At 39.2% G+C, this 72089-nt stretch overlaps 1 protein-coding gene across 2 annotated transcripts; it reads left to right on the top strand.

Annotated features, from left to right (window-relative positions):
• Positions 1-31540: 31540 nt before the first annotated feature.
• ACTR2 (actin related protein 2) lies at positions 31541-70494 on the top strand. Of its 2 annotated transcripts, XM_068971893.1 has the most exons (10): positions 31541-31667; positions 38395-38505; positions 40579-40593; positions 43991-44206; positions 47610-47682; positions 51191-51327; positions 52611-52760; positions 55711-55856; positions 65049-65181; positions 68489-70494. In XM_068971893.1, exons 1-10 carry the CDS (start codon positions 31620-31622, stop codon positions 68657-68659), a joined length of 1200 nt encoding a protein of 399 aa, XP_068827994.1. In that variant the 5' UTR covers positions 31541-31619; the 3' UTR covers positions 68660-70494. The 2 variants fall into 2 exon arrangements, with proteins under 2 accessions (XP_068827994.1, XP_068827925.1); XM_068971824.1 differs by lacking the exon at positions 40579-40593.
• The last annotated feature ends 1595 nt before the right edge of the window (positions 70495-72089 follow it).

Below are 72089 nucleotides of genomic sequence, written 5' to 3'. Positions count from 1 at the left end.
CCCCATTTGCTCAGTGCATTGTTAGGTCAGTTCACAGTAACGGCCATGGCTGTGGTATATAACCCATTCCAAGATAAAGGGGGTTTGAAGATGCAAGTTGTATCAGATAAACTCTTTCAAAGAAAGACAAGAAAATGGACTTTAAAATAACTGAACTAAGAGAAAACAGGCATCTAGAAGTCTGCTCCTAATTATCAGGTCTTTTTAAAGGGTATGCACTTGGATGTGGCCAAACCATGAGTTTGGTTACACATACAACACTTTTTTTTTATTCCTCAAAGGCAACAGTATTCAGAGATAGGGGTAAATTCAAGAAAACAAATCCCAATGTTGTCAGAATTTCATGTCAAACATTTGAATTAAATATCACTTTAAAAGGCTTTGTACTCCATGTTAGTTACCAAGAAGTATGAAACATAATTATTATTCTCAAAAGACTTTCACAAATAATGACTTTGCTTGAATGCTTCCCACATTCCATGTTCAGCACTACGTGTGTATGTATGTCTTATACATATATATGAAAACCTCATCATAACTTCCTCAGATAGATATTGCTGTTTCTAGTTTAGAAATGGAGAAATTGAAGCTCAGGGAAGTTAAGTACCTTGCCCACAGTCACACAGCAGGTTCAGTACTGGATATTGGTTTGGAACCTTAACAACCTATTCTTAGAGCCTGAGAATTTAACTGTTAAGGCTACCTCTCCACTGCAAGTTTGGCTGAGAATCAAAACATTTATGTACAAAGTTGAGATGTACAGATGGGTAAGTTAGAGATTTTGGTTTTGGTACTTACTCTGATATTTTAGTCGCTTCCTTTGCAACTCATTTTCTTCATCTATAAAATGAGAATTATAACACATCTAACTTGTATAACCTATCTTATGCAGTTGTTACAATGATTAATGTGAGTGCTTTAAAGGACAAAGTATTATATAAATAATAAAGTGCTATTTTTTTTCCTAAAGCAACAGAGGACCTCCATGTGTCCCTGTCTTTGTGGGGTCAAGGTCTGGATTGATATTCTAATTCAACAAATTGAGCATCTTCTGTGGACCCATCAAAAGCTTGGCACTACTTCTATAAAAGATGTAAACCAGATATGGTCACTACCTTTGATGGGTGAACAGTCTCAAGTCAAAGACAAACGTCAAATAAGTACACAAATATGGGTATAATTTTTAAATTATGTTTTAAAGGAAATAAATACCTTGTCAGGGAATGGATTTGAAGAAAATGACTTTCAAACTGTTTGAGGGAGGAAATGAAAGTATGGTTGACTAAATGGAAGAAGAATTTGAAAAAGAATAGTTGCATGTACATGTATAACTGAATCACTTTGCTGTATACCTGAAACTAACACAACATTGTTAACAGTTATGCTCCAGGATAAAATTTTTTGTTTTAATCTGGAGATAGTATGGTTGATGGTTGATGGCTGAGGGGGTGTGGTGAGTGATTCAGGTAGAGGAGGTACCAGCCCAGGGCTGGAGCATTAGAGCTCTGTAGTGGGTTTTGTGTTTTATTTCAAGTGCAATGGGAAATCATTATTGGGTTAAAAGCAGGGGTCTGGCATCATGAAAGAGTTGAAGGTGTTTGCAAAAGTGATTACAATGATGACACATGGTTTCAGAGCTGGATGAGGTGTCAAAGAGAGGATGGGACAGCAGGTTGGAGAGAAGATGGCTGGTCACTGATGTACAGGACTTAATAAGGTGAAAGGAGTGTTCCTGGAGTTAGTTGAGAAAGAGGAAGGACAGGATAGCGTGTTTGAATGAGTGAGGAAGCAGTGAAGCTTCTAGTCCATGTTATATTCATGGGAACGGGTAGAGATGACAGAGTAAAGTTTGGCTGAAGAGTGAAGCGAGAGAACTAAAGGCCAGGACAACTTGACTGACCTGGGAAGAAAGTTTCAACTCAAGAGGTCTCAAGCTCCAGGCTTTTGTATAGTGCTGACCCCTGCTGGTCGATTCTTGCAGAAGCCCTGAAGCCCAGCTGTTGGCTGAGCTGAACCAGCTCAGTCAGTAGAAACTGTAGCTGCAGGACCACTGACCTTACAGAAATAAAAAAAAATTTCACACGAATACTATGAACTGTTATGCGAGTAAATTAGATAATAACTGAAACAAACTCCCAGAAACACACAAATGACTGAAATCGATTCAAGAAGAAATAGAAAATGGGAATAGACATAAAGAGATTAAATTAGTAGCCAAACCCTATCCACAAAAAATCCTGGGCCCAGCTGGCTTCACTGGTGAATTCTACCAAACATTTAAAGAAGAATTAATAAAAATTCTTAAAAATTCTTCAAGAACATAGAAAAGGAGGGAACATTTCCCAATTCATTCTGTGAGGTGAACATTACCTTAATAATGAAAACCAAAGATATCACAAGAAAGAAAACTACAGACCAGTATCTCGTATTAATATATGTGCTAAAAATTCTTCACAAAATATTAGCAAATTAAATTCAGCAATTTGTAGGAAGAATTAATTATACACCAGGACCAAAGGGTCTTAGCCCAGGAATACAAGATTGATTTATCATCCAAAAATCAATTAATATAATATACTGTATCAGTAGAACAGAGAACAAAAACCACGTGAACATCTCAACAGATGCAGAAAAGCATGTCATAAAATTGAACACATTCATTATAAAAAATTATAAAAAATTCGACAAACTAGGAATAGAATGGAACTTCCTTGACTTGATGAAAGACATCTATAAAAAATCTTCTACTAGCATCAAACTTAATGGTGAAATCATGGACTCAATGGATATGAGTTTGAAAAAACTCCAGGACATAGTGAAGGACAGGAAAGCCTGGCATGCTGCAGTCCCATGCAGTCGCAGAGTCAGACATGACTTAAATTGACTGAACAACAGCAACAGTGAAAGACTGAATGTTTTTCCCTAATATCAGGAAAAAGACAAAATGATGTCACCACTTTTATTCAACATTGTACTGGAAGTTGTAGTCAGGGCAATTAGACAAGAAAATAAAATATAAAGTACATCTAAATTGGAACAGGAGAAGAAAAACTATATCTGTTTCTAGATAATGTACTCTTGTATGCAGAAAATGCTAAGGAATCCACTAAAAGTTATTAGAAGCAGTAAATAAGTTGGAAAAGATTGTATAATATGAGATCAACATATGGAAATCAATTCTATTTCTATACTTTAACAATGAGTAAACCAAAAATGAAATTAAAATCATTCCATCTACAGTAGCATCAAAAAATAAAATATAATTCTTGCTAATCACAGTAGTTATGTTCTGTAAAGTCACAATGAACACAGAATTAGCATACTGAACCATTGCTCCTGGGGAAACACACAGTAAGACTCCCATGAGTCTCTTGTCACAATATTTTCATCAATTTCTCAATGCATAATCTTACTTATTTGAGTTTCTGTTTAAAGACACCTGATTTAGTGTATATTGTTGATTCCTTAACATTGAACTCATAGCCAACAGCACTATAACTCATGCTTGAATGAAGCTTATCTAACATATCTTTTTCCCATTAGGCACATAAACAGCTTTCTGTGCTCAGAAGCACTAGACAGCACTTCTGCACTATAGCTGGAAACAATTTAACAATGTGAAATCAAGAACAAAAAGAACAAAAAATGTGGGAAATGTGGCACTGAGGAGACCATGAAAAAGACACTTGTTTATAGCAGGAGAGCTGCAAAGAAGGCAGGATGCTGCCTTATTTGACTTCAGCTGGGCTGTTCATATCAGGCAATTCAAATATGTTGCTGCTATATGCATGTCTACAAATGACTGCTGAAGTGCTATGAGTATTGAATTAGGGATTATAAATAAATTTTAGTGAAGAGAAAAATTAACAGATATAGAAGCCATGATTAATGAGAATAAACTTACCTAAGAATAAATTTAACAACAGAACAACAAAACCATACTCTGAAAACTACAAAACATTGTTGAAAGAACATTTAATAAATGAAAAAACACTTCATAGCCATGGATCAGGAGACTTAATGTTGATAACAAATCAATTCTTCTCAAAATGATCTACAGGTTTAACATAATTCATTTCAAAATCTCAGCTTCAGTTCAGTTCAGTTCAGTCGCTCAGTTGTGTCCGACTCTCTGCGACCCCATGAATCGCAGCATGCCAGGCCTCCCTGTCCATCACCAACTGCCGGAGTCTACCCAAACCCATGTGCGTTGAGTCAGTGATGCCATCCAGCCATCTCATCCTCTGTCGTCCCTTTCTCCTCCTGCCCCCAATCCCTCCCAGCATCAGCGTCTTTTCCAAAGAAGTCAACTCTTCGCAAAAACTGACAAACTGATCCTAAAATTCATATGGAAATTCAGAGGACCCAGAATAGTCAAAACAACCTTGAAAAAGAATAATAAATTTGGAGGACTCATGTTTTCAAATTTCAAAATTTACTGCAAAGCTACAATCATCAAGACAGTGTGGTCCTGGCATAAAGATAGATATGTCAATCAATGGAATTTAATTGAGAATCCAGAAAGAAACGCTTACATTAATGATCAGTTGATTTTCAACATGAATGGTAAGACGATTCAGTGGGGAAGGAACAGTTTTTTGGCAAATGGTGCTAGGACAACTGGATGTCCACACAGAAAAGAATGAAGTTCATTCTCTACCACAAATCACATGCAGAAATCAACTCAAACTCAGACTATAAAACTCTAAGAAGAAAACACAGGCCTAACTCCTTTTGAGCTTATATTAGGCAATAGTTTCTTAGATATGACATTTAACACACAAACAAGCAAAGATAAAAGAGAGGCTTGTATCTAGAATATATTAGAAGCTATTACAACTTAATAATTAAAGATAAGTAGCCCAATTAAAGGACTTCCCAGGTGGCGCTAGTGGTAAAGAACCTGCCTGCCAACGCAGGGTAGACATAAGAGACACGGGTTCGATCCCTGGGTTGGGAAGATTCCCTGGAGGAGGGCGTAGCAACCGACTCCAGTATTCTTGCCTGGAGAATCCCTTGGACAGAGGAGCCTGGTGGGCTGTAATCCATGGGATTACGGAGTCAACACAACTGAAGCAATTTAGCATGCAGGCAGCCCAATTAAAGGGCTTCCCAGATAGTGCTAGTGGTAAAGAATCTGCCTGCCAAGCAGGAGATTGGGGTTCAGTTCCTAGGTTGGAAAAATCCCGTGGAAGGAGGCATGGCAACCTACTCCAGTATTCTTGCCTGGAGAATCCCATGGACAGAGGAGCCTGGTGGGCTACAGTCCATGGGGCCACAAAGAGTTGGACATGGTTGAAGCATCTGGACACAGGACAGCACAGACCAATTAGAATGAGCAAAATATCTAAAAGGACAGCTCTCCAAAGAAAACGCACGAATGGCCGATAAACACATGAAAAGATACTCAACATCGTTAGCTATCAGATAAATGTAAATAAAAATCATAATGAGATATGCTGTGATAAAAAAGACAAATAATAAAAAACATTGGCAAGAATGTGGAGAAATGGGAGCCCTCATATATTCCTGCTGCTGCTGCTGCTAAGTCACTTCAGTCATGTCCGACTCTGTGTGACCCTATAGACGGCAGCCCACCAGGCTCCCCCGTCCCTGGGATTCTCCAGGCAAGAACACTGGAGTGGGTTGCCATTTCCTTCTCCAATGCGTGAAAGTGAAAAGTGAAAGTGAAGTCGCTCAGTCATGTCTGACCCTCAGCGACCCCATGGACTGCAGCCTACCAGGCTCCTCCGTCCATGGGATTTTCCAGGCAAGAGTACTGGAGTGGGGTGCCATTGCCCTCTCCGCATATGTTGCTGGTGGGAGTGTAAAATGGCATCTTACTTTAAAAAAGTCTTGTAATTCCTTAAAGCTTATACATAAAGTTGCTATGTGATCCAGCAATTCCACTCCTAAGTATTTATTAATATATAAAAGAAATGAGAAATAAAAATACATGTTTACCAAACTTGTGCTTATATACAAAAACTTATAGATATATGTTTATAATAATGTTATTCATAGTAGTAAAAAAGCTGAAATGACTCAAATCTCCAGCAAGTGATGAACGGATAAGCAAAATGTGGTATACCCATACAGTAGATTTATTCAACAATAAAAAGAAATGAAGCCTTGGTGTGTACTACAACATGGATGAAATTTGAAAACATGCAAAATAAAGAAACTTAGTCACAAAGTGCCATATAACATATGATTCTGTTTATATGAGATGTCCAGAAGAGGTAAAAACTGTAGAGATAGGAAGTATATTAATAGTTGCCTAGTTCTGGGGGGGAATGGTGGAATTGGGGGTTACACATAAGGGGTATAGGGTTTCTTTTGGAGATAATAAAATATTCTAAAATTAATTGTGATCGTGGTTGCACAACTTGCTGAAATACTAAAAGCCATAGAATCATACATTTTATTTTATTTTTTTGAACTGTACATTTTAAAGAGGTAGATTGCATAGTATGCAAATTATCTCAACAAAGCTGTTTAAAGAAAAAGCAAGTGAGTTACAATTTTCTAAAAGGATATTGATTAAAGGATAATTTAAAATAACAAAAGTAATTTTACCTAAAAGATTTAAATTATTATTTAATCCTGTAAGATGTTTGAACAATGAGGATATTAAAAATATTGATAATAATATTTTCTGCTTAATTATTATTTTCTCCTCTCACTTTTTCCTTCTCTCAACAAATCATGTTTTTATGTCTTTGAAGGTCTCATACTACATTGATTTCAAAGCTCTTTTTACTTCAACTAAAACTCTATGAAAAACGGACATAGAGGCAAATGAAAACAAATTATTTCATTATATACACATTATAATTTTAAATTGTTATACTAGGTCTTCATCATTTAAATCTACAACCTATGATGTATACAAAAGTCTGCTTTATCAGTTGTTTTGTTTCTAAATTGGTTTCTTAAGGGGAATGAGAACCCTACATAGTCTACTGAAGTAGAGGAAATTATTTTTTAAAACCTGTTGTACCATCTGAGAATTAAGTATTTGTCAGCTTTGGTCACTAGGAGTCAAACACGACTGAAGCGACTTAGCAGCAGCAGCAGCTGCTCTGTTAGTTCTAAATTCTCTAGCTAAATTATGTCTTTTTTTGTTTCTAAACTGTCAGTAGTAATTGTCACAATTCCGGAGTTGTTAACAATTTGGCTGTGCTTTAAGTAAGCCTTTTTATTTTAAGTTTATTTATATCTCTTCCTCTGGGTCTAATAACACTTGAGAATTTATGTATACTTTCTTTTATAATGTGCTCTAGAAACAAAAACTGAGACTAGGAAAAACTTATAAAGCAAATAATGTTTTTTTCTGTGTTTAAACTTTCTGTAGCTATTACATGTCATATTCTCAATTCACCCCACCACTGAGGTTTCGGTCTCTGTGATTTTGGCCAGGACCTTCAGGCATCAGGAACAGTTGCAGCATCTATTAATAAAAGGAAGGAATGGAAAGGAAGGAAGGCAGTGATGAAAAGCACCTTCATCACTTGGAGGTTGGAAAGCATGTTCTGCTTGATGGACTCTGAAAAGACAATTATTGAAAATGACAGAAAGACATGCTCTCAGCAATGTGAAGTCCTATCTCTTCACACAGGAACTAAAAGCATCAACCTGAGCGACAGGAAACACAATAAAAGGAGAAAAGCAGACCAAGGTAAGAGAGAGTGTGCTAGGCAGTAGAAACACAGAAGATTAGAAATGGCCAGACAAAAATGCAGAACCCGGAGGGCTACTGATGGAGAACAGAGGCACGTAGAATCAGGTAGAGATGGACGTGAACAAGTGAGAGGGCAGCTTGGATGAGGTGAGTGACCCCAGACTGATGGTGGAGAGGAAAGGGGGCAGGGATCCCTAGACAGCAGGTGGACAAGCCCATGGCTCTGGGGAGGATGCGGAGATGAATGGGGTGGGGAGGATTATTGCATATCCTCCTATGCTTTCAGCTCCAAAAAGAGGTAACTCCACAGTTTGGGTCCTGTGGGGAAAAGCAGGTGAGGGAAAGGTTTATAGAGAGCTGTGATGGACTGAATTGCTCATTCCTAATGCTAACATTTCCTTTGTCATACAGTTCCCACTTCCTATCCTGTAGGGGATGGGAACAGCATAAACAGATGTGCAAAGACAGGAAACTGCAAGGTGCACTGGGGGAGAGGGAGTAGACGACTTTAGTTATAATGGGTGATTCATAGAGGGGAGCTGTGGCAGAAAAGTCCAGAAATCGGGGCGGAGTCAGATTGTGAAAGTCCTCAGACATCGGGATAAGGAACTGGGCCCCAGCAAGGGGAAAGCATGGGTTTTCTGGAAGGATCTAAAATAATAAACATAATATTTTAGAAAGATACTTTTCTCAGTGAAAGGCAGAAAGGAGGGAGAGATCAGAGGTAAGAACATGAGTTAGAAAACTAAGGTGCTTGTAGTTCAGAACCAAGGTCTCAGAGATGTGTGTATAAAGCAATTCTGCTTCTGGGCATTTACATTCTAAGGAGATAATTATGTGTATAAAGAGTTAACTACTAAAGATGCTTATTACAATGTTCTTATACAAGTTGTATGAAAAAAGTGAAAGTGAAAGTCGCTCAGGCGTGTCCGACTCTTTTCGACCCCACGGACTCTACAGTCCATGAAATTCTCCACACCAGAATACTGGAGTGGGTAGCCATTCCTTCTCCAGGGGATCTTCCCAACCCAGGTATTGAACCCAGGTCTCCCACATTGCAGGCGGTTTCTTTACCAACTTAGCCACCAGGGAAGCCACAAGATGTTTCAAAAACTTTTTTTTTTAAGGCTGTACCATGCAGGGTGTGGAATCCTAGTTCTGGGACCAGGGATCAAACCTGTGCCCTCTGTGTTGGGCATGCAGCATCTTAAGCACTGGATGGCCAGGGAAGTCCTTCTAAAAGTACTTCGTTGTTGCTGTTTAGTCACTCAGTCGTGTCTGACTCTTTTGCGACCCCGTGAACAGTAGCCTGCCAGGCTCCCCTGTCCATGGGATTTCCCAGGCAAGAACACTGGAGTGGGTTGCCATTTCCTTCTACATAAGTACTTTAAAGAGAGTCTTTTTGCAGCTAAATTTGTGCCTACATTCTTCATTATTTAATAAAATTCTATCTATAGATTACAAGGGGCTTCCCTCATAGCTCAGTTAGTAAAAAATCTGCCTGCAATGCAGGAGATCCAGGTTCGATCCCTGGGTCGGGAAGATCCCCTGGAGAAGGAAATGGCAACCCACTCCAGTATTCTTGCCCAGAGAATCCCATGGTCAGAGGAGCCTGGCAGGTTGCAGTCCATGGGATAGCAAGAGTCGGACATGACTTAGCAAATAAACCACACCACATAGATTAAAAACCTCCAACTTTGCTAATGAAAATGAATTGTTATGGTTTTTATTAGCTCCACAATCCTAAAATGACTTACAAAGATATAGCTATATAGACACACACATATACATACACAATCAGAGGAGGGTGAGAATTTGCCAGAGGGGATGTAAGGGACAGTTACCTAACTATTCATGTCTATATCTCATCTCTACACTGCACTATAACTTCAGTGAAAGTAGAGACACAATACTATCCAAATGAGAAATGTTTAAAGTCTTCAAAATTTTTTTTTTCTCTCATTAGACCAATTCTGACCCAATTCCAGTGATCATCCAGTCCCATGCAACTGGCTTCTAGTTGGGCTACCTAAACCAATGATGATGCAAATGAAAGAGAATTACACTAATTGAATTAAACCCATCTGAGTGCTCCCTTGGTGACAGAGCATGAGATGGTTGGATGGCATCACTGACTCAGTGGACTGGAGTTTGAGCAAAGTCCAGGAGTTAGTGAAGGACAGGGAAGCCTGGCGTGCTGCAGTCCATGGGGTTACAAAGAGTCACACGTGACTGAGAGAATGAACAATGAGTGCTCCCTAAAAACTGGGGATGGGGATCCACCCATACACCCTCTCAGGTCTTGTAGCTGCTATATTATTTATAAGGAGTGGATGGATGTTGGTAGAATGAATATCCTAAAGATGAAATTGAAGCCTATGACAGCAGAATTCAAATGTCAAGAGAAATTGCATCCTGTTGCAATGAAAGACTTTGCAGACATGATCACAGAACTGCTAACAGTCATCTGAAAAATCTTAAAGAAAAGATGAAATACCCGAAGACTAGACATATGCACCCTTGCCTGGAAAATCCCATGGATGGAGGAGCCTGGTAGGCTGCAGTCCATGGGGTCGCTAAGAGTCAGACACGACTGAGCGACTTCACTTTCACTTTTCACTTTCATGCATTGGAGAAGGAAATGGCAACCCACTCCAGTGTTCTTGCGTGGAGAATCCCAGGGACGGGGGAGCATGGTGGGCTGCTGTCTATGGGGTTGCACAGAGTTGGACACGACTGAAGCGACTTAGCAGCAGCAGCAGACATATGTAGGCAGATGGTGGGGGATGGTGAGGGGTAGGTGGAGGATCAATTCTTGTCAACTAATACCGCAACTTTAAGACAGAGTCCTGAGTGTCAGTGAGACATTTTTAAATACTACAAGGCTTCCCTGGTGGCTCAGAGGGTAAAGTGCCTGCCCGCAATGTGGGAGACCCGGGTTCGATCCCTGGGTCGGGAAGTTCCCCTGGAGAAGGAAATGGCAACCCACTCCAGTATTCTTGCCTGGAGAATCCCACGGATGGAAGAGCCTGGTGGGCTACTGTCCATGGGGTCGCAAAGAGTCGGACATGGCTGAGCTAGCTCACTTAACACTTAAGCTTACAGTTCTTGATGACACATGTGACTGGATTGAAAGACTCCAAGTTACACTAAACAAGTCATCAGTAATTACAAGGTAATTGTGTAATGAACAGCTGTTGCTTTGGTTTCCCCAGCATCCATTCCTCATTCTTCTGGGGAAACATCATGCCAGAACATCCCTGAAGTGCCGCCTCTTGGTTCTCAATCGTGTAGTTGGAGCTGGGCATGCTCCTTAAGTCAACAAGCAATTCCCACCTCTCTGGACCAGCAACTGGTGCGAATCTGGCCAATCAGAATGTGGATCAAGATTTTTTTTCTTTGACTCTTGTAGTAAAGAAGCTCTTTCTTTCCTTCAGGATTTGAAGCAGAAAAGATGTTGGAAAGAGATGCAGCCCTCTTTTGGCATCACCGATCTGGGGGTAGAGAAGGCAGCAGGGGAGTCTGAAACTGCCTGGAGACTCTAGTTGGAGCCTGAGCATGATGCAGAGATAATGTTGTATGTATCATATCTAGCTATGTTGGGAAATTTATTTCTTTGAACTTTGCAGTTATAGGAGCTATGTTGACTATACTTTCTTATTTTTTGTATTCCTGATGCTCTGGCATTTGGGGCCTTGATCCTGGAGAGACTTACCTTCCCAGGGCTAGCTAATTCTTACAGATAGCAAATGATCCCCTCCCCTCTCCCATACCCAGAGTATGGCTTTGACATGCAAACCAAAGAAGCCAGAACCAACCTCTCCAATTATTTTCTTTATCAAACTCTCATGTGTGAAACCAGTATTCCCCCTGCCCTAAATCAATCCAGGGCCAGGACCAGCTAGAGACCATCCCAGAGCCCAGAACCTACTTCAATGAATCAAGCTCTATAATTCTAAACTGACTTAGGTACCTACCCTATTTCACCCATTCTTTCCTATCAAAACCCTTTTAAAGGCTCTGGGCCACATTCACCTGCCTTGATCCTCTCTGCCCCCCGACCAGCCCTGGTCCTTCCCCAAACGGCCCTGTGTGATAGGCTGGCCCTCCTGTTTCTAAGGAACTATGAGTATAAACTTCTTTTATGACAATCATTTCCATGTGGGTATGTCTTAGCATACCTGATTAAAACAAGTCCAGGGTACATTTTTAAACAGAAGCCAATAAATTCCTTTATTTTTAAAAAGACAATTTAAGTTAGATTGCTTTTGTTACCAGTGTTCATGGAAAATCGAATAACAATCAAGCTAAGAAGAAAAAAAGAGACAGAATTTTATTCGTGCTAAAATGAGACTTCTAACTCGAAACAGGTTCTCGGGAGCTCTGAGAACTGGCCACTGGTCAGCAATTAAATACGCAGTTTTATACATTTTTGAGACAAAGAATTTATGCAACATATTGACATTGTACATAAAGTTCATTAAAAAATGTTTTGGTTGGTTGTACAGGTACAGGCGGTCGCGACTGGCACCTGGAGCGCGGCCGAGAGGAGCTACCCCACGTCCGAGGTCAGGGGCAGCAGCCGAGAATGCCAGGCTGCGACAGCGCAGGAACCGCCGAGAGGAGCCAACCTGCGCCTGAGGCCAGGGGCAGCGGCCCAGAGGAGCAACCTCACGTCCAAGGAGTGGTGCCTGTGGGGGCGCAGGAGGGCTTAGAGGAGCCATCCCACGTTGAAGTTCAGGAAGGGCAGCGGTGAGGAGATACCCCTCATCCAAGGTAAGGAGCAGCAGGCTGTGCTTTGCTGGAGCAGCTGTGAAGAGATACCCCACATCCAACGTAAGAGAAACCCAAGTAAGATGGTAGGTGTTGCAAGAGGGCGTCAGAGGGCAGACACAGTGAAACCATACTCACAGAAAACTAGTCAATCTAATCACACTAGGACCACAGCCTTGTCTAACTCAATGAAACTAAGCTATGCCTGCGGGGCAACCCAAGATGGGCAGGTCATGGTGGAGAGGTCTGACAGAATGTGGTCCACTGGAGAAGGGAATGGCAAACCACTTCAGTATTCTTGCCTTGAGAACCCCATGAACAGTATGAAAAGGCAAAAAGATAGGATACTGAAAGAGGAACTCCCCAGGTCAGTAGGTGCCCAATATGCTACTGCAGATCGGTGGAGAAGTAACTCCAGAAAAACTGAAGGGATGGAGCCAAAGCAAAAACAATACCCAGCTGTGGATGTGAATGGTGATAGAAGCAAGGTCTGACGCTGTAAAGAGCAATATTGCATAGGAACCTGGAATGTCAGGTCCATGAATCAAGGCAAATTAGAAGTGGTCAAACAAGAGATGGCAAGGGTGAACGTCAACATTCTAGGAATTAGCGAACTAAAATGGACTGGAATGGGTGAATTTAACTCAGATGACCATTATGTCTATTACTGCGGGCAGGAATCCCTCAGAAGAAATGGAGTAGCCATCATGGTCAACAAAAGAGTCCAAAATGCAGTACTTGGATGCAATCTCAAAAACGACAGAATGATCTCTGTTCATCTCCAAGGCAAATCATTCAACATCACAGTTATCCAAGTCTATGCCCCAACCAGTAATGCTGAAGAAGCTGAAGTTGAAGGATTCTATGAAGACCTACAAGACCTTTTATAACTAACACCCCAAAAAAGATGTCTTTTTCATTATAGGGGACTGGAATGCAAAAGTAGGAAGTCAAGAAACACCTGGAGTAACAGGCAAATTTGGCCTTGGAATGAGGAATGGAGCAGGGCAAAGACTAATAGAGTTTTGCCAAGAAAATGCATTGGTCATAGCAAACATTCTCTTCCAACAACACAAGAGAAGACTCTACACATGGACATCATCAGATGGTCGACACTGAAATCAGATTGATTATATTCTTTGCAGCCAAAGATGGAGAAGCTCTATACAGTCAACAAAAACAAGACCAGGAGCTGACTGTGGCTCAGATCATGAACTCCTTATTGCCAAATTCAGACTTAAATTGAAGAAAGTAGGGGAAACCGCTAGGCCATTCAGGTATGACCTAAATCAAATCCCTTATGATTATACAGTGGAAGTGAGAAATAGATTCAAGGGACTAGATCTTATAGATAGAGTGCCTGATGAACTATGGACTGAGGTTCGTGACATTGTACAGGAGACAGGGATCAAGACCATCCCCATGGAAAAGAAATGCAAAAAAGCAAAATGGCTGTCTGGGGAGGACTTACAAATAGCTATGAAAAGAAGAGAAGCGAAAAGCAAAGGAGAAAAGGAAAGATATAATCATCTGAATGCAGAGTTCCAAAGAACAGCAAGAAGAGATAAGAAAGCCTTCTTCAGCGATCAATGCAAAGAAATAGAGGAAAACAACAGAATGGGAAAGACTAGAGATCTCTTCAAGAGAATCAGAGATATCAAGGGAACATTTCATACAAAGATGGGCTCGATAAAGGACAGAAATGGTATGGACCTAACAGAAGCAGAAGATATTAAGAAGAGGTGGCAAGAATACACAGAAGAACTGTACAAAAAAGATCTTCACAACCCAGATAATCACGATGGTGTGATCACTCATCTAGAGCCAGACATTCTGGAATGTGAAGTCAAGTGGGCCTTAGAAAGCATCACTACGAACAAAGCTAGTGGAGGTGATGGGATTCCAGTTGAGCTATTTCAAATCCTGAAAGATGATGCTGTGAAAGTGCTGCACTCAATATGCCAGCAAATTTGGAAAACTCAGCCGTGGCCACAGGACTGGAAAAGGTCAGTTTTCATTCCAAACCTAAGAAAGGCAATGCCAAAGAATGCTCAAACTACCACACAATTGCACTCATTTCACATGCTAGCAAAGTAATGCTCAAAATTCTCCAAGCCAAGCTTCAGCAATACGTGAACCATGAACTTCCTGATGTTCAAGTTGGTTTTAGAAAGGGCAGAGGAACCAGAGATCAAATTGCCAACATCCGCTGGATCATGGAAAAAGCAAGAGAGTTCCAGAAAAACATCTATTTCTGCTTTATTGACTATGCCAAAGACTTTGACTGTGTGGATCACAATAAACTGTGGAAAATTCTGAAAGAGATGGGAATACCAGACCACCTGACCTGCCTCTTGAGAAATCTGTATGCAGGTCAGGAAGCAACAGTTAGAACTGGACATGGAACAACAGACTGGTTCCAAATAGGAAAAGGAGTACATGAAGGCTGTATATTGTCACTCTGCTTATTTAACTTATATGCAGAGTACATCATGAGGAACGCTGGGCTGGAAGAAGCACAAGCGGGTATCAAGATTGCCGGAAGAAATATCAATAACCTCAGATATGCAGATGACACCACCCTTATGGCAGAAAGTGAAGAGGAACTAAAAAGCTTCTTGATGAAAGTGAAAGAGGAGAGTGAAAAAGTTGGCCTAAAGCTCAAAATTTAGAAAACAAAGATCATGGCATCTGGTCCCATCACTTCATGGCAGATAGATGGGGAAACAGTGGAAACAGTGTCAGACTTTATTTTTTTGGGCTCCAAAATCACTTCAGATGGTGACTGCAGCCATGAAATTAAAAGACGCTTACTTCTTGGAAGAAAAGGTGTGACCAACCTAGATAGCATATTGAAAAGCAGAGACATTACTTTGCCAACAAAGGTCCGTCTAGTCAAGGCTATGGTTTTTCCAGTAATCATGTATGGATGTGAGAGTTGGGCTGTGAAGAAGGCTGAGCGACGAAGAATTGATGCTTTTGGACTGTGGTGTTGGAGAAGACTCTTGAGAGTCCCTTGGACTGCAAGGAGATCCAACCAGTCCATTCTGATGGAGGTAAGCCCTGGGATTTTTTTGGAAGCAATGATGGTAAAGCTGAAACTCCAGTACTTTGGCCACCTCATGCGCAGAGTTGACTCATTGGAAAAGACTCTGATGCTGGGAGGGATTGAGGGCAGGAGGAGAAGGGGACGACAGAGGATGAGACGGCTGGATGGCATCACTGACTCGATGGACGTGAGTCTGAGTAAACTCCGGGAGTTGGTGATGGACAGGGAGGCCTGGCGTGCTGCGATTCATGGGGTCACAGTAAATCGGATACTACTGAGTGACTGAACTGAACTAAAGAGGTACAGAGCAAGCCTTTGGTCAATGTGACCCCTGTATGGGATAAAAAAGAAATCTTAACCTTAAAATTATAATGCTTGTGTCAGAGGAAAGAGACCATTTTTCTTAAAGGTTGATTACATCCTTCCCTTTTGAGGTGGTCTGGTTAATGTAAAATGCAGATTCATACTATATGTTGGGAAAGGCCGACCACAAAGGGGACATGTTATTTATTTTTTTCTTTCTGTCTTAGTTTGATTGCCCTACCACAGACAAATCTGTGATTTTACTTCAGCACTGTGTCAGCAAAAGTCCTAACTGATACAAATAATTTTATTATACAGCGGAGGCCTCCTGTGACTTTTTGGTTGTCCAACATACACCTATTTCCCCTTCTTTTGGTAACCTCATTCTGGTATCCTGTTAGAAATTCTTCCTGTTTTAAGTCCATGTGCAGCAAATGGGTACCTTCCCTCCATCAAGAGTTTAGCATGTGATCAGGACCAGCCAAGTGTTGGAATTCCATTCCCTGGTCACAGTGATTGATTCAGAGGAGGTGATTTGGCCAAATTTGCCTTCACAATGAGTCATGGGAAAGGACTTCTTTTCAACTGACTCTGAACCCAGAATAATATAGGATGGAGATCTGTTGACACTGTCTTATCACCTCAAGGTAAAGGCTTGCCTGATATAAAGCCAGCACAATAGAAACATAACCAAAAGATGGGAAAAGAGAAGCTGAGTCCCAATGTCATTATTTGAGTTCCTGTCACATGCTTGAAGTTCACCCCTACACTTTCAGTTACATGAGTCAACTAATTCCAGATTCTTTAGTGACACCTTTGTCACTCTCAGCACAGGAAATTCCAAAGGCTTTAGGAGTTTCAAATATATGTTTTTACAAATCACAATTGCTGTTCTTCATTGTTCAGTCACTCAGTCGTGTCCGACTCTGTGACCCCATTTACTGCAGCACGCCAAGCTTCCCTGTCCTTCACTATCTCCTGGAGTTTGCTCAAATTCATGTCCATTGAGTCGCTGGTGCCATCCAGCTATCTTATCCTCTGTTTTCCTCTTCTCCTCCTGCCCCCAGTCTTTCCCAGCATCAGGGTCTTTTCCAATGAGTCAGCTCTTCGCATCAAGTAGCCAAAGTACTGGAGCTTCAGCTTTAGCATCAGTCCTTCCAATGAATATTCAGGGTTGTTTTCTTTCAGGACTGACTAGTTTGATCTCCTTGTTGTCCTAGGGACTCTCTAGAGTCTTCACCAGCAGCACAGTTCAAAAGAATCGATTCTCCTGTGCTCAGCATTCTTTATGGTCCAACACTCACATCCATACATGACTACTAGAAAAAACACAGCTTTGACTATCCAAACCTTTGTCTTAAGTGGGACTTAAAGTGTATCTGTAATGCCTTATGTTTTAAAAGAAAGAATGAATTCATATATTGTTTGTGTAGTTAATTATTAACTAAAACCATAAAATAAAAAGCGTCAGCAGTATTTTATCATGGAAACAACTCAGACTTCAAATCAGACTTGGGTTTGAATCGTGATGTTCCTATCAAGTATGGAACTTTAGATAGTTGATTTTAACCCCCTTTAATCTCACTCCTCTCTCTTTTTAACTCTAAAGTAAGCATTTTATTTTTATTAATTTTTAGTGGAGTGTAGTTGATTTACAGTGTTGTGTTAGTCTCTGTTATCAGTTATAACAGTGAATCAGTTATACATTCACATATAATCACTCTTTTTCATTTTTATTTCTAATTAGTTAATTTTTTTTTAGCCTCACTAGGCAGCATGGGGAATCTTAGTCCCCCAGCCAGGGAACTGAAACCATACCTCCTGGAGTGGAAGTGTGGAGTCTTAACACTGGACAGCCAGGGAAGTCCCATCTATGCTTTCTTAGAATTTAATCCCGTAAAGATAGGCTCACTTCTCCTGACTGTAAAATAGGTGATTATAATACCTATCTCATAAGACTGTTATGAAGATTTAGTTAAATTAGATAATGTATTAAAAGGGCTAAGTATAGTGTATGGTAGAAAAGAGCTGCTCAATAAGTAGTAGTAAGCTACTGTTCTTACAAAGAATGACATTTTTAGTGTTTAATGTATTTAGACCTTCGATTCCTCTCAACTTCCAATAAATGGACTAGTGTTCATTTTCAGAAAAAGTATCATGTTGTAACATGCTTAGTGATCTTATTCAATGCTTCCTAACTAAGTAATAGGTTATGCTTTGGGGTTGTACAAAGTTGACACTCACAAATCCCTAGTAAACTCTTTTCCTTGATGTCCTCGAAATTTACGAAAATGTCTATAATGCTTAACAAAGCCTTTTCTACATTAGTGTCATTGTTAGACCAAATCTACACAGGAAAGCCTCCTTGTACCACAGTCTTAACCACAGAGCAATGATCAAGTCTTAAGAACGCTGAAACAGGTTTGAACAGGTCTGTTTCTCTGTGGCAACTTTATGTTCCAAGATGAAATCTCACACAGATCTTCAAAAGAAACTCAAGCTCTCTGTACTGTGTGATAAATGAAGGTGCCATATCATGAAAATTAAGTCAGAGGTCTCCAAGACAAGTTAGTCCACTTTAGCACACTTGGTTTCTCTGCCATTTTTGATGTCTGATCTATCATCAATGCCAACATTCTTCCAGGTGCCAACATGCTGAATTTCTCGTTACAGTGCAAATTCGATTCAAGCATAATTTACACTTATCTCTGTGCCAATTACCTATGTTTACCTGAACACACATAGAGTGATCACACTTCTAGAAATGTTAATAAAGGTTGTGGGGTGAAAGTGATGAATCTTATTCTGATACTAAAGGACAGAAAAGAAACATGGGAAGGAGAATAAGGAACAAGTATATGACATGAGCTTATCTGATCATCTTAATGCTCACTCAGTGAAAAAACAAAAGGGAAGATGAATTTCACTATTATAACTGTGATTGTAAAAGCTACTACTAATAATGCCTTCTATAAATTAACAGAGTAGTACATTTATTGGGGGCAAAAAAAACAAATTGAACTCTATAAAATGAGAAAATTTTGAAAAGTCTGATCAGGATCACAAAATTAAACCTTCTAAGTGAAGACAAGAGCCCAGATATTCTCATTCATGGTTCAGGATGCTTTCCATTAGATTCATTATTCCATGATATAATATCCATTTAACTTCTCTGCACCTCTATCCATTCATCTTTAAAAGAAGAGGGTGGGACTTCCCTGCTGGTCTAGTAGTTAAGAATCCACCTGCCAATGCAGAGGACACAGGTTGGATCCCTGGTTGGGGAAGAGTCCACATACCTCAGAGCAGCTAGGCCTGTGCACACTACTACTGAGGCAGCACTCGACTATTGAAGCCCCAGAGCTGTAAAGCCTTGCTCCGCAGCAAGAGAGGCCAGCACGATGAGAAGCCTGCAAACCGCAACTAGAGAGTAATCCCCACTCGCTGCAACTAGAGAAAGCCAGCAAGCAGCAAAAGAAGGGTGTGGTAACAAGTTTGAAGGTAATCATGGGCATCTGAAGGGTGTTTCCAATGTTCTTCCAAAAACCAGCAATATTGTTAGTTTGTATAATAGTTACACTGATTATTTCAGGGTGTGCCACAACAGTTATTGGAATATGTGTCAGACAGTCACTGAACTTCAGAACACATAGAGGATGTGCTTTGTCTGGCAACAGCTCAGAGGAGTAGCCAAAATTTAAGCAACAAAGTGTATTCCATGGGCTCCATGTGCTGGGAAGGTTGGGAACCACTGGGCTAGACCACGATGTTGCTTTAGCAGTGGCAGAGAGAGAGTTACCTCCCTGCTCTTTCCCCTCTAAAAGCCAGGACTAACACATGAGTCAGGGGATGAGCCCGGATGAGTCAGGGCTCATGGCTTCTTCTGAAGGTTGTAGGTAAAGACCTCAGCTGGACTCATAAAGACCAGAATTCAGATAAGATGAGATCCCAGGAGGGTAGAAGCAACAGCCCTTAGGCCTCCAGGTCAACAGAAGAGGCAGAACTCGAGCTTTGTCTTAGTAAGTCCTATTTTTATTTCCATAAAGTCACTTATTTTTTATTTCAGACTTGTTTGTTAAGCTTCAAGGCCCGAGCAGCTTGTGACTAAAGCTCATGCTGTTCTACAGGCTGCTCTTAGGGGATTTGGCCACGGAACCTATTCCTTTTTCATCCTTCATTAGAAATTTAAATCTATCACTGCCTCCACAAGCTTTGTGTTTCTTCTCTTTTCACTAGCAAATTATTAACATAAGATTTTAATCACAGTATGGAGGTAACAAAATATATATTAAAATATTTAGGTTCAAGATACGTAAAATTTGAATTTAGTCAGATTTAATACATTTTATGCAGATAATTCAAATGATTCTGGAATTGAAACTGTTGCCATTCTGAGAGTTTTCTGTCAGTCTGTAATGATGGATCATTTGGAGTTTGGGAGCTTACATTTTGATGTTGGATACTAATGTCAGGCACTCTTTTCCCCGTAAATCATATGAACAGAGAAATTCAATCCTACTTGGTTATTTAAAAAACTTTTTAGTGGTATTGGAAGCTTTTTAAAAAGTCATCTATCAATAGTTTAATTCTGAGAGCAATGACAACCTCAAGCAACTACGTGAATGAATGACCCTCACAAACATAATGCTGAGCAAAAGAAACAAGGCAAAAGAATATACAGTGTCATGACTCCATTTACACAAAGTCAAAAATAGGTGTGTGCTGTGTGCTCAGTCGTGGCCGACTCTTTTGCGACCCTACGGACTCTAGTCTGTCAGGCTCCTCTGTGGAATTTTCCAGGCAAGAATATGGAGCGGGTGGTCATTTCCTACTCCAGGGGATTTTCCCAACTCAAGCATCAAAATTGGGTCTCTTGTGTTTCCTGCATAGGCAGGCAGATTCTTTACCACTGAGCCACCAGAAGAATACCCCCCACCCACCCCAGCAAACAGGCAAAATTAATCTATCAAAGCTTAGTAATGTTTTCCTTTGGAGTGGAAAAGTGGGGCAGAGGAAGTGTAGGGGCATTTTCCGGGGTTCCTGAGATAGTGTAATTCCTGACCTTGATGTGGTTATGTAGCTGTGTTTACTTAGTAATAGTCTTGAGCCAGAAAAGCACCATTTGTTAACTTTTCCTTTGTTTTTTGGCTGAACCAGAGATGGAACTTGAGCCCACTGGAGTGGAAGCACTAAGTCCTAACCATTGGACCACCAGGGAAGTCCTGTGTCCTTTTCTAACTGTGTATTATAGCTCAGTAGAATTTAGAATTTATTTTAAAGTCTACACATTTATTTAAACATTAATTTTTAATTTCATGGGGAATACATGAAAACATCCTCTGTAAAAAAAGGAAAAACAAAAACTAGAATATTTTACTTGGAGTAAGTCCTTTTTGGTCCCTTTCAGATCTTATATTCTCCCAAGAGGATATTGGTTTATCCTTTTTACATACATTATCCAAGTAAGGACATATAGAAAATATATAGTATCATCGTATGTGTCTTTAAGTTCTGTGCTCTTCTAAAACTATCTGGATTAATAGACTTCATATTGCCTCTTTCAGTGGTAGAGTATCAACAATATCTCTAAGAAACTTCTAATAATTGTCATTAAAATTATATATCATTTTGTACTACACTGTATAAACAGAAGTTTTTATCATATATGTATGCTTACTTTTATATGTGTTCTATATGTGATATGTATTTTATTATAGTATAGATCTATTATACAACTTGTAATAAAACTTATACAACAAAAGAGTCATTGTGTACCTGTCATTTAGCAAGCCTCATTGACAGAATTAAACCTGGAGATAGAAGCATATAAGAATCTACAGTAAGTGGCTGGCATAACTTTCAATGTAAGCAGAAAGAAGTTTGAACAGCAGTTTTACCATTTAAAGAGAAGTGAACTCGACTAGTTAATTTACTGAACTTTAGTTTTCTCATTTGTAAAAATGGGACTAACAATACCTATATATCAAGAGCGATGTGAGGACCAGGAGAGAAATTGCATTCAAGAGACTGAGCGGTTTGCTCAAGGAGAGAGCCTGGAAGCAGGGGGACCAGGTTTTAAATCCAAGTCTCTATGATGCTGGATCTTTAGACCTTAACTTCTATACAATCCTGCCACAAAAATGGCCCCCACGGCTAACTTCCTCAGTCTTAATATGTTAAAATATCCTCTCCCTAACTTAGGCTATGGTTTTTCCAGTGGTCATGTATGGATATGAGAGTTGGACTGTGAAGAAAGCTGAGCACCAAAGAATTGATGCTTTTGAACTGTGGTGTTGGAGAAGACTCTTGAGAGTCCCTTGGACTGCAAGGAGATCCAACCAGTCCATTCTGAAGATCAGCCCTGGGATTTCTTTGGAAGGAACGATGCTAAAGCTGAAACTCCAGTACTTTGGCCACCTCATGTGAAGAGTTGACTCATTGGAAAAGACTTTGATGCTGGGAGGGATTAGGGGCAGGAGGAGAAGGGGACGACATAGGATGAGATGGCTGGATGGCATCACGGACTCGATGGACGTGAGTCTGAGTGAACTCCAGGAGTTGGTGATGGACAGGGAGGCCTGGTGTGCTGCGATTCATGGGGTCGTAAAGAGTCGGACAGGACTGAGCGACTAAACTGAACTGAACTGAACTGAATTTAGGAAGAATACGAACATTTATTCATCCATCCATCCATTCATTCATTATTTTATTTATGCCAGAAATCTCAGCTTTAATTGGTGACGCAAGACTCACCATTTAGGGCCTGGAGTTTGCTCAATGACAGAATTAGAATATTTGATAGAAAGTATAGCCTTTGGATTGGAAGGAAGACTGACAGAATGGATGAGTTCAAGTTTTAGTCCACCATGAATAACAGTAGGACAGTTTGCCCCTCAGTGAACTGCTTTAATTTTCATCCTGAAAGTTAAAAAAACCCTCACAAACATTTATTGAGATACACACGTACCATACAATTCACTTATTTAAAGTATATAATACTATATTATAGTTAATTATACCTCAATGAGGGCTTCCCTGGTAGCTCAGCTGGTAAAGAATTTGCCTGCAATGTAGGAAACGCTGGTTTGATTTCTAAGTCAGGAAGATCACCTGGAGAAGGGTTAGGCTACCCACTTCAGTGTTCTTGGGCTTCCCTGGTGGCTCAGATGGTAAAGAACCCACCTGCAATGCAGGAGACACAGGTTCAATCTCTGGATTGGGAAGATCCCCTGCAGGAGGGCGTGGTAACCTACTCCAGTATTCTTGCCTGGACAATCCCCATGAACAGAGGAGCCTGAGGGGCTACAGTCCATGGGGGTCACAAAGAGTCAGACAAGACTGAGCGGCTAAGCAGCACAGCATATCTCAATGAAATTAGAAAAAAACACTGTAAGAGTCAAGTTGTGTAACCATCACCACAAGCAGTATTAGAACATTTCATTATCTCAGAAAGAAACCCCATACCCATTAGCACTCACTCCCCATTTCTCTACTTCTCCCCCACAAGCCACTAAGCTTTGACAATCCATCTTCTGTGTCTAAAGATGTGCCTATTTTGGATTATTTTGTATCAGTGGAATCACACAATATGTGACTTTTTGTCTCTGGTTGCTTTTTTTTAGCGTAATGTTTTCAAAGTTCACCCATGTTGTAGCATGTAGCAGTACTACCCTGCTTTTTTGGCTGAATAATAATCTATTAAATGGACTTCCACTGCAGGGGCCACGGGTTTGATCCCTGGTGGGAGATTTAGGATCCCATATCACACGGGGCTTGGCCAAAAGAAAGAAAGAATGCTAAAAAATTAAAAAATAAATAAAACGTCAAGTAAAACTGTAAGTCATATACACATAATGCCTATGAGAAGCTTCCCTGATGGCTCAGTTGGTAAACAGTCCGCCTGCAATGTGGGAGACCCAGGATTGATCCCTGGGTGGGGAAGATCCCCTGGAAAAGGAACTGGCAACCCACTCCAGAATTCTTGCCTGGAGAATTCCATGGACAGAGGAGCCTGGTAGGCTGCAGCCTATGGGGTCACAAAGAGTCGGGCACAACTGAGTGACTAACACTTTCACTTTCAGAATGCCTATGAGATTTGCTGTTTTTTTTTTTAATTTAAAGAAACACTTAAGTAGTCTAGTTTCAAAACTATAGCCATTTAACTTTAAAGCAAACGCAGTGGCTAATTAGGTAAAAACCTCTTAGCTTAGAAAATGAGAAATTGTGGGTCAGGCAAACTGTACTTCATTGTTTTTGGTCCATTCTGGCAACAATAACTGATGGCTGCTTAAACTCCCATCTGCTTAAGTGACAAGTTCCTGGGGAAATTCTGTAATAGGTCATTTGGGACCCCCAAAATCCAGTCAATATTCTTAACATCACTAAATATGGGACACCCAGACATATTTCTTCAAATGCGACACAAGAGGAAGTACATACTACTGCCTATGCAATACTTTTGCCAAAATAACTGAATCTTAATCTAATCATGCTTCTAGATCTAACTACCAGTTTACAAAAGATATGGAGGCTAAGAGAACAAGAAAAACGATACTACATGCCAGCCAAATATAGAATGTTGGAAAATCTAGAAGACAAAATGGTCCAGTTTATTTAGAAAGGAGATGGGGAAGTAGTATAGAGCAAAATAATCTTAAGAGACATATAAACCAAATAAATAATATGGGTGTTCTCTTCCTGAGTTCTCAGATACAGAATAAGATATAATAGACGTGGTAACACTATCAGTTTCCTAAATGCGAGGACACCTTTGGAATGAATTAAAGTGTTACTCAAAACATTCCCAAGGTGACTTTGTGCTTATTAAATTAGAAACTGCAGATATAAATCACTGCATTTTTAAGGGAATCCAAGGAAATTATTCTTATCCATAAATTCTGGAGAGAAAATAATCAGTTTTATTATTTTACTTTAATTACTAGGAGACAGTATTTTCCTTCTCAACTCAAGTAGGATACACATCAATGAGTAGGAGTGTATTTTAACAGTTATTGTATTACTCTATAACCACAAAAACATACTGACGCACTTCCATTTAAGCATAGAAGCTAAATAAGATCCAAGTGAAATGCTAGGAAAGTCATCTCCAACTGAGATGCCAACTAGACGTTCAGGTTTTCATGGCAATTCCAAAGTTCTCCTAAATCCTGAATGAATGAAACTTTGGAGTCAGTCACACCTGTAACTATTCCTGGTTCTAATACAGTTTGGTGAATTTGGTAAGGTAACAATTATTAAAAACAACTCTGTGGAATTTACAAGGTATAATTTACAACTCTCAAATGTACAGTTTCATGATTTTCGTGAATTATACCATTGACTGACTATCACCAATTTCCATCACCCCATAAAGTTCTCTCCTGCCTGTATTCAGCCAAACCTGCTCCCAGCCTGAGCGAACACTGATATGCTTCCTATATCTACACATCTGCTTTTTCTAGACATTCTATATAAACAGAATCATACAACACAGAGTCTTTTGCAGCTGGTATATTTTTAAGTTTCATCCATGTTGTAGCATGTAGTTTCCTTTTAACTGCCAAACACTATTCCATTGTATGGATATACCAGTTTACTCATGCACAGATTCAAGAACATTTGAATTGTTTCTACTGTTCACCTATTATGAGTAATGCCATTGGTGTACAAGTCTGCGAATGTAATTTTTCATTTCTCTTGGGTATAGTATCTAGGAGTGGAATTGCTAGGTATAGTGACTTTATGTCTAACTTTTTGAAAAACTGCCAACTGCTTTCCAAAGTTGCTGCACCATTGTACATTCCTACCAGTGATGTTTGAGGGTTCCAGTTTCTCCAAATCTTTGCCAATAGGTGTTCTTTTCTCCTTTTGAGTATAGACATTCTAGTGAGTATAAAGTGGTATCTCATAATCATTTCCCTAATGACTAATGACATTGAACATCTTTTCACATGTATATCTCCATTAGTGAAATGTCTACTCAAATCTTTTGTCCACTTTTTGATTAGATAATGTATCTTCTTATTGTTATAAGTATTTAAAAATTTTTTTTTAATTTATTTTTGGCTGTGCTGAATCTTCATTGCTGCATGGATCTTTCTCTTTTCTCTGCATGGGTTTTTCTGTGGAGAGTGGGGGCTACTCTCTAGTTGGGTTGCGGTGCATGGGCTTCTCATTGAGGTGGCTTCTCTTGTGGAGCACGAGCTCTAGGCACTCAGGCTTCCATAGTTGCAGCATGTGGGCTTAGCAGTTGCATCTCCTGGGCTCTAGAGCACAGGCCCAATAGTTGTGGCACATGGGTTTAGTTGGTCCTCAGCATGTGGGATCATCTCTGATCGGGGATCAAACACATGTCTGCTGCATTGGCAGGCAGATTCTTTATTATTGAGCCACCAGGGAAGTCCCTACGTGTTCTTAATTTATTCTGGATACAAGTACTTTGTTGGCTATGTGATTTGCATATATTTTCTTCTAGTCTGTGGCTAGTCTTTTTCTTTTCTTAATACATGACTTAAGTGTTACATTTCTACTAAGTAGATTACTTTTTTCTTTTATAGATCATGATTTTGGTGTCATATCTAGGTCATATTTTACTCAACATCAAAAGATTTTTCCCCTTGGACTTCCCTGGGGAAGTCCTCCCAATGTAGCGGGCCTGCATTTGATCCCTGGTTAGGGAACTAGATAGCACATGCATGTTGTAACAAAGATCCCAAGAGCCACAACTAACACCCAGCACAGCCAAAATAAATAATTTCTTTTTCTCCTGTTTTCTTCCAGAAATTATGTAGTTTTAGCTCTTTTACATTTTGGCGTAAGATTCGTTTGAATTAATTTTTTATGTATTATGTGAGGTAAGGATCAAAGTTCTTTTCCCACTACACACGGAAATTTGGGGCTTCCAGGTGTAAAGAATGCACCTGCCAGTTCAGGAGATGCAAGAAATGTCGGTTTGAGCCCTGGGTCTGGAGGATCCCCTGGAGTCGGAAATGCAGCGCACTCTGGTATTCTTCCCTGGAAATCCCATGGACAGAGGAGCCTGGTGGGTTACAGTCCACGGGGTGCAAAGAGCTGGACACTACTGAGTGACTGAGTAGCAGCAGCATACCTGCATATTCAGCTATCTCAGTGCTACTGGTGTAAAAAAAAATTAGTTCCCCCATTGAATTGTTTTAGCACATTTGTTGAAAATCAAATGACCATAAATGTTAGAGTTTATTTCTGGGCTGTCTTTTGTGTTCCATTGATCTATACATTTATCCTTGTGCCAATGCTACACTATATTCATTACTGCAGCTTCAGAGTAAGTTTTGAAATCAGATAGTGGAAGTCTAGGAGAAGGAAATGGCAACCCATTCTGGTATTCTTGCCTGGAGAATCCCAGGGACAGAGGAGCCTGGTGGGCTGTTGTCTACGGGGTTGCACAGAGTTGGACATGACTGAAGTGACTTAGCAGCAGCAGCAGCAGTGCAAGTCTGCCTCTTTCACTTTTTTCAAAACGGCTTTGGGTATTCTGGTTTCCTTGCATTTCCGCATAAAGTTTAGAATCAAACTTGTCAATTCTAAAAAGAGAAAGGACTGCTGGGGTTTTGATAGAGATTATATTGAATCTGTAGATCAATTTGAAGAGAACTGTCATCTTAACAAGTGTTCAATTTATGACAATGGTATATTTATTTACCTGGATCTTTGACTTCTCTCAGCAATGTTGTGTAGTTTTCAGTGTATAGGTCTTGAATTATTTTTATTATATTCGGATTTTTCTTATACTCTTGTAAATAAAATTGTTCTCTTTAATTTCCAGATTGTTCGCTGATGGCATATATAAATATACTTATTTCTGTATGTAGATCTTGGGAGACTTTATTTTTTTTAACACTTCCATTTTGTCATATGTAAAAAGGAAATACCTGCCTATCAAGATTCTGTGCAGAGTAATATACATAAAATTTCAGCAGAAGTCTAGAAATGATACCTTCTTTCACACACACACACTGCTGCTGCTAAGTCACTTCAGTCGTGTCCGACTCTGTGCAACCCAATGGACTGCAGCCACCCAGGTTCCTCCATCCTTGGGATTTTTCAGGCAAGAGTACTGGAGTGGGTTGCCATTGCCTTCTCCTGTAACTGCATAGTGATACACCAGCTCAACTTACTGCTATGGGGGAAAAACACCATTTAATGAGACATGAAGACAAAGCACAAACCCGACTAATGGCACACACGCTGTGGACCACAGCACAACCACGACCCGACACATACACATACACACAATTCAATCACCTAAAATGTGAGGTCACATTATTTTGAGGAAAGTGAAATGATCAGGATGAGGCTGTTACAGAACAGGAGCATCACCAAGAGTGTTATACCTGAATTTGCATAATCAAGGGGTTTTACTGCATTTTCATTAGTGTAGCATAGATGTTTGTTATTTTCTAACATCTGCATGGACTGATTTTATAATCAGAACAACAAATGCTACTTCTTAAAAAGTAAAAATTAGTAATCCATTAAATTTCATAAAGAGGAAAAGTAAAAGGACACAGAAATGCTTGAATTCAATTTGCTGACAACAATTAAATAAACTTCCAGAAAAACTGCACAGTACTAGCACTCAGGCCACAAAAGTTGTTGGTTTTCTGTCGCTTAGTCATATCTGACCCCTTGGACTGCAACACACGTGGCCACGAAAGTAAGATGTGTAATTTATGAACTACTGCAAAGTTCAGCAGGCTGAGGTACCTCAGTGACTACAGAAGCAGATGCAGGGAAGACAGATTTCCCTGTAGCCTTCAGTTCAGTTCAGTTAAGTCGCTCAGTCGTGTCCGACTCTTTGTGACCCCATGAATCGCAGCACGCCAGGCCTCCCGGTCCATCACCAATTCCCAGAGTTCACTCAGACTCATGTCCATCGAGTCAGTGATGCCATCCAGCCATCTCATCCTATGTCGTCCCCTTCTCCTCCTGCCCCTAATCTCTCCCAGCATCAGAGTCTTTTCCAATGAGTCAACTCTTCACATGAGGTGGCCAAAGTACTGGAGTTTCAGCTTTACCATCATTCCTTCCAAAGAAATCCCAGGGCTGATCTCCTTCAGAATGGACTGGTTGGATCTCCTTGCAGTCCAAGGGACTCTCAAGAGTCTTCTCCAACACCACAGTTCAAAAGCATCGATTCTTTGGCACTCAGCCTTCTTCACAGTCCAACTCTCACATCCATACACGACTACTGGAAAAACCATAGCCTTGACTAGACGGACCTTAGTCGGCAAAGTAATGTCTCTGCTTTTGAATATACTATCTAGGTTGGTCATAACTTTTCTTCCAAGGAGTAAGTGTCTTTTAATTTCATGGCTGCACTCACCATCTGCAGTGATTTTGGAGCCCCCAAAAATAAAGTTTTCCACTGTTTCCCCATTTATTTCCCATGAAGTGATGGGACCAGGTGCCATGATCTTTGTTTTCTGAATGTTGAGCTTTAGGCCAACTTTTTCACTCTCCACTTTCACTTTCATCAAGAGGCTTTTTAGTTCCTCTTCACTTTCTGCCGTGAGGGTAGTGTCATCTGCATATCTGAGGTTATTGATATTTCTCCCGGCAATCTTGATTCCAGCTTGTGCTTCTTCCAGCCCAGCGTTCCTCATGATGTACTCTGCATATAAGTTAAATAAGCAGGGTGACAATATACAGCCTTCACGTACTTCTTTTCCTATTTGGAACCAGTCTGTTCCATGTCCAGTTCTAACTGTTGCTTCCTGACCTGCATACAGATTTCTCAAGAGGCAGGTCAGGTGGTCTGGTATTCCCATCTCTTTCAGAATTTTCCACAGTTTATTGTGATCCACACAGTCAAAGGCTTTGGCATAGTCAATAAAGCAGAAATAGATGTTTTTCTGGAACTTTTGCTTTTTCCATGATCCAGCCATCCTAAATTCTCAAACTTCCAACAACGATGGCAGTTTTATTTTGATTATTTTCCCCCCTCAAATTTTGGCTGTTCGGCTTGTGGCATCTCAGTTCCCTGACGAGGGACTGACCCCCAAGCCACCACAGTGAAAGCACAGAATCCTAGCCACCAGACCACCACGGAACTCCCATATTTTGATCTATTTTAATATACTTGGTTTCCATTTAAGATTAAATTTAAATAAAGCATTCTTCGTCTTTATAAAGTTTGAAAACTATTGATAAAAGGACAGAGTGAAACTGAGAAGCAGTCTAGTATTATAATACTGAACTGGGGGTTCATCATCCAAGTTTTATTCTTGTCAATACACATGTACAGCAAGTGAAAGGCACAGTTCTAGTTTTCACCTCTCAAATATGATGGCATTTTTAAATAGATTAATGTCATTCATACAATAAATACTTGTTGAGTGTAACAAGCACAATATTCAAACACCCATGGTAAAATAATAGCAAGAAAAGAAAATAAAGAGCATCTTGGAGATTATCGGCAAAGTCTTCAAAGATGTGACAACCGGCTCTGAGAGCATAAGAGTCTCCTGATTGATTAGAAAGAAAAAAGGCAGGATCACTATAGAGAGAACCAGAAGTTTAACAGGGCTTCCCAAGAGGCTCAGCGGTAGAGACTCCACCTGCTAATGAACGCGAGTGGGGTTCCACCCCCGGGTTGGGAAGATCCCCACTTCAGTATTCTTGCCTGAAAAAGCCCAAGGAACAGAGAGGCCTGGCCCGCCACAGTCCATGCGATCACAGTCAGACACGACTGAGCACGCACGTTCGAGTTTAAGAATATGGAATTAATAGTAAATAGCGTCCACTGAATGGATTGCTTACTTTGCTGTGTAGTTTCTAAGTCCAGTCCCACCCTTTGCGACCCCATGGACTATAGCCTGCCAAGCTCCTCTGTCCATAGGATTTTCCAGGCAAGAATACTGGAGCGGGCTGCCATTTCCTTTAAGCATACAACCACCCAGGGAAGAGCGACTGCTATCCCCGTAAATAGACGGGGGTAGGCCCAGACCACATTAGTCTTCGTTGGCAGGGCCGTATTTGAAAGTAGGGTTGCCCCATTTCAAAGTCGAGAGCCTGGGTTGAAACAGGTACAATAGAGGTGTGAAGCAATATGGTGCTGCTAGAAGGGAGGTGGTGAGCCGTGAGGCTCACCTAACTAACGGCAAACCCGGACGAGATGGGTTAGACTGGAATCAGGGGGATCTGTATAAATGCACGATTTCATGTGTCTATACCCATCCCAGCTCTGCCCGCTGAAAAGGCCTAGAAGCAATGACACACCAAGTTTCATTCAATGGTCGGGATAGTAAGGGTGTCTTCCGTTTCGGCCCTGCCGGCAGGCTTCTCTTGTCACATTCCAATGCCCTTTCGCCACAGACCGTTGTCCTTCATCTGCCTGCTGCTGGAAAACCCCGAACTCCTGCAAAGCCTTAGAAAGCAGGGGAAACCGCCTGCCAACTCGACTACTACTACTGCCCACCAAAGGGTCGGGAACAAGACGCCCACAGGAAGAACCCGGAAGGGCGGCGACCCTAAAGGCGGAGCAGGCGCGGAAGCCGGGCTGGCGCCGTAGGCGGGGCCTCGGGCTCCTTTTTTTCTTATTGGAGTGCACCACTGCCAGTCTCGGCCTCTTTCCTCCCGTCCCCGCCTCTTCCGCGCAGGCAGTTTGTTAGGTGGCGGGTGAGACCCGGCGGTCACTTCCGGTTGGGGGAGAAACGTTAGATCGAAGGCGGGGCCGGGAAGAGGGAGGAGGAGGAAGAGGAACGAGACGGGCGGTGGGTGCTCTAGGTTGTTCGGCAGCGGCTGCGGCTCCGGCTCTCTTCCGGGAGGACGATGGACAGCCAGGGCAGGAAGGTGGTGGTGTGCGACAACGGCACCGGGGTAAGCGCTCGGCGGGGAGGGTGCAGCGGCCACAGGCCGGGGCCCGGATGTGCGGGGGGCGCGCAGGCCTAAAGCGCCCGGAGCTGCACCCCTGGGACCTCTGCCGCCCGGGCCGAGGGCCGCTGGCCAGCGCTTTCCACCCGCGTGGGTGTGGGGCTCGAGCGGACTGGACCCCTTAGTAGCCCCGAGCTGGGCACTCCCGCAGCTCGGGGTCAGGACGGCGGGCGAGGCCGGCGATGGTTGCGGTTCCCACCTGCTACCGGTCCGGGGCCGGCCCAGCGCTCTAGCCGCAGGAATTTGGCTCGAGGGCTGGAGGGGTAAAAGGCTGGGCTTGTGCGTTGCGAAAGGGCTTCACTCACCAGGGTCGCCGATGTGTTAAAAGGAGAAAGACCAAGAGGCCTTGCTCTTCCTGTAGAGTCGAAGATACGGAACAGGAGGCAGGAAACGGGTTTAAAGAAAAAAGGGAACTGCTGTCATGCAATGAACCTCAGTCCTTTTGCAGTGTCTGAGGCTTTTGTTGTTTTGTTTTCTTGTTTTCTGAGAGAATGGAAGGCCAGATCGGCTGTGGATCATTTACGTTTTGTTCTCCATGCTGGAAATTTGGCCCAGGTGCAGCCCCCCAGAGACCAGTATGTTTCCGTGGTTGATCTTGATCCTTTAAGGCCCAAGTAGTAATTCCACTAACCTTAGGGAAGTTAACCTTAGGAAGTTTGGGTACCCCTCCTCCTTTTTTCCCTTATTGGCAGACTACAGTTAATGTTAGTATTTAAGATCCTAAAATGCAAATAATTGTAAAAATCAGAGTAAAACACTGATTTAGACATTATTTGAAAGTTATTTCTCTCAGTCGCCCCTCCCCCCAATTAAAAAAAATTTTAGGCAGCAAAGTCAGCAAATTAGAATACAGAACTGTTACTTATTTTGGATGAGTTCTGTAGTGATCACTTCCCCCTGCATTAAAGCAATTTCTAACCATTTTGAAGCTGCAGTATTTTGTCAGTTATCCCCTTCCTTCCATAAATGTAATATATGAATTAAAATAGATTTTGTATGAACTTCAAGTCACTTTGGAAACTGGATCGTTGAGGGGAAAAAAGAGCTGATATTCACCGCCATAATACTGCCTTTGATTGAATTTTTACAAGCAGTGATTATACTAGCTTTATCTGAACTAAGTTGAAAATGGATGAGAGTAAGAAGAGTGTTATCATTTAATGCAACGTTCATACAAAATAGCATAGTACTTAAAAAGAGGCAGCTTCCATTTATGTGCGTGTTCTTTATTAAAGTTGTTTATGTGTCCACAAATGTATATGTGTATGTGAAAGTTTTGAAGGGATTTGTGAGAAATTTATGTTCGTCGTGGTTATCCGTGAGACTAGGGATAAGAGTGAGGTCAGGTGGGAAGGACTTCATGACTCAGTTATTGGGAAAATGTTCTTTATTTTTTAACAAACCATGCAATGTTAAACTGTCTTTAAATGAAATTATAAATGTGTTCCTTTTACAGTTAAAACTCAGTTTAAAGGTGCTTTTTTTAAAAAAAAACTGGCCTAATTCCCCCCTGTAGTCTCAAATTGACATCTAAATAAATGTAAATCTTAAAAAAAATTGATACTAATGTATTTTTTTTGTGACTATGTCAGTTTTGGGCTTTTTTTAGAAATTGAAGTCAGTTATATTTTAATGGATTCCTCCTCTTTGAAGGACAGAGAAACCAGTTTTTGTAGTATATGTTTTTTCATAATATGCAATTAAAAATCTTTTTTTTCTTGTTCTTAAGCTTTTTTTTTTTCTTGGCTCTGTAGCATGTGGGGATCTTAGTTCCCTGGCCAGGGATGGAACCCACGTCCCCTGTAGTGGAAGCACTGGACTGGCAGGGAAGTCCCATAATTAGTTTTATGTTACTGTTTCATTAGCTTGTTACAAAACTCATTGTATATTTGATTAGCCTTATGTCTAATCTATAATTTAAGAATCTTGTTCCTTAAGACAAAAGATAAGTTATTGTGACATAAGTAGAAAAGTGTAGTTAATTCAAACAAAACCTTGTGTAATATTTGGCATTGTATTTCTAATTACTTTAAATATCCAGATTTTCTATAGGACATGATTGACTTAATGAAGAAACTCCATGAAGAAAGCTCTGATGTAGTACGTAGTCAGGAATGCTGTGATATTTCTGAAAATTTAGAGAATTAGGAGCCACTTAGAGTCTGTATTTCTTATACTTCATAGTCCTGTTGATTTTATTTAGGTACCTGAAGGTCTAATGATTCCTCTGTGATTAAGAAGATACTAAAATTTAGTTTCTAAAAATTTATGAGAATAGTTGTTATTCTGAAGCAACTTGCCTCTTAACACATTTTAGGTTTTAAAATTATAGGCCATTTGAGAAGTTGATTTTTTTTTATTTAAGCCTCTCTGGCAGGCCCTAAATGGAAAGCCCTCAGGGTAGATGAGTTCTTATGATCACATGCCAGGTTATGGTCCTGCTCCTCAACCTCTCCAGCTCCCAAGCTGACCAGTGCCTCTGTAGGGCCTCCTAGAGGAGGAAAGCGCATCCGATTCCAATACCTTATGCACTTCATCCTCATAACCATCCAAACCTAAAATGGAGCCTGTGTAAACCGCCACCTAACATAAAGCTGCGGAAAGTGGCCAGATAGGTGAAGATGTGGAGATCTGCTTCAGCTTAGGTGCCTTTCAAGGATTGGGCCCAGGCCCCTGACGTTGTGTATTCTTTTGCCAGACTTGGGTGATTTCATCAACATTGAGTTAGTTTACCAACAGTGAATACTTTTGGAGTGCTTGCTGCTTGACTGGTATAATTTTTAGGGTCCAGTGACACAGAGTAGCTTGTAGTGTTAAGATAGTTACACTTTTTTTTTTTTAATTGTACTTTTACAATTCACGTTTGTAGTTGATTACAGCTTGCTTTATCAGGCTTAAGCAAATTTGTATGTTGGATTTAGGAGTGTTTGAAGTAGAACCAAATCAAAAGTAGATTTGGTTTAGCCCTTGAAAATGCTTTGGAATAAACAGAATAAATATTGGTGATCTAAGATCAGAGTAATCACTATGCAATTAAATTATTATATCTGCCATTTATTTAAAGCAATAAAGGAAAAATACAAATTAAATAAGCCCAAATGAAGCTTTATAAATCCCAGTTTGTTTTTTGAGGGGAGAAAGATACCTTTACAGCAAATGTACATGGGCTTTTTTTTTTTTGAAAGAAAATTATATTGTTCATGTTCTTACCATTTGATGACTCAGTGGGAAGTAAGGGAGCCTGTTTAAACCACAGTGCTATGAAGAGGAAACTATATATGGTAAAGTCTATTTCTTAAACATAGCCCTATTGCACACAGTGAGAGAACTAAGTCATGAGGTCTTAAAATGATTGAAGTGGGGGGAGGTATTTCAAGAATTAAAGTTATGCCAAACAAGTAGTTTAGAAAAGAATATTTTATTTGCATATTATTACCTTATGGTTTAGATTTTTTTAAAAATACTGGCTTTTTTGCAAGAAAGGAAATGCCAGGTTGTCTGTTGGTTATATTACTGAGAAATAGATCATTGTAATTATATTCTTGTTATTTTAACTGGTATTTCGTTGACATCTGAAATAATGTGATGTAGTGCAGCTATTGCCATTTTGACCAAACACTAGTTCCCTGTAGGAATGCTAGCACTGGATTACTGTGGCAGCATCTACTTCCAGTAAGCTACTGCTTAATCAGAATAAATAATTTCATTAATTAGTGATTGCTATCTTTAATTTGAACTAAAAGCCAACTTTCTATTCTTTAAATAATTTTAAAAAATATTTATTTTAGTTAATATATTTATTTGGTGGCACTAGGTTAGTTATGGCACATGGGATCTTTAGTTGTGGCATGTGGAATCTAGTTCCCTGATCCCTGGTCTCCCTGCATCGGGAATACAGAGTCTTAGCCACTGGACCTCCAGAGAAGTTCCTTCATCTTTTAATGAAGCACAGGAATAGTAGTTCAGAGTTATTTTTATAGTTTTAGGAATTCTTAATTTTTGTCTTCTTACTTTAGGCACTTGGCAAATATGTTGTCCTGTGAAATATGCTCGAACAAGCATTTTACCTCCTCAGCCTCCTGACTGCCTGGTCGGGTGGGGAGATGGGGGGGATGGGACAGACACGACTTGACTTAGGCTCCATCCCAAGCTCCTCCTCCCACCTTCACCTAGTGTTAAGATTTCTCAGTTAAATCATTGGTTTACATTTAATATGCTGAAAATTGCCTTTACAAATGTGTAGATTCTTTTTTTCATTCGTTTTACAATGTGTTTATCGGAGAAGGCAATGGCACCCCACTCCAGTACTCTTGCCTGGAAAATCCCATGGACGGAGGAGCCTGGTAGGCTGCAGTCTATGCGGTCGCTGAGAGTTGGACACGACTCAGTGACTTCACTTTTCACTTTCATGCATTGGAGAAGAAAATGGCAACCCACTCCAGTGTTCTTGCCTGGAGAATCCCAGGGATGGCAGAGCCTGGTGGGCTGCCATCTATGGGGTCGCACAGAGTCGGACACGACTGAAGCGACTTAGCAGCAGCAGCAGTGTGTTTATCTGCTCGTTATGTCACTACATAAAAGTTTAATTTGTACATTGTTTTTGCTGTTTATATTTGGAATATATGTATAAATTATGACTAAAGCTGATACTTGTCTGGTGGTCATGACAGATTTTACTTATGTAGAAATTTGAATGTAGTGGCATAATGAGAAGTGATTCTCTGGTCTAACATCTGATCTCAGTTCACAATAAGTGAACTGGCTTTTGGCTTAAGACTAGAGAGTTTGATTTAGAAGAGATGAGTGTGAAAGGTTTTTTTCCTTTTAATTTGAATAGACTAGAAAATACTAAGTATTATTCTTTTCCTCTGCGGCAGTTGTTGCTCCAACTCTTTCTGGGTCAGATCGATAAATTTTTTGGGAAGATATTGTGGAGAAATGAACTAACACTTCTGAATTCTGTTAAACACTTTTTTTTAGCGTGGGAAGTATATTGTTCTTTACTATCAACCACTATTCAAGTAGAATAGGTATGAGCAAGCAGGATATCTATTGCATATGCCATCATATCACACTAACTTCAGCCTTGGAAGGTAATCCGGAAAGAATCGTATCATGATGTTTTAGGTTTTAGAAAACCTAGGTTCAGTGGCAAACTGAGCAGGACTAGGTTTTGTGGGTTTGGAAGAAAACCTATTTGAACAGTATATTTTACGTAAATTCTTAAATGTGAACATGAATGAGGGGATATGAATTCAGGTGGTATTGGAAATGTGCAATTTTTAAATTTTAGACAGATTTTTTTCAGACTAGTAGCTTCAGTCTGCTGAAGACATGATTTTAACATATTTTTTTAAAGCACTATTTTTAAAAGACTTGCAGTTATGCATGGCAGAATGTTCTAGGCTATTTATAATTAAATGTGGTTCATCAGTATCATTTCCAACAAGGTTGTCTTTGAAATAGAAAAATTTTGTGTTTTAGAGAGTTAGTCAGAAGTCAGTGAGTTTCAGGTTGCTGCTAGCTTTTACAACCATCAAACAAAACAGTTCCTTGTATGTAACAGCTTTCTGTCCACTTTTGTGTTATTTCTGTCATATGTCACATTCAAGTATTGTTTTTCTCCTTAATTCTTCTAAGATAATGTGGTGCCAAATCCATGGAACAATAGATTGTCTCAATATTAAACATGTTCTCTATATTAAAATAATCATAGTATGGTACTCTTGAGTCAGCAGCAAAACTTTTCATTTTTATTGATCAGTTAAATAATACGCACCTAGCATGTGTCAGACACTGTTCTAGGTGCTTGGGATTCATCAGTAGACACAAAAGTGTTTGCACAGTATACTGTACATTGCACAAAATCTTGTTAAGGGAATGGTTGAGGTTGATGACAACTCCTCTTATATAGCTTCCTCCTCCTACCCTAAAGTTTTTAACTGCCTTTTCCCTGTAATGGCTGCTCTTAAAAATAAGGCTAAACAGACTGCATTATTGATATAAGCATTAAAAACCCTTGGTTCTATTTTCAGTTTTACTGTAGTCATTAAATCTCCTAGTTTATCTGTTTCTTATTCGTAAAGTGGAAGTATTATTAGAATCAATGCTACATCCTCATTGGAGAAGTACACTATCTAAATATGAACTTAGTCACCTGGTATTACTAAATGTTTCTCTAAATATAAAAATGTAAATAGCCAAAAATGCCTAATAAACGTTTATTTTAACTTGCTGCTGGTCCAGATGCCATTTGATTTCCCCGTTTTGGAAAATGGTGTTACTTAAGTGAATTCCCAGACATGAATGAAAGCCTGCTTTCGTTCTGTTCATTTTCTGACATTTCTTTTAAAAATCCTTAGCATTCGTTGAATGAATTTGTCCCTTCCTTGCTGTGCATTAAGGCAGCAGGTTCCAGCATGCACTGCTCAGCTTAGGTCCCTTGAGGCTTTCCCTGAGAGTTAACCAGTCAAGAAATGGGAACTCCAGTAGTCAGGCCATGAAGGAAATAAATGGAGGATATGATAGACGGGGTGATTACTTTGGGTAATTTGAAAGCACCAAAAGTTTAGGATATTATATAAATGCAAACAGTACCTTTCAGATACAGTTTTTAAATGGATAATAGTGTAAATACTTTGACACTAACCCACTTTTTACTGTTCTTTTCCAGTTTGTGAAGTGTGGATATGCAGGCTCTAACTTTCCAGAACATATCTTCCCAGCTTTGGTTGGAAGACCTATTATCAGATCGACCACCAAAGTGGGAAACATTGAAATCAAGGTAATATTTTATTTATTGATAAATGAGGAGCAAAACCTACTGAAATGTTCTTTGAATTAAGTAGTTTTAAGATGTGATGCCTTGAAAAGCAAAGGAGGAGGGCCAAATTTCTTATATTTTAAATTTTTATCAACACGTGAAGAAAGGTACAGAAACTGAAAGTAATTTCGTCTGACTTTAAGTATAGCTTGATGCCATTACTCTCTGAATACAATAAAAATAAGATTTTTATGTTGATGTGAATGCTGTATTAGTGACTTAAAGTCCTATAGTATAATTTTAAAAGAAATCAGCCTGGTACTTTTATGTCTTTCAATTCCATATATTTGTCATTCAGTGTTAGTGTCTCTTTGGGAGCTGAAACTTCTTCCATGTTCTCATGGCCTGATATCCCTACATTTTTATATAGCTATTCAGGAAAAATAGAGTGTGCATCTTATTGGTTCCTTTTTTCACCAGTATAATAAGTGATTTCCACAGTGTGCAGGAGGAAGCTGTGCAAGTCTTTATTTGACATTGCATCATTTATCTTAGGACAAGGAGAAGGGAGGGAATGTTGTCATTGCCTACATACCGTTCTTAACATGAGACTGGACCTTAATAGATTTTTATCTTCTATTAAAGGAGGTGGAAATCAAAAGGGAGTTAACAATATTTTAGAAGCGAGAAAAAAAAAGAACACTCAAAAGTCAGTGGTTACCACTTGACTTAAAATCCTCAGATAGCCTAGGGATCAGATTAGGTTACACGAAATGTAGTAGAATTTAGAAGCCGTTTTATGAATCATTTGTGAACAGACTAGCATCGTTGGTCCTATCTGGACAGTCCTTGACAAGACTTCAGAGAGTTTGTTAGGTTGTAAGTTAAGTTACCCATCTCTGGGACGTTTGTTTGAGGTGTTTAGAAAGCTGGTAATAGATAGGAGACATTTGCTGCTGAAGAGCTCTCTGCTGTTGGGACTAGAGGATTGAGTTACACGATGAATAAAAATACAAACTGAAACTTAGGTTCTGTGATAATTTTTTTAAAGACTTAAAAGAGTGAATGATTCTGGCCTCTGTTTTATTATAATCAGAAGGGATACTCAATATGAGAGTTTCTTGGTTTGGGGTGTTTTTTTTTTTCGTGTCTTTTGGGAATTTTATAGAATCCCATATTCTGTTTTTGTTAACTCCTTTTGTTCTGATTGAATTCCATCTTAAATGAACTTCAGCTTAAAATTTAGCTAGTAATAGTGATAAGGATACAGTTTTTTAATAATGTTGAAAGTCACTTTTATTCAGTATCAGCCTTTTAAAGAAGAATGGTTTTTTAATATACTTTATGGATAATAACATTTTTGAGGTATTAAGCTACATCACATATAGCTATTTTTATTGTCCAGCATAATTACCTATATTTTCCACTCCTACTTTTCTTGCTTTTTAAGGGCAAGTGATAGAAATGAGTCTAGGTGATACTCAAATAAGACATTTTTGCTAAGGAATTCCCCAGTAGCATTTGCTTGTATGGTTTGTCAGTCTGTTAAGTTGGTTTACTTCTGTTCAATCTGCTTAATCTTTTTAAGTCTTTCAAGTTAATTTGTTCTTCCAGTAGAAAACAGTGAAAGAAGAGAGAACTGTGTCAAATTTAACTTGACTACTAGAGCTTGGAAAAACACTCTAAACACCCTTTCCCTACTCAGCTAGACCTTTTCTGCTGTTTATTTTCCTTAATTAAGGTACTTAAATTCAGTAACAAATGAAATTTGACTTTTTTGGAATATTTCAAATTTGGAATATGCCTAGTGGATTGATTTATACTTTTTGTGTCTTGTTACCTAAAATGTGGTAGACTGAAAACTGGAAATTTAAATTGTTTAATGAGTTAACTTTCATTCAGGAGTAATAACTGTCCGTGTTAATTTGGCCCTAATTATTAACTCCGTAAACTGTAGTAGTACTGCATCTGCCTCGACCTAATTTGTCTCTATTGCTTGTATGTTTAAAAATTTCAGTGAGGATTTTATTTAGGCCTTTTCTGACTCTTACTTCTACCTTCTCTCTCTTCACCTTTCTTGACCTGTTGAAGTAGAATAACAAAAAGATGGTAAGTGAGGTTACACACATGCTCTCTGTTTGTTTTCCACTTTTGCTTGGTGGGACAGTAGTTGTTGTTTTGTGTCCCTTTAGTATTGGGGAGGGGGGTGATTCCATATTTTAATTTCTAAGTACTTTGATTTTTAACCTTTTTCATTGCTTCAATTTGGTAGCAACTAATTAAGTCCTATACTCTCCTGATTGCATACAATGGACCAAACCAGAACTAATTACTAACATAGTTTTGAATTGTTTTCCTTGTGTTTTTTGTAGATGAATGTTACAATTAAAATGGAATGTAGTGTGCATTATGTTAGAAACCAAGTGGCTTTCTTTAGGATATGTGTGATCCAGAAAAGTGGGGTGAAGTTGTTGCATTTGGATCAATTCACTGTTAAATTGAACATTGCCTGTCATAGCCTATATATGTATATATTTGCATCTGATACAGTATCATACGTGTATTTAATAAACTAGGTAAGATTGTAATGTGCCAATGAACTATAAATAGTAAAGGAGAGAAAAAGGTTGATTTGTTTCCTGTATTATCCTTGTTTATGAGCAGATTTTACATTACCTGATTATAAATAAGAAAAAGGTCAAAGTCTTGTAAGACTTTTCCATTGACAGTGGATTTTCCCTTTAAATAAATACCATTGTACCTTTTTCATTTCAACTAGAACTGGACACATCCCAGCAGTTGAGTCTTTTATTATATTTTTCTGTGATAGTCTTAAGTTTTTCTATAGTAGATATTCTCATTTGTTTTTAATATTATTTGTAAGTAACTTTGACAGAGATAAATATCAGGCCTTTCTAGTGATAAGTGTTTTAGCTAGTAACAGTAACTAAACTAGTGGCAAGTTTTCTTTTGAATAAACAAAAACATGGAAAACTGGAAATAATTTCTAAATAAGATCATGCATTTGTCTTAAAATCCTAAGGAGATTAAGAAAAGAGTAGTTGCAGAGAACTCTTTAATGTTTTTTATGAAATTTCTTTCTAGGAATTTAATTGTGGTTTTAAAGTATATTTGCTCTAATTTCCAATTTGAGGTGACTTTATTCAGAATGATTCTTGGCGTATCGCATCTACACTGCTTGCTTTTCATAAAATATAAATGCCTTTAAAATGGCATCTCAGACAGTTACTATAATTTTTCACTTTTTCAGATAATAGGTGATGTCCAGTGATGAGGTGGGTGGTAAATAGGTGATGTCACTTGAGGTCCAGTGATGAGGTGGGTGGTAAAAAAAACCAAGGCCTGATCTGACCGCTTGTAATTTTGATCTTGAAGATGAAGGCAAGTTCCATAAAACTCTTAGTTTTGGAAATTGAAATGTTCTAGGGAAAACTATGTTTTAGGATTTTTTGAAATAAAATTTTAGATAAGTTTTTGAATTAAGTAGCTTGAGTTATTCAAGAATGTTTGCACTAATTTGACAAGTTAACGCTTGTTTTCTTCCATTTTAAATGTCCTCTTTGTTCAGAGGGATGGTAAGATACTTGATGCCAGATGTTTCTTTCAGTTAATTCTTCATAGTATGTGTGCCCTAGAAGTAGACACATGACACTTTTATTTTGAGTTGGTATTAGATCAGACATATGTAGGCCCCTATTCTTGCATGGAGTAAGAACTAAATAGTCAGATGTAATTAGACCAGATTTATACTAAATTTGTTGAAATACAGTTGTGAACATGTATCAATGATATAAACCATCTTAATTATCTAGTCTATTATTACCTTGTATAACAGAAATGTACATTCCAGAAAAAAATAACTAACATAAAATATTAAATTATATTGATGGCCAGAAGTCATAGGTATTTGGAGATATAGATTCCTCCCCCTGACATTTTTTATGAAGTGTTTGGAATACACAGCAAATTTAAAGGAATTTCACCATGAAACACATACATCCATCACCTAGATTCTGACATTAATGTTCACTATACTGATATATCACATATCTATCCATTTATCCATCTTCAGTCCATCTGTGTATCTTGTCTTTCAGTGTATTTGAAATTAACAGTATTCTTCTGAGTAATTCAACAAATGCATGTCATTTAGTAGAGTTATCTAATACAAGATTTTTAGTTTTTCATTTTTGTATCAGATCATTCTAAATAGTTAATATTTAAGAAGTTTGAGTATTAAGGCATGGTGCATTAGTTTTATATGCAATTTAGTTGCAATAGAAACATTTTAGTGAGTATTTCTAGCATCTGCTTTAACTTTGTTTTTCCTTTTTGTTGCTTTCAGTGGATTTTCCAGTTTTTTTTTTTTTTTTTTTGGTTGTTATTGTCTTTAAATAGAGTCCTCACCCTGGTTTCTTTCTTATCTCTTTTTTAAAAAATCATTATTAAAAAAAAGTTTAAAGTCATATTTATTTAAAATTCTGTTTTAAAACATCTTAAGATCTTATAGCAAATAGTAGCTATTTTGATACTAGAATTTTTTTTTTAATTCATCAGTATGTGTTTAAATCAGGATTATTTAGTATCTCGACTAGCCAATTTTTAAAGTAAGATTTAATTCTGAGACATCATTAGCCTTATACACATAAAATTTGACTTTTGAAATGTGGGTCATCTTAAGTATGTGCTCGTTGGAGACAAGACTTGTGAGTATTCTGCTTCCTGGGTGATAGCGTAGTTTTCCAGTATTTTACTTGAAGATTGGAAATGTTGCTTAATTTTAACGAAGATAAATTTTAACGAAGAATTTCTTCTCTATATCTTAATTTTTTATATCTCTACAAATTATCTTTCATCTTGGTGAGGCACATATTGAAGCTTAATTTCAGTTTTAATTGGGACATATCTAGGTAGGCGTTTATGAAATTTACAAGTTTGTAGTGCATATATCCACTATTAAAGTATAATAAAATTCATTTTATTTTTTGCTTCTCATTATGCTGCATAGTACTACACTTACCATTTTGATATTTAGTAAAAAGAAATGTGCTGCATGCGTTGAGCATTTCTCTGCAAGTTTTTTTTCCCCTCATATGCTATCTCACATATCACAGGCCTTATTTTTTGAACATTTGAGCAAAAGAAAGAGATGAAACCTCATACAAACCCCTCGAAAATATGAAAATGTGGGGTTTATTTGTGCTAATGCTCTTCTTTTGGAAACATATTTATTAAAGGTAAGGTCAATTTATTGATTTAAACCACATTGTACATAAAAACTTATTATTCATGATTAAGATTTGTAAGACATTGTTCATGAAAGGAAAGATCAACTTTTTAACTTGTGGAATGAAGAAATTTATCTGAAAGTGCCAGAAATATTAAAATTAATTATTCTCCAGTTTTCCAAAATATAAGAGGATAATTTTCTGATGGTATTTTATGCAAAAATTTGGTCTAAAGCTTTGATATTATAATTTTCTAGGATCTTATGGTTGGTGATGAGGCAAGTGAATTACGCTCGATGTTAGAAGTTAATTACCCTATGGAAAATGGCATAGTACGAAATTGGGATGACATGAAACACCTATGGGACTACACATTTGGACCAGAAAAACTTAACATAGATACCAGGAATTGTAAAATTCTACTCACAGAACCTCCTATGAACCCAACCAAAAATAGAGAGAAGATTGTAGAGGTAAGTTTTTAGATGGGTTGTGCATGTATATGTTTCTGTGATGTGATATTAAAGCAAATTTTTTTGTTTTATCTTACCTCTGTTGTTGAGAATAAAGGAAATAAGAGTAATTGTTACTTTTTCCCAGATCCTGTTTATTGAGCACCTAAGTATATGTTAGTCATTATAAGTAGAATATACCAGTAAACAAAGCCAAAATCCTGCTGCTATGGAATTTAGCATCTAGCAGGGGAAAATAGACCAAAAAAAAAAAAGAGTTAATTGAATGGTTTATTAGAAGATACTAGATGCTAAAGGAGGGGTGGGAAAGAGTAAGGGAGATCGGGCATGTAGGAAGGCTGCATTTTTCATAGGTTGTGGTAGTACGTGTCTGTAAGGTGAGATTTAAACGGAGGGAGTTAGCCAGTAACTAACTGGGGGAAAAGCATTCCAGGCAAAGGGAGTAACCAGGGTAAAGGTCTTGAAATGGGACCAAGCGTGGCATATTAGTCAGCAAGGAAGCCACTGTGGGAGAGCAGCGGGAGATGAGGTGCGAGAAATAATGGGGCCGAATCATCCAGGGCCTTGTAGGCTCTTACAGGAGATTAGATTTAAACTCTGAGTGAAATGTAGGGCTACTACAAGGAGGAGCTATTACAGATTGAGGTTTCTATGGCTCCTGTGTTGAATGTAGAACATAAGGAGGCAAGCGTAGAAGAAAGACGAGTTTGGAGACTTTTTCAGTTATCTAGACGCCAGATAGTGATGGTTAGGATTAGGGGTAATAGCAGAGAAGGTAATGAAAAAAGGCCAGATTGTCGCTCTGTTTTGAAGGTAGGGCCAAAAAAAGATCCCGATTTCTTAAATACATGTGATAGAGAGGTAACTGAAAGTTTCACTTGAGCAAACACTGAGAGTAGAACAGGATTTGGGAGGGAGATGGATCAGGAGTTCAGTTTTGGACATGTTAGGTTTTCTTTAGACATCCAAGCAAAAATGGTTACATGTATAAGGTCAAGTTCAGGAGAAAAGTCTGAGGCTGGAGGTATAAACTTGGGAGTCACGAGGATATAGATAATATAGTTAACCAAAGAAGTGATAGCAGACAGTGGGGAGAATGCTGAGGGCCAGGGAGATGGGAGGGCTCGGGAAGGGAGGTGGAAACAGTAACGAGGTAGGCAGTTAAAGAGCAAAAAGTCTGCCTTCTTAATACTTGAGATGGGTAACTTTTCAACAGTTTTCTTTCATTTTGTTATATATGAGGTAGGAAATTTTAATGACTTTGGATTTTATTAGCTTTCCAGATACTGCTTAATGTAAGTAAATGTTTTGTTTTACTCATTGACTATGTTGAGATGTTGATGGAAATTTTAGAAGAGATTTAAAACTTTTGTATTTTCAAATTTTGAGATTGTGGTTTTAGCTACAGAATCCATATCATTTCTTATGGTTCATATTTTATTATTTTTTTTTTTTCTCCTAGCCACCCCTGAAACTATGAAAGATGGGCTTTATTGTATTTATATTTTAATTGTGCTTTATACTTTCTAAATGATTTATAGTTACTAATCGTTTGTAACGGATAAGTGGTCATTTATAATTGCTCTTTATTTTTACCAATGCATTGCAAAAACAGAGTGTAGAGATATTTTTGTATTAAATCAAGAGGTTACCAGACAAGGAGACCTCTTCCAAAAAAATAATACAGTAGCAGAATGGAAACCAAGTTTTCTTTCAAGTGAAAATTAAGGGAGATGGCATTTGCTATGTAGTGGATAACATCATATCTGTCATCCACTAACTAACTATTTGACTAGGACAAATATTTTTTTAATCTGCAGAAATGACAAGAATTAGTCTTACTACCCACTCTAAGGTCTCCTCTTCGTTTAATGCTTTTTTACTTGTAAATAGAAATTTGACTATGACTGATAATGCCCCATTTTAATCTCATTCACGAAGTTGTTTCTGAGCTACAAATACTTCTTAATGATCTTATGAATAAAAATAAATTTTGACAGACTGTCAAATTGATAAATGCAAATACAGTTGATAAATGCAAATGACCTTTGAACAACACAAGGTTAAGGGTGCCAATCCCCCTCAGTCAAATTTTGTATAAAACTTTATAATTTGCCCTCTGTATCCCAGGTTCTGCATCCCTGGGTTCAGCTGATCTTGGATCATGTGATGATGTAGTATTCATTTATTGAAAAAAATCTGCAATTAAATGAACCTGCACAATTCAGAACGACCTGTGTTGTTCAAGGGTCAGCTGTATACCATTTTCGTCCCTGTAGCAGGAGGATAAAGGATGATGGAATAGAATACTAGTCAGAAAATTTAGTTGCTGAATTGATGAGTTTGTGTTTCAGAGTTGTAAAATTTATTTATTTATTACGATTAAAAATTTTTTTTTAAATTTAGTTTTATTGAAGCATGATTGATTTACAGTGCTGTGTTAAGTTTCAGGTATACAGCATAGTGATTGAGAGGTTTTTTGTTTTGTTTTGGCTATGGCATGTGGGATCTTAGTTCCCTGACCAGAGATCGTGCCCTCAGCAGTGGAAACACAGAGTTTTAACCACTGGACCGCTATGGAATACCCCAGAGTTGTAAAAATTTAAATTGTATATCATTCTCATTGTGGTCAGTTGTAAAATTTCTAAATATCAGATATTCGTAGTGGTAGTCTGCATTGCCAGTCAGTGAATGCTAACTGTGGATGACAGAGAAAATCCTACAGAATATTCCTGGCCAACCTGCGATACAGACAATGAGCAGCATTGTGAGCAGAGAGGATGTGAAGGAGCCCCTCATCCCTGCAGTGGACCTCAGCACAGGGTGGAGCGCAGCCTTGCTCCACTGGGGAGCGCAGACTCAGCAACTGAGCAGCTTCTGGATCTGCCAGCATTCGGGAATTGTTTAGTCTTGTTTCCCTGCTGTACCGTTTATTACCTGGAGGCAGAGCCACAGTCTTGCTTGGCCCAGGTTGAGGGAAAGGGATGGGAAGGTTGGCAGTTCAGTAGTTTGTGTAGTTTGTCTTTGAATTAAAAGACATTTCCCTTAAGGGACATGAGTTCAGAAAGTCTTGTTCAAAAACAGAACACTTTGTTTCACTCTAATCTGCCATTAGCTAAAAACTCTCAGAAATCTTTGCTTTGTAGCACTTAAGAAATGCTTGGGGACTGAGCGTGTATTTAAAAAAAAAAATCTGTCCTCAAAATTGGGGCTCTCTGACAGCAGGACTTTAATAGAGGCAAGAAACAGCTGAAGAGAATGGAAGATTCTTTTGGGTCGTTTGATTCTATTTTGATCAGCTAATCTACTCTTGCCATCAAGAAAGCATATATTAATACATATATATTACATTATAATGTAATTTCTAAATACTAATGTTTTCCCTTTCCTTTTGCACTTTCAGGTAATGTTTGAAACTTACCAGTTTTCTGGTGTGTATGTAGCCATCCAGGCAGTCCTGACTTTGTATGCTCAAGGTAGGTAAAGCTTAACTTTCAGTATCATTAATTCAAAAACATTTGTTACATGTATTTTATGTCAGAGGAATTTGATTTCTCAGGAAGTTTTAAGTCCCAGAAAGCTCAGTTTTATGTATTTGTATTAATTCAAATATTCCACAGTTTGTCAAATAAAATATACACATTTTTATTTTCTTTACTAAACAATGAAGGACTTAAGAAGAAACTTCTCAGTTTTTTTTTTTATAAGTAGGAAGTTTCTTTGGAGAAGGCAATGGCACCCCACTCCAGTACTCTTGCCTGGAAAATCCCATGGACGGAGGAGCCTGGTAGGCTGCAGTCCATGGGGTCGCTAAGAGTCGGAGACGACTGAGCGACTTCACTTTCACTTTTCACTTTCATGCATTGGAGAAGGAAATGGCAACCCACTCCAGTGTTCTTGCCTGGAGAATTCCGGGGACAGGGGAGCCTGGTGGGCTGCTGTCTCTGGGGTCGCAGAGTTGGACACGACTGAAGCGACTTAGCAGCAGCAGGAAGTTTCTTCTTTTAGGCAAATTAAAGTAAGAAAATTTTTGAAGGGAAAAATAAACATGGAATCTGTTCTCAGAATTGTCAAGAGTTTAAAAAAGCCAGAAAGTTTCATATGAAATTATCTTTTTAAAATACATAATAGATTAAATATAAAGGAAAAGGCAGACGTTTGAGCGTACCTTCCCAACTTTTGAAGTGGGTTTAATGGAGTGGACCTACTTTTACTTCGTTTTCCTGGTACTGCCATTAGTAACTGCCTCCGTATCTACTGGGAATAAAATAGTAGCCATGTAGGGAGAACTCTGTATCCTGATGATCTTGTGGAGAACTTAAGAGGCCATCAGATACATGCACAGAGCCTGTTGGGCACTTAAAATGTAAAGATCCCTCAAGAACTTAGACTCTTAATGGAGGAAAGATACAGAAATTGATTTAGCATGTCAGAGAAGGTTTCTGAAGGAGGTGACAACTAAATGTCAAGCCTTAGTACTTAAGTGATGTATGACAGTACAGTCGACCCTTGAACAGTGCTGATTTGAACTGTATGACTCCACTTATACGTGGATGTTTTTCAGTAGTAAATAATACTGCAGTACTACATGGTCCATAGTTGGTTGAATCGGGATGCAGAGGGCCAGCTATAAGTTATATGCAGGTTAACCCCCATATTGTTCAAGGGTCAGTTGTGTTAGGAAACAAATTTTAATATTATGGTGATCCATCTGACTCTACACATGGATGAATGAAAATCACTTTGTCAGAATACGTACTAGGTTTTAAACCTGTCTTTACTACTTCATGTAGATACTAAGAAAATACTTGGGGAGAATTAAATTTTTAAAGAGGCTTTATTCATTCACCAAGTGTGGTGTGAGCTTGGCGTTCTGAGGAGCTAGTGTTTGTCTGCATCTAGGAAACTGTTTCATTTTTTTCAAGTAAATTTCAGAATTTATTTTAGAAAATACTTTGGAAAAATAGATATTAAAAATTTTGAATCTAAGCTTTGAAACTGGTGATTCCAGTTAGGGGGTGGAGATGGGACACTTCTGCTGAAATGAATTTTTGCTTTAATTGAATAAAATTGACCTTAATAGATATTTCTAGCAATATTCATAAATTTATTTCTGTCCAAGGAGAAGATATCCTCTCTTAACTCCTCATATTTAGCTGCTTTTGTTTAAATACTGAATTCTTAGTTTTGAGAAGTGATAACCCAGTAATTCTAATCAAAAGAACTCTTAGCTGAAGAGAACTCTTCACCTTGCATAAAAACAAGGTGGCTAAAAGCTACCAGTTAAATCAAAAAAGTAAGAAGCTACATTTGGAACCAGGAAAGGTTTTTGAATAAGAGAGGTGACACGGTGATTCAAGAAAGTATGTTTGACTGCATATTGTGTACAGGATTGAGGGGAATAACTGGAATTATGGAGTCTGAGTTAGAGGTTAAAATGGTCAGGGAGGGTATGAATGAAAAGTTAAGAACTAGATTGAGCTTTAAAGAATCCTTCAGAATTGAAGTAGAAAGAGTGAGTAATCTAGTACTTTAGTTGGTATTACTGGGAGCATTTTTGAATTAATGATAATGTGGATTCTTCTTTCTTGCAATAGAAAGTCTCTTGTTTAAAAGAAAGCAACCTTAAGAGGCAGCATATGATTTTTTTATGAAACTTGCAAAATCAGTCAAAATTATATGAACTTAGTAGGAGATGGTTTGAATGAATGTGTTCAGAGATAAATTAGATGTTTTGTGCATAATAAAAAAGAGGGAGAGAGTCTGTTCAGGGATGGGACAGTGATAAAATAATGAGCTTAAGCAGGTGTAGATAATGCATATTCTGGTTAAAAGTATCATTAGACTTAAAAACTGCTAGAAAATGTGATTTAGAAATTTTTTTTTTCTGAATTAACTCTGGCACAAAAGGTGAAACACTAACTTTTACATATTTTTTGTACTTTTATATATTTTTTTAAAATTTCATTTTATTATTATTATTTTTGGTTTTGGCCATACTGCACAGCATGTGGGATCTTAATTCCACACGCCCCTGACCAGGGATCAAACCCACGTGTCCCCTACATTGGAAGCATGCAGTCTTAACCACTGCACCATCAGGGAAGTCCCCATTTATACCGTTAAATAGCACATAATGAGAAACAAAAGAGACTTTCCAGGTGGCGCTAGTGGTAAAGAACCCACCTGCTGATGCAGAAGAGGTAACAGACGTGAGTTCCATCCCTGAGTCAGGAAAATCCCCTGGAGGAGGGCATGGCAGCCCACTCCAGTATTCTTGCCTGAAGAATCCCATGGACAGAGGAACCGCGTGGGCTACAGTCCATAGGGTCACAAATAGTTGGGCATGACTGAAGCGACTTAGAACGCACACACTCACAAAGTTTAACTGACAGTGTCTTTCTTGATTTCTGGTGAATAATTGAAGTGATTCTTTGGCTAGTCAAGATGAATTAGTCTCAGATTTCTAGCTATTTTGTATCAACAGAAATTTTCCAAACAGCAGAGTTTTGAATATACTATATGACAGAAATAATAATAACTAGATTATTTCAGCAGATTCACTGGGAACTTGTGTAATTACCCTTCACAGTGGTTTCCATAAAAGTTATCCATGATACATTAGAGAATTTGACTTCAGGGGAATTCAGGAATCAAGATTAAAATTAGGATTAAAGACCATGTTGTATTTTTCAGTCCTCAGTCTGGGGGTCTGTTTCTTCCCATCACTGAGGGAGCACATGATTAGAATAAAGGTCTCACAGGAGGCATGTGAGAGAACACTGACTTCAGTGTCTGTGTGTTAGAGATAAACTGCACAATAAGCAAATAATAAAGAAATGCTAGCTTTTAGACCATTTTGGTTGGTGATGTTTCTAATCAATTATAAAGAAGCCAGCATCTTTGAATATTGAAATACTTGAAATTTGCTGGCTTTGATTTCTGATTTGGCTTTTTGTTTACAACTTCATTATTCTTCCGCAGGTTTATTAACTGGAGTCGTGGTGGACTCTGGAGATGGTGTGACTCACATTTGCCCAGTGTATGAAGGCTTTTCTCTCCCCCACCTTACCAGGAGACTGGATATTGCTGGGAGGGATATTACCAGATATCTTATCAAGGTAAGCAAAAGAGAATATCATGGAATTAGATTTTGTAAGTTTGTATATATATCTACTTAAAATTGAATGTATCACCTCAGGATTCTAGTGAATCTGCACCACCAGAGAAGTGGCCCAGTACTTTATTCATATAAAAATCTGTATGAGATTCACACACATGATCTTTTGTGTACTAATGAGAGTTCATCTTTACATAATTATAATTTGTCTTTCCTGAGGAATGGGAAGAGAGGTATGTCAAGGGGGGAAGAAGAGTCTTAAGACTTCCTTGAACAACTTGGGCAGTCTTTCAGCCGTAAAACCCTCTTTGAACAAGATGTATATTAAAATTTATTTGTGAATGTAATTAGTGATGATATTCTTTAAAACATTGCTAGATAAAGTATATATATATATAAGGCCACTCTTTGGAAGCATGTGTGGTTTTTGTAATGGGGGGGAAAAAAGATTTAGAATATTGTCTGTATCAGAACTCTGTAGTTAGTACATTCTCTCCAGGTGAGTGGTTCTCAATCAGGGATGATGCTACTCCTCCAGGGACACTTTGAAATGTCTGGAGACATTTTTGGTTGTTAACATCTTTGCAGGAAGGCTGTTAAACATTCTGCAGTGAACAAGGCCTCCCCCACAACAAAGGATTATAAGGTCCAATATGTCACTGGTACTACTGTGGGAAGACTGTTCTGGGTCGCGTTAAGTCTTCATATTGACATTGGGTTAGTAATAAGATTGGTAATGAGAATTATAATATCATTCTAAGCCAGAATTCTATTTGAGGGTGACTGCCAAAGGATTGCCCAAGGGTTTTCTTTTGACTGTAAACACAAAGATCAGAGGATTTTTAGTTTTTTATGTGAAAAGTCTAATTTGTTTATGATGTGTATTGTGTGTTTTTGTTTTTCCTGTCAGGTTGAATTCTCGTTTTTGTCTATTTAATAAATCCTATTGCCCCTCTAATATGTGTCCGTCATATTTCATGATTATGGCAGTGACTGAGTAAATTGCAGATTATAGGAATCCAGTGCTAAAATATTATTCATAGATATTTTGCCCATTTATTATTCATGAACTGTAAATTCTGTCACTCCCTATGAAACTTTTCTGTGAAAGTGAAATGTAAATTCTTTTACGGTGAGTAATATTCTCCTTTCTGAAATGGTAAGAGCAAAGGTTCTGCTGTCCATTGTATTTGGTATTGATGTGACATACTTAGCATTAATCCCTTTTGTGGACTTGAACTCACTCAGATTAATTGTGGACTTACTGCTGTTTTTTTGTACTAGCTGCTTCTGTTGCGGGGTTATGCCTTCAACCATTCTGCTGATTTTGAAACGGTTCGCATGATTAAAGAAAAATTGTGTTATGTGGGATATAATATTGAGCAAGAGCAGAAACTGGCCTTAGAAACCACAGTATTGGTTGAATCTTACACAGTAAGTATATCTGGTGTATGATATATATATATATATATATATATATATATATATATATATATATATATGGTTTTAAAGTGGGCGACAGTGACTGTTGGTGTGTGCTTAAGGAGATTTTCTTGGAATCCAGTACTTTGGGGGTTTGGGTTGTTATAATTTGTATATGTATGACCTTTAATGTCTTTCTACATTATGATACTATGATTTAGTTATTTTAATAAGGCAAGAATCATATATTGCTTTTCTACTTTAGGATACAGTTAGATATGAAATATTATTTTGAGATTCTAGTACCTGGAGTCAGAGAAGGCAGTGGCACCCCACTCCAATACTCTTCCCTGGAAAATCCCATGGACGGAGGAGCCTGGTAGCTGGCAGTCCATAGGGTCGCTAAGAGTCGGACACAACTGAGTGACTTCACTTTCACTTTTCACTTTCATGCATTGGAGAAAGAAATGGCAGCTCACTCCAGTGTTCTTGCCTGGAGAATCCCAGGGACGGGGGAGCCTGGTGGGCTGCCGTCTATGGGGTCGCACAGAGTCGGACACGACTGAAGCGACTTAGCAGCAGCAGTACCTGGAGTAGCATTTTTCAGGATGGGTTTCACATAATGTTATTTCTCTGAGATGTTAGTAGGTATTGACAGAAATTAAAATGAAGGGTTACATTGTCAGATAAGTTTGGGGGAGAGTCAATTCACTTTATTAAAGGACTTCTCAGAACCTTTGATATGCTTTTTTATACATGTTTACGGTATTCCTCAGCATTTCATGGGACTGGTATTCTAAGATACTTTGGTAAATGGTCATCCTATAGGATTGCTTTAACCATTCAGTAGGTGGCAGTCTCCCTGACTTGGTATTTTCTTAATGAGATGTTCAGAACAAATGTTAACTTGAAATTGTAACTAATGATACTTAGAACCAAGTTTGTATCAGGGGAGTTGAATTTTCAGTGTATTGCTGCCTTAAGTCTGTCATTTTCATCTGGGTATAAAATACTTCCACACTGTGTCTTTGATCTGCTACTGTTGTTTAGTCACTAAGTCATATCTAACTCTTTGCAACCCCGTGGACGCCTGCCAGGCTCCTTTGTCCATGCGATTTCCCAGGCAAGAATACTGGAGTGGGTTGCCGTTTCCTTCTCCAGGGGATCTTCCCAACCCAGGGACTGAACCCTTGGCAGGCAGATTCTTTACCACTGAGCCACCAAAACTGAAATTGAGTGATAGGCAATAAAAGCAAGTATTCTTCCACCATTTAATTCATATAAACAGAGCATATCATAAATATGTATAAAATAGTCACTTTAAAAATAATTTAAAATTTTTATAAGTTATATTGTTTCATTTCAGAAGATACTGATCCAAATAGACAATAAATCAATACTTTGCAACCCAGTCATCTACAGATTTGCCCTAGGGATTCTTTCCTGAGGCCTTCTTGATAGTTCCCCTAGATTTATATAATTTATTGTCTACCTGATTTTGGAAGAAAGTGTCGTGAGACAGAGGATAAGGGAACTAGAAATACAAAACATGTTTTATCTCTCCCCTCCTTTCTCAGAATTTGAGGCAGGTTACAAAAGTATTTGTGACAAATAAACCGGGAACTGATGAAGAGGGAAAATAGTGGACAAATAGAGTATAGGATAAGGTTTGGTGCAGAGAAATTGGGAGGCATACGGTTTTAACAGTTCTGAAAGGTAAGTAGTTCCTAGGGTAGGTGGCCCTGGGTTGATCTCCAACCAGAGCTTTGAGAAAAGCCACATTGTCCAGGTATAGATGTTTTATGCTAATGATACTGTGTCATATGGAGCTTTTCCATATATTTTGGGTGATTTCATGTGGTTTTTAAAGTCACTGGATGGTTGCGTTTATTTTGTTAAATTAAAAAAAAAAGAAATTTGATTAAATTTATAAAAAGATAATTGTGGAGTTTTTGAAAGATGTGATTGTGTTGCACATACTGTATACAGTTAGAGCAAACATGGAGTAAATGTCTTTAAGAACTTGCTTTGAGATACTTTGTCATGTTGGAAAGTGAGTTTGGGGATCTACATGTAGTTATTATAATTACGTTATTTTAAACTGATACACTGTAGAAATGTTAATATAAAACTAATTCTGGTCTGTCATGTAGAAATATGTCAAATGCCAGTATATACCAGCATGCTTGTTACTTAGGTCAATTCTATGAATTGTAAGAAAGTTTTTGTTTAACATTTCTCATTTAATTAAACATAAACATGATGTAACTTAAGGGTTAGCAGGGTCATATGTTAGTGGTATCTTACCAGTTGCTTAAATCTTATTTTCTTAAAATTATATTTATCTATTTAAAAATTTAATAGAACCTAGTAAGTAGGATACAACAGAATTGCCTGCTAAAAAATAGGTTAGCATCCTTGAACTTTTTTGATTATAAGATTTTCCTTGGATTAAATGATTTGATAGAAGTTTCACACATGATATAAAGTGTTTGATGGCAAAAAAATAGTTCCCCAGAATAATTATTTGTGGAAAGAAATTTAAAATTTTTAATTGAATGTGTCTGTGCTACATGGTAAAAATCTCTATAAACTCGAAAATATGTTAAAATGATAAAGAGAAGCAGCCTTGACTCTGGCAAAAGTCCAGTTGCTGTGGGTGATCAGCGGTATCTGTAGTGCTCCCTTCTGCACACCAGTGGACATCACACATTTGTGTATTGGTGACTCTTTCAAGAAATTCCTGCTATTTGGAGGCAGGACTTATCATTTCAAAAGCAGAACAGAGCATGATAATAAAAACAATTATTTTAATGTATTTTACTTTGTCTTTTTTCAAAAATGTATTTCAGGAGAAATATATTGCTAATGATTTTGGTTATAAAACAGGCATAAGCATCTAAAGAACACTGGGAACTTTTAAAATCTTCTTTGCTGATACCTGATTGTTCTTGGTCTCTAGCTCCCAGATGGCCGCATTATCAAAGTCGGGGGAGAGAGGTTTGAAGCACCGGAAGCTCTGTTTCAGCCTCACTTGATCAATGTCGAGGGAGTAGGTGTTGCTGAATTGCTTTTTAACACAATCCAGGCGGCTGACATTGATACCAGGTACTTTAGAAATGGTTGTTTCAAAGAAGCTTGTCAGAAATAGATGGAATATAAATAGCTAGAGTGACCAGGTTGTCTGTTGTCACACCCAAGTTTTTGATAGGATGACACTGGTTGTTGAATGACATATATCATTGTGTCACAAGTGCCCATTTAAACTTATATTTTGAAATAGTTTAAACGTTGCAAGTTTCCAGAATAGAACAGAGAACTCCTGTACACTACCCAGTTTTCCATTTTTCTGATTTTAGCATTCTACGTGTTTGTGTGCTCTCCCTTTCTCTCTCTCTCCTGTTCTTGAGTCATTTGAGAATAGATTGAATATGTAACTCCTCGTTACTCCTTAATATTTACTTTCTATTTCTTAGGAATGAGGCTGTTCTTTTATAGCCGCAGTGCAGTTACTGAGTTCAGGGGATTGATTGCTAATGTACTTTTATCTGCCATCCATATTTCAGTTTCGTTCTCTGTCCCAGTAATGTCCTTTATACAGTTTTTCTTTTTTCTGGTAAAGGGTCAGAACTAAGAGCACACATTGTATTTAGTTGTCATGTCTCTTAGTAACCTTTTATCTGTTATAATTCCTCAGTCTTTCATGACATTGATATTTTTGCAGACTACAATTTGGGTATGAATGTTTTCTCATGATTAAATTTAGATTGTGCATTTTTGGCTGGAACACTGCTTAAGTGATGTGTCCTTCTTAGGTTATCACATCCAGAAGTGATGTCAGTTTGCTCCTGTTTGGTGATATTAGTGTTAAACTCCTAGTAAAGCTTCCTGTTTTCTCCATTGTATCAGTTCAGTTCAGTTCAGTCGCTCAGTCGTGTCTGACACTTTGCGACCCCATAGACTGCAGCAAGCCAGGCCTCCCTGTCCATCCCCAGCTCCTGGAGTTTACTCAAACACATGTCCATTGAGTTGGTGATGCCATCTAACCATCTAATCCTCTGTCATCCCCTTCTCCCACCTTCAATCTTTCCCTGCATCAGGGTCTTTTCAAATGAGTCAGCTCTTCGTGTGAGGTGGCCAAAGGATTGAAGTTTCAGCTTCAACATCAGTCCTTCCAATGAACACCCAGGACTGATCTCCTTTAGGATGGACTGGTTGGATCTCCTTGCAGTCCAAGGGACTCTCAAGAGTCTTCTCCAACATCACAGTTCAAAAGCCATCAATTCTTTGGTGCTCAGCTTTCTTCACAGTCACAACTCTCACATCCATACATGACCACTGGAAAAACCATAGCCTTGACTAGATGGACCTTTGTTGGCAAAGCAGTGTCTCTGCTTTTTAATATGCTGTCTAGGTTGGTCATAACTTTTCTTCCAAGGAGCAAGCATCTTTTTATTTCATGGCTGCAGTCACCATCTGCAGTGATTTTGGAGCCCCCAAAAATAAAGTCTGACACTGTTTCCACTGTTTCCCCACTTATTTGCCATGAAGTAATGGGACCAGATGCCATGATCTTAGTTTTCTGAATGTTGAGCTTTAAGCCAACTTTTTCACTCTCCTCTTTCACTTTCATCAAGAGGCTCTTTAGTTCTTCCTCACTTTCTGCCATAAGGGTGGTATCATCTGCATATCTGAGGTTATTGATATTTCTCCTGGCAATCTTGATTCCAGCTTGTGCTTCCTTCAGCCCAGCGTTTCTCATGATGTACTCTGCATATAAGTTAAATAAGCAGGGTGACAGTATATAGCCTTGACATACTCCTTTTCCTATTTGGAACCAGTCTGTTGTTCCATGTCCAGTTCTAACTATTGCTTCCTGACCTGAATACAGATTTCTCAAGAGGCAGGTCAGGTGGTCTGGTATTCCCATCTCTTTCAGAATTTTCCAGTTTCCTGTGATCCACACAGTCAAAGGCTTTGGCATAGTCAACAAAGCAGAAATAGATGTTTTTCTGGAACTCTTGCTTTTTCGATGATCCAGGGGATGTCGGCTATTTGATCTCTGGTTCCTCTTCCTTTTCTAAAACCAGCTTGAACATCTGGAAGTTCATGGTTCACGTATTGCTGAAGCCTGGCTTGGAGAATTTTGAGCATTACTTTGCCAGCATGTGAGATGAGTGCAATTGTGTGGTAGTTTGAACATTCTTTGGCATTGCCTTTCTTAGGTTTGGAATGAAAACTGACCTTTTCCAGTCCTGTGGCCACTGCTGAGTTTTCCAAATTTGCTGGCATATTGAGTGCAGCACTTTCACAGCATCATCTTTTAAGATTTGAGGTAGCTCAGCTGGAATTCCATCAGCCTCCACTAGCTTTGTTCGTAGTCATGCTTCCTAAGGCCCACTTGACTTCACATTCCAGGATGTCTGGCTCTAGGTGAGTGATCACACCATTGTGTGATTATCTGGGTCATGAAGATCTTTTTTGTATAGTGCTTCTGTGTATTCTTGCCATTTCTTCTTAATATCTTCTGCTTCTGTTAGGTCCCTACCATTTCTGTCCTTTATTGAGCCCATGTTTGCATGAAATATTCCCTTGATATCTCTCGTTTTCTTGAAGAGATCTCTAGTCTTTCCCATTCTATTATTTTCCTCTTTCTTTGCACTGGTCACTGAGGAAGGCTTTCTTACCTCTCCTTGCTATTCTTTGGAACTCTACATTCAAATGGGTATATCTTTCCTTTTCTCTTTTGCATTTGTTTTTCTTGGGGATGGTCTTGCTCCCTGTCTCCTATACAGTGTCTCAAACCTCCGTCCATAGTTTACCAGGCACTCAGTCTATCAGATCTAGTCCCTTAAATCTATTTCTCACTTCCACTGTATAATCGTTAGGGATTTGATTTAGGTCAAACCTGAATGGTCTAGTGGTTTTCCCTACTTTCTTCAATTTAAGTCTGAATTTGGCAATAAGGAGTTCATGATCTGAAACACAGTCAGCTCCTGGTCTTGTTTTTGCCGACTGTATAGAGCTTCTCCATCTTTGGCTGCAAAGAATGTAATCAATCTGATTTCGGTGTTGACTGTCTGATGATGTCCATGTGTAGAGTTTTCTCTTATGTTGTTGGAAGAGGGTGTTTGCTATGACCAGTGCATTCTCTTGGCAGAAGTCTATTAGCCTTTGCCCTGCTTCATTCTGTACTCCCAAGTTCGAAGTTGCCTGTTAGTCCAGGTGTTTTCTTGACTTCCTGCTTTTGCACTCCAGTCCCCTATAATGAAAAGGACATCTTTTTTGGGTATTAATTCTAGAAGGTCTTGTAGGTCTTCATAGAACCGTTCAACTTCTTCAGCATTACTGGTCAGGGCATAGACTTGGATTACCGTGATATTGAATGGTTTGCCTTGGAAATGAAGCGATCATTCTGTCGTTTTTGAGACTGCATCCAAGTACTACATTTCAACCTCTCTTGTTGACTATGATGGTATACCATTTCACCTAAGGGATTCTTGCTGACAGTAGTAGATATAATGGTCATCTGAGTTAAATTCACCCATTCCAGTCCATTTTAGTTCCCTGATTCCTAAAATGTTGACGTGCACTCTTGCCATCTCCTGTTTGATCATTTCCAATTTCCCTTGATTCATGGACCTAACATTCCAGGTGCAGTATTGCTCTTTACAGCATCGGAACTTGGCTTCCATCACCAGTCACATCCACAACTGAGTGTTGTTTTTGCTTTGTCTCCATCTCTTCATTCTTTTTGGAGTTATTTCTCCACTGATGTCCAGTAGCATATTGGGCACCTACCAGCCTGGGGAGTTCATCTTTCACTGTCCTATCTTTTTGCCTTTTCATACTCTTCATGGGGTTCTCAAGGCAGGAATACTGAAGTGGTTTGCCATTTCCTTTTCCAGTGGACCACATTTTGTCAGAACTCTTCACCATGACCCGTCTGTCTTGGGTGGCCCTACCCGGCATGGCTCACAGTTTCATTGAGTTAGACAAGGCTGTGCTCCATGTGATTAGATTGGTTAGTTTTCTGTGATTGTGGTTTTCAGTCTGTCTGCCCTTTGATGGAAAAGGATAAGAGGCTTACGAAAGCTTCCTGATGGGAGAGACTGACTGAGGGGAATACTTCATCTTGTTCTGATGGGCGGGGCCATGCTCAGTTTGGTTGCTCAGTCGGGTCCGACTCTGCGACCCCATTAATTGCAGCATGCCAGGCCTCCCTGTCCATCACCAACTCCCGTAGTTAACTCAAACTCAACGTCCATCCAGTCGGTGATGCCATCCAGCCATCTCATCCTCGGTCGTCCCCCTCCCAGCATCAGAGTCTTTTCCAGTGAGTCAGCTCTTCACATGAGGTGGCCAAAGTACTGGAGTTTCAGCTTTAGCATCATTTCTTCCAAAGAAATCCCAGGACCCATCCCCTTTAGAATGGACTGGTTGGATCTCCTTGCAGTCCAAGGGACTCTCAAGAATCTTCTCCAACACCACAGTTCAAAAGCATCAATTCTTCGGTGCTCAGCCTTCTTCACAGTCCAACTCTCACATCCATACATGACCACAGGAAAAACCATAGCCTTGATTAGATGGACCTTTGTTGGCAAAGTAATGTCTCTGCTTTTCAATATGCTATCTAGGTTGGTCATAACTTTCCTTCCAAGGACTAAAGTGAAGTCACTCAGTCGTGTCCGACTCCAGGGGATCTTCCCAACCCAGGGATTGAACCTGGGTCTCCCGCATTGTAGACAGACGCTTTACCACCTGAGCCACCAGGGAAGTCCCTTCCAAGGAGTAAGCATCTTTTAATTTCATGGCTGCAGTCACCACCTGAAGTGATTTTGGAGCGCAAAAAAATAAAGTCTGACACTGTTTCTACTGTTTCCCCATCTATTTCCCATGAAGTGATGGGACCAGATGCCATGATCTTCGTTTTCTGAATGTTGAGCTTTAAGCCAACTTTTTCACTCTCCTCTTTCACTTTCATCAAGAGGCTTTTTAGTTCCTCTTCACTTTCTGCCGTAAGGGTGGTGTCATCTGCATATCTCAGGTTATTGATATTTCTCCCGGCAATCTTGATTCAAGCTTGTACTTCTTCCAGCCCAGCGTTCCTCATGATGCACTCTGCATATAAGTTAAATAAGCAGGGTGACAATATACAGCCTTGACGTACTCCTTTTCCTTTTTGGAACCAGTCTGTTGTTCCATGTCCAGTTCTAACTATTGCTTCCTGACCTGCATATAGGTTTCTCAGGAGGCAGGTCAGGTAGTCTGGTATTCCCATCTCTCTCAGAATTTTCCACAGTTTCTTGTGATCCACACAGTCAAAGGCTTTGGCATAGTCAATAAAGCAGAAATAGATGTTTTTCTGGAACTCTTGCTTTTTCGATGATCCAGCGGATGTTGGCAATTTGATCTCTGGTTCCTCTTCCTTTTCTAAAACCAGCTTGAACATCTGGAAGTTCATGGTTCACGTATTACTGGGCCATGCTCAGTAAATCTTTAATTCAGTTTTCTGTTGATGGGTGGAGCTGTGTTCCCTCTCTGCTATTTGAACGTGAAAGTGAAGTTGCTCAGTTGTGTCCAGCTCTTTGCCACCTCATGGACTGTAGCCTACCAGACTCCTCTGTCCATGGGGTTTTCCAGGCAAGAGTTCTGGAGTGGTTTGCCATTTCCTTCTCCAGGGGATCTTCCCGTCCCAGCTATCGATCCCAGGTCTCCCGCATTGTAGGCAGATACGTTACCGTCTCAGCCACCAGAGAAGAGCCCAGCTATTTAGCTGGGGCCAAACTGTGGTGGAGGTAATGAAGATACCAGGCCACCACCAACCTACGCCTTTGCCAGAGGCTCCTGGACACCCATAGGCAAGTCTTCTGTGGGGTCACTGTTCCTTTCTCCTGGGTCCTGGTGCGCAAGATTCTGTTGAACCCTCCCGAGAGTCTATTTCCCATGCCTGTGTAAGTTCTGGCAGCTTTATGGTGGGGTTAATGGCGACCTCCTCCAAGAGGACTTACGCTATATCCACACCCAGAGCCCCTGTCCCTGCGCCAGACCACTGCCGACCCATCCTCCACAGGAGACGCTCAAACACAGTTCTGTCTCAGTCTCTGTGAGGTTCCTGGGTCCTGGTGCATACAAGGTTTGTTTGAGCCCGTCCTCTCCATTGTATAGGTTTTCTTTTTTTTCTTGATGTATGAGTAATTTGTGGGAAAGTAGTTTCAGTAGTGTCCAACTCTCTGCAACCCCATGGACTGTAGCCTGCCAAGCTCCTCTGTCCATGGAATTCTCTAGGCAAGAATACTGGAGTGGGTAGCCATCCTCTTCTCCAAGAGATCTTGCCAACCCAGTGAATGAACCTGAGTCTCCTGCATTGTAGGCAGAGTCTTTACCGTCTGAGCCACCAGAGGAGCCGGAAAACACTTTAGAGACCATGTAAATCTCCTATTCTTCGTCAGTTTCTGACTTCCACCCCTTTTGTCATCAGTTGGTGATTTTTCCTAAGTCCATTTTTATTGTGATGGTCGCAGAAAGATGGTGTTTCTAACTCTCGTTCCTTGTGTGTCTGTTAGTTGGCATTCTCGCATAAGGAACTGCCTTTCCTTCTCCCTTGTTTTTGTTAATTATCAGTATGGACTTGTAATTTTATTCAGTGGATTATAATTTCTTATCTCTGCCTTATTTCATTTTGAATTATTAAATTGTTTGTGATTTGGCCTTTGAGAGCCCTTTCAGCCAGGCTTCTGTGTCCTTTGTAGTTGTTTGGTCTCTAAGCCATGTCAGACACTCTGGGACTCCATGGGCTGTAGCCCGCCAGGCTCCTCTATTGGTGGGATTCTCCAGGCAAGAACATTGGAGTGGGGTGTTGTTTCCTTCTCCAGGGGCTCTTTGCACCCTCATCTCTTTTGAGCACGTTCTATTTCATTCTGGTTTGTGGCACAGGATATTCCCAGCTCATCTTTAATTTTGGTTTCTGAAGAGGCTGTCAAAACTAAACAAAGAAAGGACACTCAGAAGTATTACTCTCCCCACCCGTTGTCTTTCACCGTAGTGCTCCTCCCTCTATTTCTTATTTTCTTACACAAGAGGTAGCATCCTGTAAATACTCTTCTGAGCTTCGTTTTTTTCTCTTAATATATCCTAAACAATCTTAATACCACTTCCTATATGTTGTTGTTGTTCTTTTTTCCAGTGTGTACATATAATGGCTTCTTCAGTGAATCCTGGTTATCTAGGTAGGGTCCAGTATTTATGCTGACAGATAATGCTGCAATTCATAACCTTGCGCACACTGTATCTTTGATTTGTTGGAATATATGTCCTGAAAAAATGCCTGAGCGGGGAATAGTTGGGTCAAAAGGCAAATGCGTGTGGTTTTGTTATTGCTCAATTCCCTTCTGTTTCCTGCAGTCATGTCTGAGGACACTACAGCTTTCACAGAATTTGTCAGCATTTTACTTGCATGTCAGTCTAATGAATGAGAAATGATATCTCAATGTAATTTTAACTTGCATTTCTCTTAAGATTGAAGTTGCATATAGTTTTCTATGTGTTGTGTGCTAAGTCGCTTCAATTGTGTCCAACTCTTTGCAAGCCTTTGGACTGGAGCCCCTCCGGCTCGTCTGTCCATGGGGATTTTCCAGGCAAAGATACAGGAGTGGGTTACCATGACCTCCTCCAGGGCATCTTCCCAACCTAGGGGTTGAACCCAAGTCTTTTACGTCTCCGGCATTGGCAGGCAGGTTCTTTACCACTGGAGCCAACTGGAAAGCCCTATGGACCATTTTTATATCTTTTCTTGGTGAATTATCGGGTTGTGGCTTTTGCTTGTTATCTGTAAAATTTTTGTAATTTTTTTTTCTCTCAATTTTTAAAGAAGTTCATTTTATTTGAGCTCTGTGATCCATTGTAGATATTTTGTAGTTTTTCATTTGTCTCTTCTGGTGTTTCTGGCCACACAAAATTTTGGTTTTATTTAGTTGTATAAGAAGATTTATAATCTTTTATTGCAGCTTAAGTTTGAGTCACAGAAAGCTCTCTCTCCTCTTCACCCAAGTTGAGAAATTCACTCAGAAACATTTTACTAAGCAAGTGTTTACTTACTTCTTTATTTAACCCTAATGAAATAACCGCCTAATTTTTGTGGGAGGCTGGGGAACAGGACAATAATGGTAACTAGTAAAAATAGCAATTGGCTTAGAACAAGCTATAAATCTAATGGAAGATGATCAGAACTCTAATCTAGACTTCATAATTATGATAAGTTCTCATAGTGGGGATTGGGTAGATGCTTTTGTCCCTTGATGTAATGATCATGAATAGCAAGATTGTATTTAAAAGTGCATACCTGTTGGTGGTGATTGAAGTTTGGTGGTGCTAAAGCACTGGAGTCAGGTTCAGTACCCTTTCCACATTGCTAGCGTTGGAAAGTTGGAGCACTCAGATTTTGTTCTGCATGTTCAGTGTATTGAAAGCGTACATGTAAATGCTCATGGGCATATACCACATGTAGCTATACTTCAGCTGCTTAGTTTATGTTACATTCATGCATGCATCTGCAATTAAATACAATACAAAACTTCTAGAAGCTAGAATTACAATAGCCTGAGCCCTTGAGAACCTGAAAGGAAATAAAACCTAGAAGTGAGTTTGAATGAAGCCAAAATGGTTACAACTTAGCTCCTGAGTTTTTCTAAAAGAGCTCCTCAGACCCTCACTTACATTGTACTGTTAATACTTTTACTCCATATGCACTTATTTTAGATTTGATTATCTGGTATCATGACCAACAGCATATTTAAGGAAGAAAGACAGGACTGCTATTAGAAGCAAGCACATCAGTCTAACTAAAAATAATAGCCGACGGCCTCAAAGCAGAGGAACAAAAGGGAAAACTACAAAAGGCAAATGGAAAAATTCAAAAGCTAGAAGTGGAGTCATGGTGGAATATAGTTTATTATAGTAGACAACCACCTCTAAGTGGCTCCATGGAAGCACTGTTACAGCACAGCCCAAATACCGCTCCTTTGTTATGTGAACTAGTCGTTATTGAAAGACTTAATTACATGTGCAAGAAAATGTGTTATGTACTTTAGGAGTATTGTCATCAAAATGATATAAATATTTTAAGTATAGTTTGTTATCTGTTTATAGTAGTAATAGCAAGCATTCAGCCCTGCAGTTTACATGTTGGATTTTATTTAATTTTCCCAGCAACCACCTGAGGCTAATGTAAATAAAAGCAACTCTTGAGATAATGTTTTCCTAATCTGAAACCCCTAATGAATACCTGTTGTGTCTTCCTAGATCTGAGTTCTATAAGCACATTGTGCTTTCTGGAGGGTCTACTATGTACCCTGGTCTGCCATCCCGGTTGGAACGAGAGCTTAAACAGCTTTACTTAGAACGAGTATTGAAGGGTGATGTGGAAAAACTTTCTGTAAGTATCAGTCAATACTCCCAACTGTTGGCATACTGTTAAAACCCTGTAAAATAGCTTGTGAATCTTGACAACCACCAGAGGGAGCAAGAAGTCTTCGTAAACAAATGTCTACTGCAGTCCAGTGCAGCCTTGAAAAGCAGGAAGTACGAGGTTCGAGATGAGCTTTGTCTCAGCAGTCCTAGTGCCAGCTCACCTTTCTACTCAGTGAACTGAGGCAGTGGGTCCAGGGACACACGTTTTGGTTCGTGTGTAACAAATGCCTGGAACCAGGGTGCCTGTATCTGGGTGGGAAGATCCTGCTGTACTGTGGAGAAAGGCTGTTGGGTTTTTTTTAAATATGTCATCAACATTTGGTGCTACTCTTGGACTGTTTCGTATTTCTGATATAAAATTATTTTCTGGCTGTTTTTTGCATATGTTTTATCTCCCCAATCAGATAGTCTCCAGTTCTTTTGCATCCGTGTCATCAATCATAGCTCTTAAAGCAGACTTTAAATGAGTTGTTGATACATAGAATGGAAAAAAATTTTTAAACCAGGGTGTAACAGTTGATGGTTATTTGACATTGATTTTTCTCTACAAACCCTGGACTGTGTGAAGTACACTATCTGTACATACTACGTGCTCAACTAGGAGTCGTCTAAGTTAATCTCTGAGGTTCATATGTACACCCGTGGTGGATTCATGTCAATGTAAGGCAAAACTACTACAATATTGTAAAGTAATTAGCCTTCAATTAAAATAAGTAAATGTATATTTAAAAAAAGAAAAGCAGCATAAAATAAAACATTTTAATTTTGTTTAAAAAAAAATCTCTGCAGTTCATCTTGCCAACTTTGATCAGTTGTTTTAGATCATGAGATTACATCATACAGAGGGCTTTATATTTGGAGACACACTATATTACATCTTTCATTTGTGACTCAAATTATTGAAATTAAATTCTGTATGGACTCATACATTAAACAGATTAAAAGACTTAAAGGAGGCATGTTGTCGAAGTACTTCACTCATCTGTGTGGTTTTATTGAGTTATACATATAATTTCAAGTCAGTCTTAGATGATTATTTAGCAAATACTTCTTGAACTCCTTCTATGTGCCAAACACTTGTCTAGGCAAAACAGTGGTGAACAAAACTAAATATCTCTGCTTTTAGACTGTAAATAATACTTTGGTTAGTAATAAGCACTATGAGGAAAAGTCAGGTTAGGGGCTTGAAAGTGGTAGTGATTTGGGGAGATGGTGTGTCAGAGAAGGGGCTCAATGAGATAACTTTTGAACAAAGGCTGAAGGGAATGAGGAGCCTGACTCTCTGGGGGGAAGAATCTTCCAGGCAGTAGTAACAGTCCTGAGTTATGGGGAGTGTGTAGGAATGGCTGGACAGAGTAAGCAAGGGAGGGGACTGGGAGGTGAGTGCAGAAAGGCAGTCAGGGGACTTCCCTGGCGATCCAGTAGTTAAGACTTCATACTTGCACTGCAGGGGCTATGGGTTCGATCCCTGGTGGGGAACTAATCCCACATGCCACATGGTAGACCCCAAAAAGAGGAGGTAGTCAGGACGCAAGTCTTGTTCAGCCATGGTAAAGATTTTGGCTTTCCTTCTGTTGAGATAGAAAGTCTTGGGAGGATCTGGAGCAGAGAAAGTAGTATCTGATTTGTTTAAAGGATCATTAAGTCTGATGAGGTGAGTACATGCTTGAGGAAAGGGAGGAAGAAATGTGACCGTCGCAGTATGGGTTAGGAGGCTCTCAGAGGAGGGAGGAAGCTGGTAGATGTTTGTAAAATAAATGCGGAGGTGTGAAGTGGTGTCTTAGAGAGTGGAAGAGAGAAGAGAAATGTCGCGGGGTTGCTGAGCATCTCTGAGGGGCTCAGCTGAGGTAAAGCTTAAAGTGGATGTTGACTTTTTCTCATCTTGCACTCAGTTGCTTGGGGGCAGGGGCAGAGGAAAGAGTTGATCAGCTGAAATGGGATTCTGCCAAGTAAGGCAGAGAAGGGCAGGGTCACTGAGGATGGTGCCAGGACGTGGTGGAGAGAGTACGCACACGCGCCACCGAGCAGGTCTGAGGAGAATTGCTCCTCATGGGGCTCTGTAGACACCATGGGCCCAGAGAGTGGTGGCTGGAATGGCCCAGAAGGGCGAGTTTCTGAGGGTCTCTGGAATGTCAGTAGTGAGAAACAGCAGCCCGTTGCAAAAGCTGCAGGGGCAGCGGTGTCCTCAAGGGCTAGCCAGGTTTCCCCAGGAGCAGGGTGGCCAAAACACAGCCCCAGGTCAGACCTGGCTGTTTGATAAATGAAGCTTTTGGGAACGTGGCCAAGCGGACTCTTGTTGCCTAATGTGCCACCTGTTGTCACACAGTCTCTGGCTGCCTTTAGCTGTTGCCACAGTAGACCCCGCAGAGCTTCGAGTATTTTCCCTCTGATCCCTGTAGAAAAAGTTTGCTGGCCCCTGCCTAGGAGTAAAAAAGTAACTAGAGCAGTTAGAACAATAGGTTAGCCTCAGAATTAATCAGTAAACAGGTGTTTTTCTATGTCATATATTATGACAGATCCTACCGTTCATGTATGTGACATAAAGACAGTTAAGATGACATAGTTATTTCGAGTTTTTTTGCACGATTTGTGACTTTGTAAATAAAACTGCTACTTCATTTTAAGATTTCTCTTTCATGTGTTGACTTACCATACAGAAGGAGGTCTCTCCTTGTTAGACAGCTGAGAGTGGCTACAGAGTGCAAAGCTTTTCCTGCTTGTCTTTAATTTTGTTTACTGTGTTCATTTTTTCCAGCATCCTCATAATTTATCTTGACCATATTTGGCCTTGTTTATTCAAACATTCGTTTGAATTTGAGACAATAGAAAGTGAGCTTTGCTTATAAGAACTTAAATCTTACTTTGTTGCCTGGGACTACAATCATAAGGGCATGAGACCTTGAAGAAAGTACAAGTCCTCTTATCCCAACTCTTCACTTGATAGCTGGCTGGATGATTTGCCGGTCAGTGAGACACCTGTCACAGTCAGCACTCCGGTACTTGGGCTTTTGGTAGGGTGACCGTGGAATTCATTGTTCATATCAGGATGGTTTTGAGAGTGACGAGGGGTGCAGTTAACGATGGGGCCACAGGTGTAAGCAGGGAGTGTTCTAAACACACTGGGATGGATTTGCGATCTCCTGACTGTGAGTTGGGTCTCTCCTTCACATGTATACATCATAGGACCTTTATGAGAATTTAAGAAAAAGTCATTTTCATAAGATAGAAAACACCATGCACGTGTGACATTTTTCTGTCTCCTCTTTCTTTAGAAATTCAAGATCCGCATTGAAGACCCGCCCCGCAGGAAGCACATGGTTTTCCTAGGAGGTGCAGTTCTAGCAGACATCATGAAGGACAAAGACAACTTCTGGATGACCCGACAGGAATACCAAGAAAAGGGTGTTCGTGTGCTGGAGAAACTCGGGGTGACGGTTCGATAAACTGTGAAGCTGGTTCCCATCACGCCCTAATGTGCTTTCTTTTTTTCCATTACTGCCAGTCTTTGAACTCATTCAGCTCCAGGACCTGGAAGAGGCCTGTCTGTCTGTGCCCTCTGACTGGAAAGGTCAGGTTTTATTCTGGTGTCTTGCGGAAGCTGTGTTAAATTTGGGTTAGTGTGGGTGACTCTGACTGTTTAATTCTGCCACTTCCCTGCGAACACAGGAGAGGGCAAGGGTCCTCTCTGCTGCTTTGTTTCTTCGGTAGGCATTTAGATCATTCCTGTAGGCTTCCTATTTTCACTTTACTGCTCTAATGCTGCTAGTTTTAGTCTTTAGCACACTAGGTGGTATGCCTTTATTAGCATAAGAAAAAAACTTTAACAGGAGCTTTTACATATTACTGGGGTGGGGGTGGTCAGGACTGGGTGGGTGGCTGCTGAACCCTTTGTGGAGTTTCCTCTGTAGTGTGGTGCTTTCTACAGTTACTGCTGCAGCTTTAAGTACCTTAAAGCTTCTGGTATTAACATTTTAGGGAAATGGTAGGCTCAGAACTAAACTGTTTGGGTGGGTTTTTGTGTGGAGGACAGGGGTAGTCTTTTGATATTCATTTTTTGATTTTTGAGCTTTTCTGCTCTAGGGTACGGGAGATGAACTTTATTTACAATACTTTGATTTGGCGGGTTTTCTTCTACTTTTGGTCTGCCTGGAACTGTTTCTATCTGATGTAAAAAGCAGGTGTAGTGTCCCGTTATTATGTGGTTTGGGGGTTTTTTATTTGTTTTTTAAAATTAACCTTGTCAGCTGGGATTAGACTCCCTAGAATCCATCAGTGGAAAAGTAACATTGAAAAAATGCTTTTGGAAATTCAAATTTCAGACAAAAAGTGCTTAAGAGCTGGTTATTTTTTCTAAGTGCTTCTATTTATACCAGAAGCATTAAGGTAACCCAGTGCCAAGTACCATTCTTGAAAAATTCTTTTATATAACCGACCAGTGCTTATTTAATAAAAACAAGTAGATACATATAAATTATTACTGGCAGTAGGTTATAATTATTGGGTTAAAAATAACATTGAAATATGGGACTTCCTGCCAGTTGGGTAATTTTCACTAATTTTCTTTTGTTGTTGGTATGTTTTGATTTAAAACCTGAAAGTGGAGTAAAATATGACTATTTAAAATGTTGGCCCCCCAAAAATCAAGATTTAAATATGTATTTGTACTGAAAAAACTAATCATAACTACTAAATCTTAGCCATCTAAGGCTTGAAAGAAAAGTTGGTATTTTGTAAATGTTAGCAGACTTTCCTGTCAGAAAAGCATATTTATGAATCCTGTTGGTATTGCTTGGTACCTGAAAAAAATATCAAATAGTACCCAGACTTGAATTCCTTCTAAATTGAAAAATAAAGTAATAAGAGATTGTATCACTTCTGTTAATATTATGTACTTTTTGTCTCTTTTACTTCAGTTTGAACAAATAAAAGAAGTTTGCCTGCATGCTGGACATGCTTCAGTACACATGAATAAGCCTATGAATAATGTCTGTAAGATTTTAGGGACATGGGTGTCAGAGTTACTTTGGAATTCTAAAATGTCCCTAAATTATGTACTTACCAATCCCCCTAGACTTTTGAATACTGAGTTGTTAAAGGACATAAATGCAGAACTAGTATCTACCAGTTGTTTATTTCAGGTAAATGGATTGACTCCTGACCTTTGATCATGATTTTAAAATATGGAGATAGAAAGCAACAAAGAATGGAATAGACTCTTAAATAACAGTGAAGACATTTGTCCCTTGAATGTAGAATTTGGTTTTAATTTTGTAATTTTGCTATCAAACATGACCATTAAAATGTATTAATATATAGAGAGTATAACTTTTTAATTACATTTTTAAATTTTCCTATTCTAAGGTGAAATAATGCATTTAGTATAGTGATTTGAGGGTGGGGTGGGGAAATACCATTAATTGGAGTTGTCAGGTACGAGCCCTTCAGAAGTGAAAATGTTTTCTGTTTTAAAAGAGATATGATTTATAGCTCTTGATTTATAGCTCATTGTCACTTAAATTCCCAATGATGTTTAAAATTCTTTTCTTTTAAAATTAGAATTGCCAATGCCTTGACCTTCGAGAAGGGTTTCTTAGAAATAAGTCCTACATTTGAACTTTTTTCCTTAAAATGGTATTGGATGTTAGCTTTTACACAGTTCTGAGCACTGTCAACAATATCTGGAAAGTATTTTGAGAGATCAATGGAAAGTCAAACATCCTGATTTTCACATAAATACACTTCTTTTTGATTGCAGGAAAAAATCAGATTTTTCAAAGTACATTCGAATTTTTTCTTTGTTTTTCCTCTCAATAGTATTTCTCTTTGGTTTCATTTTCTTATTTTTATTCAAATTTTCATTTTTGCTAACACAGGACAGATTGACAACTTTATGCTAGTTGTTAAGCCAAGTTCAGTTCACTGTCAAATTATTTGACAAAAAAGAACTTACCTTTTGGTATGTTCTTTATTTCTGAAATGATTTTAAATACATAAGAAAAAAATAGAATAAGAGCAAGTCATAGCTAAAGCTCTGTTAGAGACATTTTTCCCTCTAGGAGACTGTTTTGTCTCCTGGAAGATTTAAGGAGGCTTTGTCAGTGTTAGAAATGCTTGAGAGACGTATATGAACATGCCTCTTCTCAAGGACATTTTAGCTCACATCTGCAGACTTTTAGGCATGTTATTTTTAACAAAACAGCTAAAGACAAATGAAAATTTATTAAGCCAACTCTTTCTTACTTTTATACTAGCCTTTGAGGCGTAGATGCAGGTATTTTTGTTTCTCCTTCTCCATGAACTTGAATGCTAGAATCTCATGGCTCCCTTTCACTGCCAGAATTCCCAGGACGTCCTCTGGTGTCTCATATGCAGTCTCTTCCTGGTCACCTAAATTGTTATGTGACCTCTCTCTCCGTGTTACAGAGGAAGAAAATCTCAGGCCCTGTATTAGGTATCTTTGTGGATACAATGAATGTCTTGGTGCTCTTCACAGTTTTTTTTCCACACACAAACTTTGACTGCAAACTTTGTACAATTGAGTGTGGTGATTGCTGCTGATTTTAGAACGGAGGGTACCCAACTAAAAGTGAACCAGAAATTCAAGGATTGATTTTATCTCAATATTTAACATGCTGTCTAACCTTGGACTTGTCCAACGACCCACAGTACATGGGGTATTTGTAGGATCACTTTTTTCCTCCAGTTAAAATTTCTTGAACTATCAGAAAATTGAAAATGCTACATCCAAGGTAAGTGGAGGTGGGAGAAGGACCTGGGAAAGTGTTAAGTACTTTGTAAAGGCCAAATTACGGGCTTTTTAACCCCACCATATTGCAGTAACTTTAGCTATAGAATAAAAGTTGAATTAGGATG

Source organism: Capricornis sumatraensis, chromosome 1 (genome assembly GCF_032405125.1).
Source record: "Capricornis sumatraensis isolate serow.1 chromosome 1, serow.2, whole genome shotgun sequence".
NCBI classification, from domain to species: domain Eukaryota; kingdom Metazoa; phylum Chordata; class Mammalia; order Artiodactyla; family Bovidae; genus Capricornis; species Capricornis sumatraensis.
This window is presented reverse-complemented; position numbering and strand designations above follow the sequence as displayed.

Bases quoted from the DNA above. Each gene is read 5' to 3' on its own strand.
- ACTR2 (XM_068971893.1), top strand. From the start codon at position 31,620: ATGGACAGCCAGGGCAGGAAGGTGGTGGTGTGCGACAACGGCACCGGG. The intron at 31,668-38,394 runs GTAAGCGCTCGG...GTTCTTTTCCAG, and splicing joins TGTGCGACAACGGCACCGGG to TTTGTGAAGTGTGGATATGC. The intron at 55,857-65,048 runs GTACTTTAGAAA...GTGTCTTCCTAG, and splicing joins GCGGCTGACATTGATACCAG to ATCTGAGTTCTATAAGCACA.